Source organism: Triturus cristatus, chromosome 11 (genome assembly GCF_964204655.1).
Source record: "Triturus cristatus chromosome 11, aTriCri1.1, whole genome shotgun sequence".
In the NCBI taxonomy this organism is placed as follows: domain Eukaryota; kingdom Metazoa; phylum Chordata; class Amphibia; order Caudata; family Salamandridae; genus Triturus; species Triturus cristatus.
In genome coordinates, this window is record NC_140594.1 from 98,127,301 (window position 1) to 98,199,389 (window position 72,089).

The following is a 72,089-nucleotide window of genomic DNA, read 5'->3' on the forward strand; positions in this document are numbered from 1 at the left end:
GATGTTGCTTGCACTTGTCTGTAATACGTGTGCCTTCAATCTTGTATTAAGCATTGTTTACACTACAGAAATGATAAATTCAGACAAACATCTGCATCAATGTTCTGAAGCATCCAAACAGTTTATATCCTCAGCCTCGTCTGCCTGCCTGTTTTGTAATGCTTACTAATAAAGACATGATGGTAGAAACTGAAATTGCTTCCTCAGTTCACGTTATTATCATACACAACCCTTGACAGTCGCTAGTGTGTGGCATGCAGATAATTCTAATATAATAAGAAGTCTATTTCTCTTGAATTTCACAGGATACTGAGTTATATCTTGTGTACTTCTCTGGTATATTATCAGTCAAGTTTTCATGGAACTGCAGGTTTGGGTTTGCTTTCAAAGTTTCAAGTTATTGTCCATTAATGTAAATTCTAATTCAGACCCTTCATAGGCAGTTCCTGAGATAATAGAATTGCTCCTTGGCATTTTTCTGATTGCTGCCTCAGTTAAATAATCTGCTTTTGACAGTATTGTTACAAAATGGCATAGCTTATATGTTAAGAGTGTTTCCCACTTTCTCATTAGAACTTTGAGCAAGACAATATAGAGGCATTTCATTAAATGTTGGAGGTTTTAGATCAAAATATATCAGATTTTTAGGTGGTGGGGCAAAGTGGTAGGTGGTGGGCCGTGCTGCTGGGGGGGCCCCCTCCATGTGCTTTGCAGGGTGGCCCCCACAAGTTTCATTACGCCACTGTCTTGATCCTGCGCTCAACAGCCGTCGATCGCCGCCATAGTCGATCTCGTCTTCTCCGGCACCGTTTTGAAACTTCTCAGCGACTTCAGTCTACCTCTTTGTGACCGCCAGATCTCGTTCAGGCTGTTCCTCTCGGCGCTATCAGGTCTCGCCGCCGGTGCTCAGCCCGTCAAGCAGCTCTGTAATGCAAAATTCTGCCCCGGCTGCTCGCATAAACAGGATAATTGCGAGGCTGATGCGGAGCGCTCTGCTCACGAGTCCGCCATTGCTGCTGGCCAACCCACACCCAACGCCAAGATCACATTAATGCAAACCATCTCCTGCTCAACTATCAATCCGGCTTCTGATTATGCTGCAGCAACAAGACCATTATCTTGCATATCATAGACTATATCCTCCTAACCACAGAAGAAGAGGACCCCGACCTCCTGACACTGCTGGACCACTCTGCTGCCAGGGGCAGCTCCTCCGCAAAAGGCGGAGGAGCATCGACCCACTGCAGAGCAGAGCAGGAAAAATAAAATGATAATGTTATTATCATTTTATTTTTTGGAGGTTCGAGGCTCGGTGGGGCAAGCGGAGCTGGTGGCACAGGGGAATAAGTGGTTTGTACATTCCAAGTGCACATGAGGGTTTGGCCAGCCGTCTTGGACCAGCCAAACAGTCATGTGCACTTGGAATGTTCTCCACCAGGCTGTAATGCACAGCCTAGTGAGGAACATGTACAGGCTCCCTGTCCCCATCTGAGCTCAGACCAATCACAACGCTTCATTGCAGTGTTGTGATTGTCTTAGGGGAGCCTGTTTGTGCCTCCTTGTTCCGGGACTGCAAGGAGGAGGAGAGGTGTGGACAGGTGAAGAGGTAAGTGGTATTTATTTTTGTATATATCCCCCTGTCTCCTTCCCACCCCTCCAAAACTGTTCCCTTCCATCCACTCCTGTCAGCTGCCTTTGAAGCAGTCAACCATTCCAGGTCATAACCCTAGACTCACAAATGGGATTCACCAGCATTGTCCTTCACTAGTTCCCTATCTACCATTCCAGACAGCACTAGTTTGTTTACATTGGCACCCCAAGGTCCCAAAAGATCCCTACAACCGGTGGAGTCCCCCCCCCCATGTTCCATACTGCCCCCTGTCAAATTGAAACACAGCCCGAGGGGATGGGGTCCCTGGGGCCTACAAAGGCTCAGATAGGGAGGCTGTGCACCCCCTCCCAATTGAGTAAACATAAGCCCCAGGTGAAGGGGTCCCTGGGGCTTGAAAAATGCTCAGGGACTGAGGCTCCGCCCCCTCCCTATTTAACAAAATATGGCCCTAGGGCAGGGTGACCTTTTTTTTTTTTTTTAAATCAGAGCCGCTAATCCGTGGATCCTCTATGGAGGACATATATATAAATATATTTACTGAAAAAACCATAGGTTTCAGGGGCGTTGTAGTTAGCTGGACTTTTCACTCGTACAAAACCATTGAAATTCCCCCGTTATAGTTAGTTCAGCTAACTATAACTTGCGCGCCCGCAATGCACTGCTGATGACGTCACATATCACATCACTCATGACATGGTCAGTAACATCACTCATGACATCACTGATGACATCTCCAATGACATCACTGATGACATCATCCAGTGAATGTGTGCTTTTCTGACAATTAAATATGTTTTATATATGTATATCTCAAGGTCGATGGAAGAATAAATGGGTATATAAGTGTCTTAATAGATGATTTTTTTGTGAAAAAATGATTGTATAACTGACTGATTTAGTGTATCTTAGTGAATACATGGCTTAGTGAGTAATGTTTAAATAAGTAAATATCTGTATCAGTCTCTCACTTTGTGAATAAGGGGCAGCAGGGGTTGGTGAGTAGCTACATGAGTGTCTATATTAACCCTGGGTGTAGTTTGCGAAGTAGCGCTACGCGAAGTGCACTTCGCGAGCTACGCGTAGCTTCGCAAACTGCGTAGTGCACTGTGCAAGATGCTGTTTGCACTGATTGCACAGTGCCGGATGCTTGTCCGCCCTGTGCAATCAGTGCAAACTGCATCTTGCACAGTGCAAGTGGTCGTTTTCTGCCGCTCGAGTAGATTTCTACTCGAGCGGCAGTTTTCTCAACGCGGACTGGTAGTTTCTCATCGTGAGCGGTCGTGAGCATACGTGACCACTCGCAATGAGAAACCTGACCTCCTGTTATGAACGCCCCCCCCCCCCGGGACGAGCGCTGGCAGCGCAACACCGAAGCGCGCACACGGAGCCGCCCGAACTACAGTTCCCATGAGGCGTAGCGTGTCTCGCGAGACTACGTGCCCAGACGCATAAAACAGGAAGTCACCGGCCTCCCGATGTCGGAAATTCCCGTGTGGATGCGTCTTCATTGTCCGATCCTTGTTTCCAGGCCGTAGCCTAGAGTACGGTAAGGGTGCTTGCACCGACTGCTTTTCGAACCTCCGTAGTCGAGCGGGTGCTCCTACGAAGGCTTACGTAGTAACCTTGTGGATTTGTTCGGCCTGCATTTATCGGCAGGCGGGGAGAGCGAGGCTCTCACCAGGGATGTGATCGGCCTGCGTTGTCGGCCGGCGGGGTGGGGGCGCATAGCCTGAAACAGACCTTGGTACAAGTGCACGGTTCTGTGCAACCAGAGAGCTCAAACCAAGGAAGCTCTTTGGCGCTTGGCCATATCTTGATTCCACGTACCACTGGGTACAACTTACGTTATCAGTATTGCTGAAACACGAAGGGAGAGTGTGGTGACTGCTTGATGGGGCATACAGTGATTGAAGCCGTACCTTGTTGTATTGTCTAACTGGTGTATTCTATGGCTCTACCTTAACAGGGGTTACCACGAGTGGTAGAGGGCTACGCTCTACCCCTGTGAAGCACGGTGGAGTCAAGTGGAGGGTAGGTGCTGGTTCCTGCAGTAGAACCTCATTGTTCTGAGAAGGGTCCTGTTGTGGGGGTTGACCTTTGTTCATTTGTCATTTGCTACAGAAAAACCCTCCCACCACAAGCACAGTCTGCCCACCTTTCAAACCACCTTCAACTTTACGTTGCCATCGCCATGTTATGAATGGATGTTATTTTCCTTTACAGGTATAGGGGCTAGGGAAGATACCAGGTCCAGGAAACAGTATCGCTACTTGTATATGTTTATGGTGATTCTTACTGGTGTATGCTCTGTTCTTTTTTCGTTACAGATCTCCCTCCCTGGCGTTCCCTACCTTTCCTTCCCTCGCTTGATCCTTCCGCTGACCTGTGCCATTAAGGCAATCAGGCTTGGTTAGATCAAGAGGTGGACCCCTCAATCATCAACCCGCTCCTGAGGACCGGTCGGCGCAACACCTCCCCGCGTTGAGGAGCTCGCCGAGAGGTTTATTTTCCACGCTCGCAATCGTCAACCTGACGTTGCTGATCGCGAACGAGGAAAAAGTCTCGCCGTGATGTCAGTTTGCTTGCTTGCGGTCTCCAACTTGACGTTGAGGACTGCGATCAAGCTAAAAGTTACCGCTGCACTACGCTACGCTACTCGTGTTTGCACTGTGCTCCGTGCAATTCGCGTAGTGCGAAGTAGCGCAAACTACGCGAGCGTAGCATAGTGCTTTGCCCAGGCTTAGTCTATATAGGTTATTAGTTGGGTTTTTGAGTATCAGTATGAGTGTCTGAGTGTCTGGATGGTTCGGTGGGGGTATTATGTAGTGCATAGATGCATGAATGAGTGACTCACTGTTTGTATGTGTTGAAGACAGCATGTGTGCAGGACTGTATGGGAGGATGAGTCTGTGCATGGGTGTGTTAGTGGGTGAATGACTGTCTCAATAGTGTCTTTATGAGTAACTACATATGTTTTAAACTAGTATATGTGACTATTGGTGTATATAAGTGAGTATATGTGAGAGTGAGAGATTGGAAGAGTTCCTGTATGAATAAGTATGTGTTTCTATAAGTGATTGTTTAAAAGACTAAGTATGTGTAAGTTTCTGTAGAAGTAAGTGTGGCGGTGTGTGTATATAACTATATATGCAAGTAAATGGATGTTTGATTCTTTATTAGCATGAGTGACTGTGTGTGAGTAACTCTATGGATGAGTGGCGTTGTGTAACAGGATGTATAGGTGTATGAGTACATATGATGAGTGAGTACATGTATGAGTGACTGTATATGACTGTTGGTGAATGAGTGGATGTGTATCTGGATCTTAGAGTTACTGAAAAGGTTGTTGTAACTAGTATTGGTAAGTCCATTGTTTTGAAAATTTTAGTTTCTATTTTTGAATGTGTGTGTCAAAGGTTATATTAGGGTGAGAGGAGGTCTGCCACTCTATCACAAGGATGATGTCATCAGTGATGTCATCAGTGATGTCATTTGAGATGTCATCAGTGATGTCATGAGTGATGTCACTGACCATGGGCCATATGTAGGTAGCATGGAATTTGCGAATCGGAAATTGCGATTTTTCGCGAATCGCAAATAGCTATGTAGGTAGATTTTAGCGAATAATTTGCGATGCGCAAAAATTCGCAGAATTATTTTGCGATTACCCTAATAGCGATTCCTTAATTGCGAAAACGCTATTAAGGAATCGCAAATCTGGGAATCTGCAATTCAGGTGCAGAATGATGACATCACAACCAGGAAGTGTGCCTGCCCATGCTGCACCTGATTGCCAGCAGCTGTGTGTGAGCCAGTAGCTGTTTGAGAGCCTGTGTGGAGAGGAGAACAGTGAAGCTCTGCATTTGAAAACCAGCCAAATGGATTCCCAGGGGACTGAAAAGCAGCAGGAGGAACCATCAAGGAAGAGGAAACAGAAATTCAGTGAGAGGGAGCTGGAGGTCCTCACACAGGAGGTGGTCAGCAACCATGATCTCCTATTTGGGAAAAGTTTCCTGAGAGTACCTGAGGCCAGAAAGCGCAAGATTTGGAGTGACATCCAAGAGAAAGTGAATGCCATTGGTGTCACACACCGCAGTGTGGAGGACCTACGTAAAAGATGGTATGACATGCGGCAGAGGTCAAAGGAGAGGGTGGCAACAAGACTGGCAGAGGCAAAAAAAACCGGTGGGGGCCCTTCCACTGCAACCGAACCGACGCCCCTGGAGGAGCTGGTGGAGGGCACACTGCAGCCTGAGAGCGTGAGTGGAGTGGCTGACCTGGACAGCTCAGAACACACAGACACCAGACAAGGTAAGGTGCATGGCAAAACCCCCTGCTACATCCCCAAACCACCCACATCCCCCAAAAGGCAACCTGACTGCAACTCCAGTAAATGTCACACAGCACACACAGTAATGCATTATGGGAAACGTAGTCACATGCACTGATAACTGTGCCAGTGAGACACAGACAGGTGGCATAGGAAGGACTCCATCATGCAGAGATAGAAAAAGACCGATAGTACCCATGAGATTCTATTGCTTGAAACTAATGCATGACAAATGCCACACAGGACACAGTACTGATGTGTGTCATTTAATCCACAGCACCACCACCAACACAGGATAGTGAGGCTGAATGTGAGCCAACAGCTGAGATGGAGGACCAGGCATGCCAGAAGGATCAGGGCGCAGCCACAACTGCCGACACAGCACCATGCAGGCGTCGCATACTTGTCCCTCCACTACCACTGTTGGAGACACAGGCACCAGACACAGCAGAGTAGCAACAGCCAGTGCACAGGCAGCGTGCAGGACTGCAACAAACACAGTCCCCTGAACAATCAAGAGTAGGGAGAGGGATGAGACGCAGGGAACGGCCGTCCACCAGCACTGCTCCTGTTGAAGAGGACACGGTGTTCTCGGGCCTGGAGGGCAGCATGCTGAAGCAGCAGCGCCTGCAAGTGAAGGGAATCAGGTCAATACAACGGCAGCTGACAGCACATAACCACAACATGACCGAGTTGCGCGCAGGAGTAATGGCCATGACTGGTGCTTTGGAGGGACTGTGCAGGGAGATAGCGAGGGACAGGGCAGCGCGGCGCCGGGACAGACATCGCCTTCACACACGGCTGGACCTATACACAAAGGCTGTGAACCGCCACACAACCGCCACATCCCTGCTGGCCAGAAGATGTGTTGGCATGCAGCGCGAGATGGCCCACTGCTGCCAGGACGTGGGCAGTGTCTTGGTGCAGGTCACACATGCGGTGGACCAGATGCGCGCAACCGCCACAGGTGGCATAGGTGCACTTGCAGCCACGGACACTGATGGACAATCGAGCAGGAGCAGCATCACTCCCCCAATACCACAGGAAAGACGCAGGAGTGCACGACAGAGCACAGTGGAGGATGAGTCAAGGGAGGGCACAGCGCGCACACAGCGAGGCGGACCAGGCCGTGCACGTAGGAGGTGAAGGGACACAAGGGACTAATGGCCATGTGTGATGCAACACAGTCCATGTAGACTCAGTGTCTGTTGTTATTCTTTGCACTGTGACACAAACAAGTGCATGCAGGGACTTTGACGTCACAAAGTGAGATCACTCAATGCCTGATGACACAGAAATAAACATCCCTGTCAGTCACCAATCAGTGTCATTGTGTCATCATTACTCACTTAGAAGTAGTTTTGGGTGATCTCATCACGTCTCATACGTCCGGCAGCTGCACCAGCACCTCCTGCGGGAGCGCGATGTGGTGCTGCTCCATCCTCATCTGATGATTCAGAGTCTGTCAGGTCCACTGGGGTTCCTTTCTTGGTAGCAATGTTGTGTAGCATTGCACAGGCAACCACTATTTTGCAACACGTCTCAGGGCTGTACTGTAGCGCTCCACCACTCTTATGGAGGCATCGAAAACGGCTCTTTAGGATTCCAAAGGTCCTCTCAATGGCACAGCGTGTAGCTCTGTGTGCGCTGTTGTACCCCCTCTCATCTGCAGTTGATGGATTCAGGTACGGTGTGAGGATGTAGTCTCGTACAGCATACGTACTGTCACCTGCGGGGCATAAGCAGATTAATGTTCAATAGTGTCCTGCCACTGCATCACTCTACTGCCTCTGTGTGTGTTTAACAGGCATTTACCTAGCAGATAGCCCTCTCCAAAATCACCATTTGTGAGTCTGCGATGTAATGCACAGTGGCGAAACATGAATGAGTCGTGTGTGCTTCCAGGGTATTTGGCCACAATATCAGTGATTATGTGTTGGGCATTGCACACTACCTGGATGTTCAGGGAATGATATGACTTTCTGTTGCGAAATACATACTCATTATGTGAGGGGGGTGAAATAGCGATATGTGTCCCATCTATGCAGCCAATGACATGGGGGAATTGTGCAATTTGGTAGAGATCTTGCTTGGTCTGATCCAGTGCCTGTGCTGTGCTAGGAAATTGTATGTGGTGATGCAGCCTCTGTACCATTGCATCCAGGAAAGCGTGGAAGAAGCGCGAAAGTGCACTTTGGGAGACACCTCCTGCTGTGGCAATGACCCCCTGGAAACTACCTGATGCCAGGAGGTGCAGTGAGCACAGCACCTGTACATGGGTGGGAATGGAGTGTGCCCTGCGTGTGGGGTGGCAAGTATGGGTGTCAGTTCAGCAATTAAATCCAGGATGCTGTCTGGGTGCAGCCTGTAGTTGACATGGATCTCCTCATCGGTCACTTGGAAGAGGGTGATGCGTGCTCTGTAGATCCTTTCCTGGCGTCTCCTTCTCTGTGTGGCATCCACTGATTCGCAGCCTCCTGGCTATCACGTACAGCCCAGCCATGGTGGAAAGGCCATGTGGCATTGTGGGCCTGTTTAAATAGGTTGCAGTTGGTTACCACCTGCTCAGTGTTGATGGTAATTGGGAAGTGCAAAATTGCGAATTTTGCATAATCGCTATTTGCGAGTTTTCTGAACATGTCATTTTGCGAAATCGCTATTTGTGAGTTCGGTAACAGCGATTTTTGCAAATACTGGTGCGCAGACTGCGATTACGCGATTTATTCGCAGACTCCACTTTCCGCAAAATAGCTAATCGCTAAATTAGCGATTCACACAGCTCTTCTGCGAATACCTTTCCTACATGGCTCAAGTATGTTTTGCGATCGCAAACACCCAGATTCCTGCGAATCGCACTGTTTGCGATCGCAAAACTGTTTCCTACATATGGCCCATAGTCATGAGTGATGTAATATCTGACACCATCAGCAGTGCGTTGCGGGCGCGCGAGTTATAGTTAGCTGAACTAACTATAACGGGGGAATTTCAATGGTTTTGTACGAGTGAAAAGTCCAGCTAACTAGAACGCCCCTGAAGCCTATGGTTTTTTCAGTGAATTTCTAATTAAAACAGGGTCGAAAGTACCAGTGTGGAAAAACAATTTATTTTAATGGTCTCCTTCCCTGATTAAAAAGGTGTATGTAGCACTAGGTAGAGTGTAATGACTCTAGTTGTAGTGCATGGGACCACCAATCCCATGCACTACAACTAGAGTCATTACACTCTACCTAGTGCTACATACACCTTTTTAATCAGGGAAGGAGACCATTAAAATAAATTGTTTTTCCACACTGGTACTTTCGACCCTGTTTTAATTCACTTTTTGTATCTACAATACTCAGGCCCACACACCCGCACTTCACCTGACGGCTGTTGGATTAAAAGAACTCCGATAAAGTGCCCCTTTTTAGGGAGCCCGTTAGGCATTGCACCGCCGGCCCGACGAGGAGCAGCCCAGATGATGAAGCATGACACCTGAAAGGGTGTGTGAGGGCATTAAAATCCAACAAAAGGATTACCCACTTTACACATAGTATACATGTAGTCCTTCTAGGCTAATTTCACCGATTCATCTCCACTTCTTTCCTCTCCCAGAGGAACTACTGGTAGCCTTCTTTCTTAAAACTTCATTGTCGGGGCACCTTACCAGTTTGGACCTCCCACTCACTCTTTGTGAGCGGAAAACGCCCCCCTGATCCCTCCCCTTTGGTACCTAATTTCTAACTATGCCTACAGAGATAGGACATGTGAAGAAAGAAGAAAACACACACAGAAAGGAAAAAAGAAATGCAGAAAGAAGCAACAGAAGTCCTCAAAGACGAAGAAAAGTGCAGGAAAAAGGATAACATGCAGAAAGAACAAACAGAAGAGCAGAAAGAAGCCTTGTTGCAAAATCATCCTGTACCCTCAACTTTTTCAGACTGATACTGGTGGTAACTGAGTCTGACTAACCAGTCCTAGAGCCAGTGCTATGTTAAAAGACACTTAGAATACAGTTAAAACACCTACATACACTAGGGAACACTGTGCGTTGGGGTCCCCCTGTGATTAGCATGACCTCCTCTGTAAGCCCCTGGTATATAATAGGGCAGGGGGATTAAAACTACCGCTTAAAACGCGCCACAGGGCGTGTTTGCGCACGCCACCTCAGGCACCGTCCCCTTCCTTCCCCACTGTGTAAACACGCCCTGTGGCCGTTTTAAGTTGGGAGATTAAGTCCCCTTGAATCCCGAGGGTCCCTAGGGGCAAAATAGCCTACTAGGCACGTCCGGTAAGCGCCATTGCTGAGAGGTGTAAATGGGGCACGGCCTGCACCACCTCTCTGCAACACAGCGCAGTGGCGCTTACTGGAAGCACGTGGTGGGCTAGTTGGCCCCCAGGATTGAAAGGGAATTATTTCCCCAACGTAAAACGCGCCACAGGGCGTTTGCACACGTCACCTCGGCCCCTGTCTCCTCCCTTCACCACTGTGTAAACACGCCCTGTGGCCGGTCTAAGTTGAGAGATTAAGTCCCCTTGAATCCTAAGGGTCCCTAGGGTCAAACTAGCCCACTAGGTACCTCCAGTAAGCGCCACAGAGCTGCATTGCAGAGAGGTGTAAAAAGGGGCATGGCCTCAGAACACCTGAGCTCCCTGGCACATGCTGGAGATACCTGTTGGGCTAGTTGGCACTCAGGGACCCTCAGTATTGAAGGGGAATTAATTCCCCAACTTACAACTCGCCAGGGGGGGCGTTTGCAGAGTGCTGCAAGGAGGGGGCGTAGCCTCCGGCGCGATGCCGGTGTTTTATTTATTTTATGAAGAAGGGGGGCTGTGTGGCCCTCCTTTTCCAATTTATTGGCCCTGATGACCCCATCCCCCAGGGCCTGCCCCCTAATTATTTTTTAGAAAAAAATAAATTTGGAAGGGAGCCGTGTGGCCCCCCTTCCGAGGCTTTAATTGGCCCTGGGGACCCCAACCCCCGGGGCATGGCCTTTTTAAAAAAAAAATTATTCTTTAGTAGGGGGATCTGTGTTTCCCCCCCTCCTCAGGCCACTTATGACCCCGGGAACCCCATCCCCTGGGGCCGGCCTTTGTTTTTTAATAATTTTTTTAAATGTATTTATAGAAACACCTAGGACATGCTGGACAAACAGTACGTACCTATCACCATGACGATTTACATGATATTCATTAAAAGGCGACTATGCATACAATGAATCCATGTGGAATGTATTTACACCGCTAGTGAAGCTCTGACGTGTCTGACGCCCTACCATGCCTAATCCCGGCACCCCCGCCGGTGGGTACTCTCCAAGTAGACACCCTTGTCGTTTATTTATACAAACATGGGTAGCTATTGACGGGCACATTTAATACACACGCACACCAAGCCATTCAAAGGGGATTCGACAAACATTCGACCAAAACTATGCAAGAAACCCCCTCACGGTTAATAAAACACACATCCACCGCCAGATGTGTAATACTTTTTATTTTACTCTCTGGAAAGGAGAAAAACCTCACTTGAGAGTCACAACGCGCTCCTGGCCGAGCCCAATGCTGTGTTACACCCACCAGTTCCCGCCGAGTGCCACACACCTCTGTGTTGTATTCCACCAGCTATTGCGTATTCCATGACACTCTCTACCCCATGTGCACTGTAACACCACCCCGTTAATATGTCATGCCACACTTGCCTTCGCACGGGTTATATTGCCATATCTAACGTGCCTTCCTCGAAGCCTATGTTATAACGCACAGCGCTATGCCATACATATTACAATCTGGGATCCATAGCTTTGTCACAGTGCATATGCAACGTTACACTCCCCAGCACATATTTTATATTACAACTTTAGAGACTAGTTAGGTTACACAACACTGCCCTGTGCATATTACACTCCAAGGTGCATATCGCATAGCACGCGCTAGTGCCTGTGTTATCTTTCGCTCTCCAATAAATCTGTCATTGCGCACAATGTATTGCATAATATATTTCACACCCCGGTTCATCTTATATCACACTTTTTGGTGCATAGTTTATACCATACACTATATCTAGTTTTCATTTTCAATCTCGCTCTCATGACTATATTCTATATAACACTGCGTTCAAATACCTTTTTCGCAGGCATTACATTTTGCAATGGGGAGTGGAGGATCAGGGGGTGTTTCTGCCAACTGAGCCCGGAATCACAGTCTGTTCCATTGTAATGCCCCTGATCTGTCCCTCCTGCCCTTTATGGTCTGTTATGCTGCAGCTTTCTCGCCTGTCTGTCCATTATGGTCAGCTAGCTACCATTGCCTCTTTCCCCTCTGTTCTCTGTTGTTCATGTGCATGGTCCTGTCCCCTCTCTATTGCTTTCTATGGATTGTTGTGCTGCACTCCCATCCCGCATGCCCTGTATGGTGTATTGTGCTGCTGCAAACCCTGATGCCTGACCTGTAGGGTCAGTTTGCTGCACCTCTCCATGTCCCTCCTGTCCTCTATTATCCGAGTCCATGTCCCTACCCCAATTCCTCCTGCCTTCCATGATCCAATGTACCATACTTGCGAACATTTTGAACTTGGTAAGAGGGAGATTTTGAAAAAAAACTGGGGTATTGATTTTCCCCTTTGAGTTACATTTTAAAAGAGGAGATTGTAGACAGGAGACAGATCAAATAAAGCCTGTTTGAGCTTAAAAATATGGGACATTTCCTGGCTGAATCGGGTCTGTTGGCATGTATGGTTGTACTACCACTGCCTCTTCCTTCTGCCCACAATGGTCTATTAAATTGCCACAGCCTCTCTTGCCAGTCCTGTATTGTTGGTTTGTTGCCCCTGCCCACCTTTCCACTGCCCTCCATAGTCTGTTGTGCTGCCACTGCCCTTCCTGCCTGCCCAGTGTGGTCAAATTGTTGCATCTGCATTCTCCTACCTGCCTTCAATTTTCAGAGTCCGTGCCCCTGGCCTCTGCCTCTCAACAGTATCCCAATGAGCAACTAGATTGCTAACATTCTATATTTATTACAAAAGTGTGGAACGCCTGACGTCATCTTGATGTAATCAAAACTGTAATACCTAGAGTATTTCCTTTAGAAATTACATATATGAGAGGGTCTTATTTGCATCAAAATTATGGTTAGTGCTTTAAAATTTTTAAATGAGGACATATTTTCTGAGTTTTGAAATAGCAACAAAGAACTTTTAAATTATTTGTAATCTTTATGTTTTTTTATCCAGTTGACCACTTGATTAAATGTTGCACCTAGGGGAGAGGATGTGGTGTTACTTCCAGAGCTGCAGACTTTGCAACTGGGGAACCAGGTTGGAGTTTCTGCTTCAGCTCAACATTCTGTGATTCTGGTCAAATCACTTAATCTCCCCATGTCTACAACCCAAATGAATTTGATCTTGTGTGATGTAACCAATGCTCATGTAAAGCACTCCAATACCTGACAAGTCTGCACTATATAAAACTGCAAATACACAAAAAATAAGTGTTTTGCACACTTCTGTCAATGGGCTATACTTGGGCTACATCTGGGTGATATTTGGGCTTCATTTGGGCTCTTTTGTCTCTGGTGGCCATCTTGGGAGATTTATTTGTTATGAAGTTTCCTAATTTCCTCATTTACTGCAGTCTCCTCAGTGGGAATACTTTCAGTTTTTTATTTTGGTTCCATCAAGAAGGCATTCAGATGTGTCACACATTTGCCATAAATTCTGAATGTTAGCACTCTAGTTGCTCATTAGATCACTGTAGTAAACCTACTGCTCACCAGGGAAGTCTGCTGCTGGTATTCAAAGTGCATGTTTCAGTCTGCATGTCAGAATTTTTTTATGAAATAGAAGAGGATTTGAGAAGTCAAAATGTGCCCTAATTTTTCTTTCTGCAGCACTAATCATAATTTCTATGGTAAAATGAACCCCCTCATTTTGTTCCTTTGTAAATTAAATGTTTTAAGTGTTACCACTTTATTCCAATCAAGATGGTTTCAGGTGTGCCATACTTTTGTCATAAGTAAGACTGTTAGCGCTCTAGTTGTTCGTTAGAACACTCTGGGACATTCTGTCATTGGGCTATACTTGGGCTACATCTGGGCGATATTTGGGCTACATTTGGGCTCTTTTGTCTCTGGTGGCCATCTTGGGAGATTTATTTGTTATGAAGTTTCCTAATTTCCTCATTTACTGCAGTCTCCTCAGTAGGAAATACTGAGAAATTTCCTAGTTAGCACGAAGGAAAGTTTTAATTCTAATAAGGAGACGGAGGCGAGGATTATGCATTACTTTCCTCACTTTTAATAAACAGCAAGTTAAAAGACACAATATAAAAAACAAAAGACCACAACTCCCATGAAGCTCGGGAGTAACCGTGGCAACCAGTAGTCCAATCATAGCAACGATGTAGTCCATAAACAGTAGCAGTCTCCGTAGTCCTTCCTCTTTCTCTGCTGCAGGAAGTTAAGCCCTGTGGGTCCTATTCCGTCTTGGAGTCGGAACCTAGGATGATATATACAAGATATTGAAGGTTACTACAAAACCATAACATTTATCAAGGTCAACATGCTACGTATGATATCAATACAATTGCAAAATCTTGCCAAAACAATCAGAAATAGATATATTACGAGAATGCCACAGCATGATATAACATCAAACCTTGAAAACCAGATGCATACAAAGTATTGAACATCAGCAAGAATCATTGACAATAGAAGTCTCAAAAGGTTACTTCCCTGATACGAAACTCTGAAACACTCTGCTCTTAGAGCCATTACCAGAAATTACCAAGGGTGGGAAGGCATAAGAGAAAAAACTTGCCCGGGGGGATAATCCTCGCCTCCGTCTCCTTATTAGAATTGAAACTTTCCTTCATGCTTCTACAGCAGGAGCGGAGGCGAGGATTATGCATGTTCAAAGCCTCCTTACCACCAAAGCGGCCGCTTCATGGATTGGTTTAAAGTGGAACTTTTTAAAAGTTGAATCTGAAGACCAATCCGCCGCATTCATAATGTCCTCCAATCTACCCCCTACCTGAATGGCCTTAGAAGCCATTGCTCCCCTGGTAGAGTGTGCGCCAAACTCAGTAGTGTCAATACCAGCCTCAGTCATAATCCACCTGACCCATCTGGCAATGGTCGGGGAAGACACCGCCTTGAACAGTTTCTTAATGGCAATCAGAAGTTGCCGTTCGCCCGGAGAAGTTGCCGTACGTCCAAGGTCATATCCTCATAGGCCTTGAGGCATCTAACTACACACAATTTCAGGGAATCTGGAAAAGCAGGATAAGATACTGACCTTGTACTCGTCTTGGTTCTCCTCGAGATGTGAAAAGTGACCCCTTCTGGGGTAAAAATCCGTGCTGTGAGATCCAAAGCTCTGACATCTGACGCCCTCTTGCATGAAATAAGGCATAACAACATAGCCAATTTCGCTGAGATCTCCTTTCTAGACAGATACTGATTGTCTTGCCAGGACATCAGTAAACGTAGAACCAGGTTGACATCCCAGAGGCCTGCATAACGAGGCTCAGGGGGGCGAGAAATCCTAATGCCCTTCAAGAGTTTACACACCCAGGGATGTTCTCCCACCGGATTGTTATCAATGGGAACATGGCCCGCCGAAATGGCAGATCTAAATGAGTTAATGGTACAATAAGCGAGCCCTTCCTGAAAAAGCTCCGTTAAGAAATTGATGACATCCGAATCGCTGGAGCCCACGGGATCCAGGTGTTTCGCCATACACCAACGTACCCATCGCCTCCAAGCTGATCTGTACCTTTTGATGGTCGCCGGGGCTCATGCTTGCTGGATGAGGAATTCAGCCTCCCGCGAAAGAGCTCCGTCCGACCAACGTCGGTCCTCCACGCCATAAGATGAAGATGGCCCTGAAGAACCAAGAATGGCGGAAAGGCATAAGCTGGTATCGATGACCAGTCCTGGAGAAAAGCGTCCACCGCCTCTGCCCCGGGATCCGGTTTCCAGCTGAAGTACCTGGGAAGCTGGGCGTTCCATCTGGAAGCGAAGACCTCCACCTGGCAGGAACCCCAGGAGGTCATTAGTGATTTGAAGACTGTCGCATCCAGTCTCCAATCGCTGGCATCCCGGAAGTGCCTGGAGTTCCAGTCCGCCACCAAGTTCTGAGTTCCCGGGAGGTATTCGTCCGTCACCGAAATCTGGCGTTGAAGGCAGTAATGCCAGAAGTCTTTGGCTAGGTCCACCAGAACCTTGGACCGCGTGCCGCCCAAGCGGTTGATGTATTGCACCGCCGTCGTGTTGTCCGTCCGGAGGAGCACACAATAAGACACTTTGTCCTTCGTGAAGGATCGAATAGCAAAGGACCCCGCCAGGAGTTCCAAACAGTTAATATGCAGGCAAAGCTCCTCCTCCGTTCACCTGCCCCCTACTGAGGTCGAGCCGCAACGGGCTCCCCAACCGAGGCGACTGGCGTCCGACTCTATCACCAGATCCGGCTGCGACCCAAAGATCGCTCTGCCATTCCATGCCTCCATGTGGTCGATCCACCACTGGAGTTCCCCTCTGGATTCCTGATTCAGATAGATCAACTGGGAGTAGGTAAGGCCCCTCCGTAGATGGGACGCCTTCAGTCTCTGCAGGGCACGGTAGTGCAGGGGCCCCAGGAAGATGGCCTGAATCGATGAAGATAACAGGCCAACAATCCTGGCCAACTGCCGCAAGGAGATCCTGTTCCTCCGCAGGACCTTCCTCAATTCCTTCTTGATCTTCTCAATCTTCTGTTCCGGGAGGTGTAGGGTCGCCGACCTGGAGTCTATCCTGAACCCCAAAAAGGTCATGCTCTGCCGCGGGACTAAGTCTGTCTTTTCTTGGTTGATGGTAAACCCCGAGCTCTGAAGGAGGGAGATTGCAATCTGTAAGTGGGAGCGTAGATGCGACCTGGACTGATCCGTTATCAGGATGTCGTCCAAATAAATGAGCAACCGAATGCCCAGAGTCCGGAGACGCTCCATCACCGGCTTGAGGAGCTTCGTAAAGCACCCTGGAGCCGAAGACTGGCCAAAGGGAAGAGTCAGAAACTCGAAAACCTGTGTCCTCCACCGAAACTGGAGGAACCTGCGGTGTGGAGGAAAAATGGGGACCGAGAGGTAGGCGTCCTTGAGGTCCAGACGCACCAGCCAATCGTCCTGCAACAAAAGGTCTCTGAGAAGATGGATCCCCTCCATTTTGAAGTGGCGATAGACTAGCCACTCGTTGAAGTCCCTGAGATTGATAACGGGACGGCAACCCTTGTCCTTTTTTTCTACCAGGAAGATGTTGCTCAAAAACCCCGTGGGATGAAGATCTGAAGGGCCGATCGCCCCTTTGGATAAAAGCTCCTGAACCTCTTGGTCTATGAGAGACTCGTCTTGAGAAGAAAACACCAAGGGTCTGGGTCTGACCCCTTGAACCGGTGTTCCGTAGAACTCTATGTGAAATCCTCTAACCGTTTCCAGTACCCAAGGATCGTAAGTAATCTCCGCCCACTTGTGATAGAACAGGGCGATTCTCCCCCCCAACCGAACCGGGGTTAACAAAGGCACGCTTACCGTTGTATCCTCCGGTGTTGTTGTGGGCACCTCCCCGGCCTCGGCTGTTCTTTCCTCTGCCGCCCCGGGAGGGGTAGAAGGTCCCTTGGCGACCGTCCTGCCATCCATTATTGCGTTTGGCTTGGGCTCTATTAGGGCCTTGATTCGATTGTCGGCCGGAGGAGAGACCCCTGCCTCTTCCAGCCCCACCGAAAACCTTCTCCGGGAAAATCTTCTTCATCGAAGCCTGCGCCTTATCCATGGCCGAAAAGGTAGCCACAAACTTCCCTAACTCCTTGACGAAAGGATCGCCTAACAGGGAACCCTGGGCTATCGGACCTGCCTCCGAGGAAGAGAGCTCACCAAACTTGGGGTCTATCTTCAGCAACAGGGAACGGCGGCGCTCGGCCGAGAGGGCGCAATTCGCATTGCCTAGCAGGCACATAGCCCTCTGCGCCCAACCCGCCACCTCTTCTGCAGGTAGGGGCTCCCCAGAAATTCGGGACCTCTCTGCTAATTCTATCACTTTAGTCAATGGGCCCACTACATCTAAGAGCTTGTCCTGGCAAGCCCACCATGATCTATCTATCCCTTTCTTGGGATCCTTCATATACTTAGAAAAAAAAGTACACAATCTGGGGTCAATCTTGGGGGTCAGAGTGACTCCGTTGGGAAGGGAGGGTCTGGGACATATGGACTGAAGTCGGGCTCTAACCTCTTTATTGAGCGGTCGCCGAATTTTGTCAGCCACATAATCAGCTACCTTTTTGTCGGGGACCCATTCCGTGGACCGGGGTCTATAAATGCACAGGGGATTAAACATATCAGCTGAGGGACCTTCCCCTTCTCCTACTGAAGAGGCAGAAGACTGAGGACGCCAAGACCTGTCGTGCTCCTGGTACCCATCCGAGGAATCCCCATCATCCTCGCATTCCACCTCCACCAATTCAGGAAACCCCTCCTCAGGGTCGTAATCTGTGGCGCCTTCATCGCCGGTTTCTCCGGGTAAAACCTCCTCCCGGTAGGGTGCATCACGAAGCGTGCGTGCACTTTTCTGAAAGGCTTCCGCCAGACGGCTGAAGCCCTCAAGGTGCCCCGCGTCACGCTTGTGGGCCTTGCGCGGGAGAGAAATATGCACACCGCTAGGCCCGGCTTCCCCGTCCCCCAAAATACCTGTGACCTTGAACACATGGGCGGACAAACGGTCAACGCTTTCCTGCAAAGGGGCAAGCGCCTGGGCGATGGCCGAAGAGAGGAGCCTGTCCACCTCTGCTGGTCTGCGCACCTGGGACAGCCGGTCCTCCTCAGAGGACAAAGATGGGGTATAATCATGCTCCCTCTGAGCATTCATCACAATAGGAGGTGAGGGCACCAAGTCAAAACACCCCAAATAAGTTAAGGGGGGCTCTCCCCTCGCCGGTGCCCAGGAGCCGACACCCCCCTGGTGACTAACACCACACGCGGAGGAGTCAGCCCAGTAGAGTAATCAAAAGGGGCTATGCCCGTCAGTCTTACCGCTAAAACGGTGTCAGGCGAGGGGTAGGGATCTAAATACGAGCGATCGCTCGAAACACCTAGGCAGATGCCTCACAAACAGCGCCTTACCGGCACCTAAGACGGAGCATTGCGTTAGAAGCGCGAAATAGCGCCACCTAGTGGACCCGCTCCGTATCAAGAACAAACGCGCTCGGGCCGCAGCCTACAACGCGACTGACAGCGAGAGAGTAACCCGCTACAATACACAGTGGAAAATAATCAGAATCAAGCCAAGCGATGAGAGAAAACTACACAGAGCCCATCCAGCCAAGACCCAAAACCACAGTAAGGAGAGAAGGGACTTAACTGATGGGCCAGCAGTGAAGAAAGAGGAAGGACTACGGAGACTGCTACTGTTTATGGACTACATCGTTGCTATGATTGGACTACTGGTTGCCACGGTTACTCCCGAGCTTCATGGGAGTTGTGGTCTTTTGTTTTTTATATTGTGTCTTTTAACTTGCTGTTTATTAAAAGTGACAAAAGTAATGCATAATCCTCGCCTCCGCTCCTGCTGTAAAATTTCAGTTTTTTACTTTGGTTCCACCAAGAAGGCATTCAGATGAGTCACACATTTGCCATAAATTCTGAATGTTAGCACTCTAGTTGCTCATTAGATCACTGTAGTAAAGCTACTGCTCACCAGGGAAGTCTGCTGCTGGTATTCAAAGTGCATGTTTCAGTGTGCATTTCAGAATTTTTTTATGAAATAGAAGAGGATTTGAGAAGTCACTCAAAATGTGCCCTAATTTTTCTTTCTGCAGCACTAATCTTAATTTCTATGGCAAAATGAACCCCCTCATTTTGTTCCTTTGTAAATTAAATGTTTTAAGTGTTACCACTTTATTCCAATTAAGATGGCTTCAGGTGTGCCATACTTTTGTCATAAGTAAGTCTGCTAGCGCTCTAGTTGTTCGTTAGAACACTCCGGGACATTCTGTCATTGGGCTATACTTGGGCTACATCTGGGTGAAATTTGGGCTACATTTGGGCTCTTTTGTCTCTGGTGGCCATCTTGGGAGATTTATTTGTTATGAAGTTTCCTAATTTCCTCATTTACTACAGTCTCCTCAGTAGGAAACACTTTCAGTTTTTTACTTTGAATCCATCAAGAAGGCATTCAGATATGTCACACATTTGCCATAAATTCGGAATGTTAGCACTCTAGTTGCTTATTAGATCACTGTGGTAAAGCTACTGCTCACCAGGGAAGACTGCTGCTGGTATTGAAAGTGCATGTTTCAGTCTGCATGTCAGAATTTTTTAATGAAATAGAAGAGGATTTGAGAAGTCAAAATGTGCCCTAAATTTTCTTTCTGCAGCACTAATCATAATTTCTATGGCAAAATGAACCCCCTCATTGTGTTCCTTTTTAAATAAATGTTTTAAGAGTTACCACTTTATTCCAATCAAGATGACTTCAGGTGTGCCATACTTTTGTCATAAGTAGGACTGTTAGCGCTCTAGTTATTCTTTAGAACACTCTGGGAAGCTGCAGTAGAACACAAAATAATCAACTGACAGTCTCTGCCCTTGTTGGATGTACATGTTTTACTGAGAATGTCAGACTTCATTCTCACATGACTGAGAAAGATAATGTGAATTTACAGAAAATATGCTCTCAGTTTAGCTTATAGATCACATTCCAAACCTCTGTGGGAAAAGCATGAGAAAATAGTTTTCTCTCAAACAGGATTCATGATATCCCAGCAGAAGGCTTTTTCACATGGTAAAATCACCTTAGAACACACCACAATTCCTAAAATGAGTATGGTACCATCAACAAATGATTTATAATGTAACTAAAGTCTTAAAACCTTCTATTAACTGCAATGCTTTTTAATGAGGTGCTATCATGTATATCGGTCCCAAGATGGCTGCCAACACTTCTTGGATGAAGTGCTGACAGCCAATCAGATCTCACGATGAGATGTGTGGTTAGGCTCCGCCCAGATATATCTATGATTTTACTTTTGATTTTCTCAGCAACTACTGAACGGATTTACACCATTTAACCAAAAGGCATGAGTGTGAACCAAGGGCTACCTCTTTGCCAAATTTCATGTAATTCCGTTCAGCAGTTCGGGCTGCAGCTGCGATTAACGGTTCCTATGGAAAATTGCATGGGGAAAACACGTTTTGGGACCACCCTTTTTTCTCGGCCCTCGCTTGACGAATCACCCTGAGACTTTAAGGATAGGAGCAGACCGGAGCGCCCCACCAGTTTTGAAAATTTTGCGCAGTTTCGTCAACCGGCACCAAAGTAGTTCCAAATAGAATGTTGCAGATTTCCTATGGATAATAGGTCCTAGCTATAACTACCTACTGGCGATCGCCAGTAGGTAATATATATATATATATATATTACCTACTGGCGGTCGCCAGTAGGTAGTTATAGTTAGGACCACGTTTCCATAGGAAATCCGCAACATTCTATTTTGAATAACTTTGGCGCCGGTCGATGAATCCTCACGAATTTCTCAAAATAGGTGGGGCGCTACGCTCCGCTCCTACCCTGAAAGTCTCGGGGGGATCCGTCAAGCGGGGGCTGAGATAAAAGGGGGGTCCCAAAACGCGTTTTTCCCATGCATTTTTCCATAGGACCTTTAGAACGAGCTACAGCCCGAACGGCTGAACAGAATTACTCAAAGATTGGCAGAGAGGTAGTCCCTAGGTCAAGGAAGTGCCTTTTGTAGGTTTGGTGTAAATCTGTTCAGTAGATTCTGAGAAAATAGCCTTTAAATCAATATATATATCTGAGCCCGCTTACGGTACGCTTACCGTACGCTTACGGTAAGCGTACGGTGGCGTGCGCGAGCGCGATTCTGATTGGCTCTTAGATCTTAGTAAACATTCGAATCGGCCGAAACCAGGAAGCGGCGGCCGCCATTTTCTGTGTTTCACTCTGAAAAAAAAAGAGTGAAAACAAGAAAAGGGGGCAATGAGGAGAGTTACAGACCCCCTTACATTTGTGAGGGGGTCAAAGAAGGACTGTAAAGTACAAAACAAACATTTATTGATTTTTAAAAAAAATCACGGGGTACGCGTACGGTAAGCTTACGGTAAGCGTACGGAAGAAACATGGCGTGCGCGAAGGAGATTCTGATTGGCCCATAGATCTTAGTAAACATTCGAATCGGCCGAAACCAGGAAGCGGCGGCCGCCATTTTGTGTGTTTCACTCAGAAAAAAAACAGAGAAAACAAGGAAAGGGGGCAATGAGGAGAGTTACAGACCCCCTAACATTTGTAAGGGGGTCAAAGAAGGACAGAAAAGTACAAAAAAAACATTTATTGATTTTAAAAAAAATCACGGGGTACGCGTACCGTAAGCTTACGGTAAGCGTACGGTAAAAAAAATAAAAATAAATAAATGAAAAGCAGATTTAAGAGTTTAGAAATTAGGGAGCTCTAAAAAGAGCTGTTGTGTTTATGAAGTCATTTTTTAAGTGGTACCTACAAGTAAGTACCGATGCAGAGTCTAAGGTTCAAGAGGAAGACTCTGTTCCCTTCATCATTGAAGTGCACACCATCTCCTCTATAAATGTCTTGCATGTCATAACGCAAGTTGTTGTGGTAAATGGCACCCATACCATAGTCACGGAGGAAAGCAGAAACAGATTTGTTGACGTGCTTTCTTGCTTTGTCAATCTGCGGACAGAAATGATTGGACCAGTTCCATTTTTGCCTTTGGCATATGTTGGAAAACACAAAGGCAGTTTTAGGGAAAAGTGTAAACAGTTGTGCAAAGGTGTCCTTCATAAGCATTTCCAGACCTACCCCAGTCAAAGTGCCTAGGTCATTGCCACCACAGTGCACTATTATGAGGTCAGGGTGTTGGATTTGAATGAAGGATTTCACCAATGGCATCAATTGGTGCCACTTTAACCCTCTCTGACCAATCCATTTAATGTCTACATTTGGCAAAGCAAGGTCTCTCATCATACCTGTTTTCTCTGCAAACTTTTTACTCCAGAAGACATAGCTGTGCCCTACAATCCACACTGTGAACATCTTCAAAGGAGAACTGGATGCACTCAGGAGGTGTCTTTCAGTAGAATGGCAATATGAAAAGAAAGACAGTTTGGAAATGGAGGCATACATATTTTTTTCAAAACAAAAAGAACTGATTGGCTGTTTCATACCATTCTAGAATAAAAACTAGGCTGTATGTGTAAATTAATAGAAGCATGTTTTGTATTGGTACAAAAAAATGTGTAACCAAAGAACAGTACTATGGATTTGCTGTAAGGTTTGAAAAGTCAAGCACTCTTGCTCTGTGGAATTGAAACATTGTGTGTCGAACTTCTGACCTAACTCTACACAGCAGTGTTCCATGAGCTGTTGCTATGGTAGCAGGCAGAAGTCAAGTTGGGGGAAGGGTACTAGGCAGAAGTCAAGTTGGGGGAAGGGTACTTTTGGAAAAGGGTTGGTTTTCAACCAATAGAAATGTGTGATTACATTTGAAAAAAAGGGGGAAGCACTGAGATTTGAAACTTACATGTATATGTGTGGAAAAATAGAGGGAAAGTTTGCCATTATCTGGTTCTGCTGAGAGGAGAGAGGTGAACACAACAGAGATCCTGGCTCTGATAATCTGCTGTTTGAGTGTCACATTTCTTTCACAACTAACTAATTTTAAAGGTGAGTTTACAGTTTGAGAGGGGATGTATGTGGTAACTTAAGAAATGAATAATAGAAATGGGAATTGTTTTTGTTGTAGTTACACATGGTGGTTTCATAATGTGTCAGTCTGTAAAAGTGATTTACACTTGCCCCGAAAAAAAAAAGAGCAGTAAGTGTGCTTTCAAATTGGCAAAGAAATTTCGTTTTGGGACTAATGTGAAAACATGACTCTGTGTGCTTGCCATGTATAGTCACGCACAGTATTTAGAAGCGAGTGTGGTTTTCAGGTTTAAGTCTGTAATGCAAATACATTCAGCATCACTAAGGCTGGTTGCCCTTGCTGGAGTGTAGGCAGTCACAGAGAATACACATGGTGGTGGTCTGAAAAAACAGCTTGGACATGTGCAATTAAATAAATTAAAAAAAAAGGTTTCATAATGTGTCAGTCTGTAAAAGTGATTTCCAATTGTAAAAAGTGATTTTCACTTGGCCCGAAAAAAAAAGAGCAGTAAGTGTGCTTTAAAAATGGCAAAGAAATTTCGTTTTGGGACTAATGTGAAAACATGACTCTGTGTGCATAGAGGAATTATAGGCAGAGATTTATTGCGTCTTGCTCTGGTGATTTCACAGTTGCATTAGATGGAAAGGGGGAGTGAATTTTTGGGGGAAGAAGCAGAGTCTTAGCACACACCCATGTGCTTGCCGTGTATAGTCATGCACAGTATTTAGAAGCGAGTGGGGTTTTCAGGTTTCAGTCTGTAATGCAAATACATTGAGCTTCACTAAGGCTGGTTGCCCTTGCTGGAGTGTAGCACTCTGGACATGGGCTTTTTAAAAAATCTGAAAAGTGGTTTCATAATGTGACAGTTTGTAAAAGAGATTTTCACTTGCCCAAAAAAAAGAGCAGTTTGTGTGCATTCAAATTGGCAAAGAAATTTTGTTTTGTGACTATTGTGAAAAGAAATGTAGTAATATATTTAAATACAATAAAGGATTTTTTTTTAGTTTTTTTCAGGTATTGCTGAAGAACAAAATTTAAGATGCCTACAAAATCTCGAGTTCAAAAAACTCTAAAAAAAAAACTATATTTGAAGACAACTGGAGGACCAAAGTTAGTAGAAGATGCTCATGTTGGGAAAAAGAAAAAATCTTCTGGTAAGCAGAAAAAAGAATTTCTTAAAAAAATATTCAAAACAAAGAAAAATGTACAAAATGTCTGTCCAGGGAAGAATGTAACAAAACGAAGAGAACAGCAAAAAATTGAGAATTTAGTTAATGCAAATATACCTTCTGCAACTGAAAAGTTTTACATAAACAGAAAAACAGCGTTTAAAGAGATACGTAGAAAAATGTTTCAGAGAAGAGTTATGTCCAATTTGATAAAGGATGTGAAGAAATATAAGCAAAAGGCAAAATATTACAAGAGAAAAAAAGAAATTGAAGCCATTGCAGCAAAAGCATTAGAATTAAAAAGGAAACTATTCATATTAATTTTGAATAGGATGCGTACATTAGATAAAATGGTTAATGTACTGAAATCACAAAGCAAAAGCAAAAGAGTAGTGAACAGAACAAACTTTTGTAAAGTGTTTTTAGGAAAGTGGATGCATAGTTCAAGTAGTGAACCTTTTTTTAATGAAGAGAGCTATTTTCAAAGTAATAGTTTGCTGCATGCAGTTGACACCAGAGGTCGTTCATACGAAGTAAAAAATGGTTGCATAATGGAGAAGGAGATAATGGTTCCAAGAGATGAGGTACAAGTGATGGCAGATGAGGCAATGGGGAGACGTCCTAAAGCCCCAGTGTACACTTGGAATTGTAGTAGTATTTGCACTGTGCGTCAGGAATCTATTGACAGATTTCGAGAGTTTCTAAGAGAATATAGTAAAAAAAGTGTAAAACAGAAGATTAAGGTGCTTCAAAGTCTGGATCCATGCAGAGTGAGAGAGAATACTGGTTTGCAGGGTCATTCTCTGGCTTGTCTATCTAGAAAAGTGTGCAATAGTGTTTTCCATCATTTTAGGATGCTGGCTGTTCATCATACTGAAATGAGAAAGTTTGTGAGACGGTTGTATTTTGCCAAAAGTCCAGCAATAAAGTTAAATGAATTGAATAGGGCTCTGTTCCGAGGAACGGTATCAGATGTAGAGAAGGTTGTTGATGAAATTCAGTTTTGTTACTTTGGTCCTGAACAAAACAGTGCAGAGAAGGACACAGTAAATGAGGAAGAAGTGGAAGAGAATGTAGAACCTTCTGTAAGTAAGACATTTAATGATCACATAACAAAATTTGCAATAGTCTCTAATGAAAGACCAAATGTTACTTGTATTTGTTGCCGCAGAACTCATTATAGAAAACAAACTAGGAATGTTGATCTCTACAGAAAGAGTGAAAATGAAGATAATTATAAGTGGATGGATTTTGCCACATATATATTTCTTGAAAATTGTTTTGAATTGGGTGAAGATCAGCGTATTTGTAAATACTGTTACAACAAGTTAGAGGAAAATAGAATGCCGACCAGAGCTGTACATAATAATTTAGAATTGGATGCTATTCCTGCTGAACTTTCTGAATTAAATACATATGAGTCTATACTCATTCAATGTGTTCATCCGTTCCAGACCATAGTACGTATGGAGCCCAAAACTGGTAAATTACCTCCTTCAGATTTACTGAGAGGTTTAAAAGGTAGAGTGGTGTATTTGCCCTTGGATTTGAAAAAAAATATGGAAACTATTGATGCGGATACTTTGGAAACTGAACCATTAATTATTCTGGTTAATGGTGTACCTACAAAGAATAAGAAGATTTGGCAGGAGCTGGTAGATGTGCGGAAAGTACAAAGAGCAAATTTGTATTTGAAAAAAAATAACAAATGGTATGAATCAATTTATATAGAAGAAGAAGAAGAAGACGAAGATTTTCAAGAAGACACAGAAACACCAACTGGACAAATTGAAAAAGTGGACAAGACAAAGGAAGAAGAAATTTATGAACATTTTAGCATACATCCTCTTCATTCGAAAGAAGTTATGGGAGACAATATTGATCTCTTTCAGATGAAGAAAGCAAAAGCAACTCCCGTGAGTGTATGGGAGGAGAGCTTGGAAGCTCGATGTTTTCCCCAGCTGTTTCCTACGGGAAAAGGAGGACGATACGATGAACGTCCAGAACAGATTCCAGCTTCAGAGTATCGGACTACAAGACTATATGCTGAAGATCCCAGATTTCGACAAAGTATTCCTTATTTGTTTCATCTTTTATTTGAAAGCGACTTGTCTGCACTGTCTTATGCAGTAAATCACATTTTAAAAAGTGGAGTACATTTACAAAATGTGTCTGCTAAGGATTTTATGGAGAAAGTGCAGCACCGAGATGATCATTTGGAAACACAACTGATCAATCTGATGGCTTGTCAGCGTGGGACAAATGAATATTGGTACCGACGCCATGGTGAACTAAAATGCATGTTACGCAATTTAGGAACACCAACATGGTTCCTTACCCTAAGCTGTGCCGAGTACGCTTGGGATGATTTACTGGATTTTCTACGAGAGGCCAATTCAAACATTAAAAACATCGAATACAAGACAGCAGGAGAACTGTGCTCATTGGATCCGGTTAATGTTTGCAGATATTTCAATCATAGATTTGAGGCTATGATGTCCTTCATCTGCAATAAAAAAAATCCACCCCTTGGAGAAGTAGTGGATTTCTTTTGGAGAAAAGAGTACCAGGCAAGAGGTGCTCCTCATATTCATATGCTGTTGTGGATCAAGGATGCCCCAAAGTTTGGAACAGATACTGATGAAGCAGTGTTATCTTACATTGAAGAATATGCAACATGTGGTATACCAAAAAGCACAGAAGAGAACAAGTTAAAGGAGCAAGTTTTACGTTTCCAAAGTCATCGGTGTGGAAAATACTGTCGACGGAAATACAAGAGCAAAGAAAAATACTACACTAAATGTCGATTTGGATTTCCTAGACCTGTTCTTTCAAATGGAAGAGTAAACAGTTTTATGTCAGCTGTGAGACATACTATCACAAGAAAATCACCTAAGAATACCTACAACCTTAAAAGAAAAGAAGAATCAAAAAATATAAATGACTACAACCCAGTCATTTTATCCATGTGGAACGCTAACATGGATATACAGTATGTAGCTGACAATTCCATTGCTGTTGCACGATATGTAACGTCTTACATTACGAAATCAGAAAAAACAGAATTGAAGGAAATGTGGGAAGAGATTTCTCACGAGAAGACTGTCAGTAAGAAGCTGTACAGTTTCAGTTTGAAGATGTTATCGCATCGAGAAATTGGATCCTACGAATGTTCAGATAGGTTATCTTCTGCAAGTCTCTACTCGAAGTCAAGAAGAATAATTTGGGCAAGTTTAGGCCTTGCAGCAATGAGAAATCGGGTACTGAAATCTGTTGGAGAAATTGAATATTTGGCCGAGAATGACCCAGAAAGTACAGATATATTGAAAACAAACATGTTGGACACATATTATCCCAAGAGAAGTCATCATCTGGAGAACATGTGTCTCTATGAAGTGTTGCAGAACTACATTTATTCACGGAAAGCTGCAGAAGACATTAATAATGGAAAATATAAAGTTGTTGGTGAAGAAGGATGTTTGGTGAAGCAAAGCAAAGGAAGTTTGATAAATCATCGGAAGCTGAGTTGCGACACTACCGACAAGAAAGAATTTTACTACTTGGCTCTTTTACAGTTGTTTAAACCATGGCGTACAGAGGATGAACTACTGGGAGAATTTCAAAGCTATGAGGATTCATTTAATGCTTGCAAAGACAGCATACAATGCAATACATTCACAACTTATCTGCAAATGTTAAATGAAGAAATTGAACAGGAAACTACAATTGCAGCAGAAATAGCTAGAGACAGTTCTCAGGACAGCCAAAGTTCAGGAACACACAGTCAAGATCCCCTAGGACAACCAATCGTTGAAAATGAAGCATCAATAGCCATGAATGAAGTGGAAACAGCTATGAATCAAGCTCAAGAAGAATTTATAGACTTAGAAAATTTGGAAAGACAACTGAATCAAGAGCAGCAACAAATTTATGAAGAGATCAAAAACAAAATTGATCACGGATTTCTACATGTAAAAAAAGAGTGCTCATGCACATCATTTCATCCAATCAGGATGTATGTAAGCGGACAAGCTGGCACTGGAAAAAGTTTCCTAATTAAAGTCATCAGAAGCTACCTAAAGCAAAAAACGGATTCTACTTTGTCTTGTGTGGTTACTGCTCCAACTGGGTTAGCAGCATATAACATAAAAGGAATCACCTTACATCGTTTGCTAATGTTACCAGTGGAGCATGAGAACAAAATACAATTCAACAAGCTAACTGGAGAAGCATCCTTGGAAGTTTCACGAGTATTGAAGAAGATGCAAGTTCTCATTATTGATGAGGTGAGCATGGTATCAAACTTAATGCTTGCCTTTGTGCATTTAAGAATGCAGCAAATTTTGAAGACAGACTATGACGTGTTATTTGGTGGAAAACACGTCATAGTTTTTGGAGATCTTTTGCAACTTACTCCAGTTAAAGGACAACCAGTGTTTAATACTGTGACACATGAAGACACGAAGAAGTCATTGGGAAGTATCGGTAATACAAATATTTGGTCCTTCTTTGAGTACAAGGAACTTACAACTAATATGAGGCAAGCAAACAATGAAGAATATGGAAGTATTCTGAAAGATATCAGGATTGGACTACTCACAGAAGCTGGCAAAAAAGCATTACAGACTCGGCTGCTACATAATTTATTTCCAAAGGAAGAAATAGTTGCAGAGAAGATATACAAGAACATTGCAGAAAACAAAAGTGTCATCTGCTTAATGCCTACTCTACGTGAATGCTCAATATTCAATGAGGAGCTTTTGAAATTGGAAAAGGAAGAGATCAGGAAATTGGAAGCAGTGGACAAAATTGAGGATGGAAGAATTACTGTCACAGTAACAGGCAAACTGAAAAATAAATTGGACTCACTAGAGAAGAACATCTCCAAAACAGCTGGATTAGAAAAAAATCTATATGTTTGCATGAACTGTAGAGTGTTTTTAAGGAGAAATTTGGATGTTGAGAAAGGTTTAGTTAATGGAGCGATGGGAAGAGTTGTGGGTTTTATTAATTATCAGAAAAAAGAAGGAATTGAATGTTTAAAAATAAAATTTGATCAGATAGATGAAGTTAAAGATATTTGTCGTTGTACAGTTCGTTTTATGCTTGTGAAAGACTTATATGTACGTAGGAAGCAGTTTCCGTTTTCTCTAGCATATGCTGTAACTATTCACAAGTCTCAAGGATTGACTGTAGATTGTGCATTTGTGAACATTGGTTCAACTGTGTTCAAAGAAGGTATGGCATATGTTGCTTTGTCACGAGTCAAAACATTATCAGGTTTATTCATGATAGACTTTGAAGAATCAAAAGTTAGTGCTGATACAAATTGTGTAAAGGAGTATAATAGATTAAGAAGAAGCTATGCTCCTCATTTAGGTCAGTATCCTGTGTTGGAGAAACGTGTAGTTTCTCGTAAAAGAAAAAATGAGAATATCTGTAGTGAAGATGTAGAGAAGAGGAAAAAAAAGAGGAGTGATGTAATTGCAAGCAAAAAGAAAAAGGAAAATGAAGAACAGGTTGTAGGATGTCATTTTGAAAATAGCTCTGGTGTCAACTGCTACGCAAATGTAGTGCTGAATGTTGCATTTTATCTGGAAAGTTTGCAAGAGCAGATAATAGTAAATCAGGGAAAAAGATTCTGTTCAGAGCTGAGTCTCCTTTTTCAAAAGTTGAGTAAAGATAAAACTCAAATAGAAAGTGCTACTGACATTAGAAAACTTTTAGATGTATGTTCAGGACGAACACAGTTTTCTCAAAATGAACAGCAAGATGCACATGAATTTTTGATGTATTTTCTTCAGGTAGTGGAAGAAGAAGGAGTTCCCATTGACATTTTTTTTGGTCTCTCTTATAAATGGGAACATAGTTGTGATAATTGTTATAATATATGTGGCTCTATTGTTGATAATGAAAGGTTTATTTATTTGACATTGCCAGAGAGTAAAACAGTCACTTTTGCAAAATTAGTTAAAGATGCTAATCATAGCATGAAATGTGGTGAGTGTAATTCTGACATGTTTTCAACATTAATTTTAAAGGAATACGGACAGTATGTAATTTTAATGATGCAACGATGTAGAGCTGATGGTTCAAAATTGGATACTTTAACAAAGAAGTTTACAGGACAGCAATTATCAATTTCAGGAAAAACTTTTGTAACTGTTGCAATAATTTTCCATGATGGACCTACTGTTACTTCTGGACATTACACAGTTTATCTAAAATGTGAAAAAGGCTGGACACTGTGTAATGATTCCCAATTGATTTTCAAACAACGTTTGCCTTTTGATTTAGCAAATTCCTATCTAATCTTCCTGAAACCTAAATTTTAGAGAGACTTGGCAAGATCTGGACAAAATAATTTTACCATTTTACTGGATTACCATTGCAATTTTGTAAAAAAAAGATTTTTAAAATTATCATTTGGCCTAATGGAAAGATAACCAATTGTAATGTGGACTTTTTTAATTTTTAATGCAATTTTGAAAAACCAATAATTTAGAGATTATCGGTAACTTCTGCACATTTTAAATTTTGGAATGTTATTGGACTGCCATTGGAAATTTTTTCAAAAATGATTTAAAAAATTACTATTTGGCCATGTGGAAAAGTAACCAATTCTATTGTGGACTAAATAAATTATTCAAAAAATTTTCGTGAACCAAAATGTTACAGAGAATCGGTGAGATCTGGACAAATTAAACTTTAGAATTTTATTGGATTTCCGTTGGAAATTTATTCCAAAAAAAAAATTAAAATTACTATTTGGCCTAAAGGAAATGAAATCAGATGTATTTTGGAGTTATTTGAGATATAATATTGTGATTATAGTTCTGAAACAAACATATCAGACGGTATTTTAAAGAAATAAGTATTGGTATTAGATGATATTTTTTTACAATATTATGCATTTCTATAATGTTAAGTTTAATTAAAAAAAGAATCAGGGCTTTTTTAATACAATCATTGTGATTGGTATTTTTTTTTGCCCGCTGTAAAATGATGAATGCAATTGCTTTCACAATTTATAGTGAAATGCAATATATTCTGAAAACAGCAAAAATAAGGCAAAAAGATTTTTTGGTAAAAAATGTAAATATGTGTACTGTATTATAAAATGTTTAAAAAATATTAATACTTTTTTCTTTTTTTCCAGATAGATATAGAAAATTTTCGAAAACTACAAACATTTTTAAAACTATTTTAAAAAAAAAGAAATGAATAAATATTTTTTCAGTGAGTATGGTAAGTCAATAATAATAATTGTAGTCTCTCAAGGACAATGTAATGTGATAAATGATTTTTAGTGTTTTTTTTAAAAAATAAAAAAAAAGTACGCGCACCGTACGCGTACGGTAAAAAAAAATAAAAAAAAGTTTTTAAAAACATATGTAAAAAAAAGATGAAAGATAAGGTTGGCTCTTAAAAGAACCGTTGTGTTCATGCAGGGACAGAGGAAAGGAAGCATGGGAAAATTATTCAAAGCGACAAATGTGCTGATCTATTTTGTTGTTCACTAGGGAAACACTGGTCTCCCTATGGCAAATTAGATCTTTACAAAATGTGCAATGAATATCAACCTTCCGAAATCGAGGGTTCATTTCCAGAGGGCCAGCAAAAGGAGATTCTCCCCCCACAGATGAAGGGCTCACCTGACCTGCAGAAGAAGGAGTAAGCCCTGCAGGTGATGGTCCAGGCTGAGCTGCTGTGGATGTACTGGCTCGTCTTTCTGAAGAGTTACCTCCAAAAAGATGACCATGTGTCCTTCTGTGTACATCCTGGAGGTGTCTCTTCATGGTGTGATTCCCAAAGGAATACTTCCTGTTAGGATTACCTCTAGAAAGTACACGCTGACACAGCTTGCAAGTAACTAAGGGTGCATTCACCTTTTGCTGGCCTTCTGGAAAAGTAAAATAATCCCAAACATAAGAAGGCTTTTGTTTCCTCGATCTCTGCCTCAAGACAGTGCTGCTAGTGCTAGCCTCACTCTCAGAAGAGCTCTGCTGTTCTGCCATCGTATCCCAAAGACAAACCAGCTCCTTCTCCCAAGGGATCACAAGCAGAAATGAGGGGAATGGGTGTGGTGTAGGAGAGTTCTAGAACTGAAAGTAGTTTCAACCAATCAAAAGTTGTGTTTCAAGATCACATGACCTACCGTACGCTTACGGTACGCTTACGGTACGCTTACGGCAAAAAGTACGCGTGCGCGTAAAAAAGACACGCGCTTGCGCGCATGCGCATAACAGTCACTCCCCGGCACTTCCGCGTAACGTGCGCGTGTGGCGTAAGCGCGCACGCGTCCCACGCGCAGTACGCGCGGCTACGCAAAGTGTGTAACTATACGCAAGCAGCGTAGATAGATTACGGACGTTGCGTAAACCGTACGCTTACCGTGAGCTTACGGTACGCGTACCAAAAAAAAATTAAAAAAAAAAAAAAAGAACTGGAAATAAATTTTACATGTTTATTTTAAAAAATATATTAAAAAAAAATATTTAAGGATTTTAAAAATTAAAGCATAGTCTTTATAAAAGGTAAGTAAATTAAATTAAAAATATGTTTGAAAAAATTGAAGAATAAAAAAAAAATTAGCATTTAAAAAACCTTGCAAATTCACTGAAAAAACCATGGGTTTCACACACGTTATAGTTAGGAATTAGCATTTAAAAAACCTTTGAAATTCAGTGAAAAAACCATAGGTTTCACACACGTTATAGTTAGGAATTAGCATTTAAAAAACCTTAGAAATTCAGTGAAAAAACCATAGGTTTCACACATGTTATAGTTAGCTGGACATTTTACTCGTAAAAAACCAATGAAATTGCCCCGTTATAGTTAGTTCAGCTAACTATAACTCGCGCGCCCGCAATGCACTGCTGATGACGTCACATATTACATCACTCATGACATGGTCAGTGACATCACTCATGACATCACTGATGACATCTCAAATGACATCACTGATGACATCACTGATGACATCATCCTTGTGATAGAGTGGCAGACCTCCTCTTCCCCTAATATAACCTTTGACACACACATTCAAAAATAGAAACTACAATGTTCAAAACAATGGACATACCAATACCAGTTAAAACAACCTTTTCAGTAATTCTAAGATCCACATACACATCCACTCATTCACCAACAGTCCAATTCAGTCACTCATACATGTACTCACTCATCATATGTACTCATACACCTATACATCCTGTTACACAATGCCACTCATCCATAGAGTTACTCACACACATAGTCACTCATGCTAACAAAGAATCAAACATACATTTACTTGCATATACAGTTATACACACACCACCACACTTACTTCTACGGAAACTTACACATACTTAGTCTTTTAAACAATCACTTATAGAAACACATACTTATTCATACAAGAACTCTTTCAATCTCTCACTCTCACATATACTCACATATATACACCAATAGTCACATATACTAGTTTAAAACATATGTAGTTACTCATAAAGACACTATTGAGACAGTCATTCACTCAATAACACATCCATGCACACACTCATCCACCCATACAGTCCTGCACACATGCTGTGTTCAACACATACAAACAGTGAGTCACTCATTCATACACCTATGCACTACGTAATACCCCCCACCGAACCATGCAGACACTCAGACTGATACTCAAAAAACCAACTAATAACCTATATAGACACCCATGTATCTACTCACCAACCCATGCAGCCACTTATACACAAAGTGAGAGACTGATACAGATATATACATATTTAAACATTACTCACTAAAACATGTATTCACTATGATACACTTAATCAGTCAGTTAAACAATCAATTTTTCAAAAACAAATCATCCATTTAGACACTTATATACCCATTTATTCTTCCATTGACCTTGAGATATACATATATAAAACATATTTAATTTTCAGAAAAACCCACATTCACTGGATGATGTCATCAGTGATGTCATCAGTGATGTCATTTGAGATGTCATCAGTGATGTCATGAGTGATGTCACTGACCATGTCATGAGTGATGTAATATGTGACGTCATCAGCAGTGCATTGCGGGCGCGCGAGTTATAGTTAGCTGAACTAACTATAACGGGGCAATTTCATTGGTTTTTTACGAGTAAAATGTCCAGCTAACTATAACATGTGTGAAACCTATGGTTTTTTCACTGAATTTCTAAGGTTTTTTAAATGCTAATTCCTAACTATAACGTGTGTGAAACCTATGGTTTTTTCACTGAATTTCAAAGGTTTTTTAAATGCTAATTCCTAACTATAACGTGTGTGAAACCCATGGTTTTTTCAGTGAATTTATATATATATATATATATATGTATATATATATATATATATATATTACCTACTGGCAGTCGCCAGTAGGTAGTTATAGTTAGGACCACGTTTCCATAGGAAATCCGCAACATTCTATTTTGAATAACTTTGGCGCCGGTGGACGAATCCTCGCGAATTTTTCAAAATAGGTGGGGCGCTACGCTCCGCTCCTTCCTTGAAAGTCTCGGGGGGATTCGTCAAGCGGGGGCTGAGATAAAAGGGGGGTCCCAAAATGCGTTTTTCCCATGCATTTTTCCATAGGACCTTTAGACAGGGATACAGCCCGAACGGCTGAACAGAATTACTTGAAATTTGGCAGAGAGGTAGTCCCTAGGTCAAGGAAGTGCCTTTTGTAGGTTTGGTGTAAATCTGTTCAGTAGAATCTGAGAAAATAGCCTTTTAATCAATATATATATCTGTGGCAGCTTACCGTGCGCTTACGGTGCGCTTACCGTACGCATACGGTGGCGTGCGCGAGCACGATTCTGATTGGCTGTTAGATCTTAGTAAACATTCGAATCGGTCGAAACCAGGAAGCGGCGGCCGCCATTTCGTGTTTTTCACTCAGAAAAAAAAGAGTGATATCTTGAAAAGGGGGCAAGGTGGAGAGTTACAGACCCCCTAACATTTGTAAGGGGGTCAAAGAAGGACAGAAAAGTACAAAGAAAACATTTATTATTTTTTTTAAAAAAATCGCGGGGTACGCGTACTGTAAGCTTACGGTAAGCTTACCGTACGCGTACGGTAGAAAAAAAAAAAAAAAAGAGAAATAAAATTCAGATTTAAGTGTTTAGATATTAGGGGGCTCTAAAAAGAGCCGTTGTGTTTATGAAGTGATTTTTTAGTGGTACCTACAAGTAAGTACCGATGCAGAGTCTAAGGTTCAAGAGGAAGACTCTGTTCCCTTCATCATTGAAGTGTACACCATCTCCTCTATAAATGTCTTGCATGTCGTAACGCAAGTTGTTGTGGTAAATGGAACCCATACCATAGTCACGGAGGAAAGCAGAAACAGATTTGTTGACGTGCTTTCTTGCTTTGTCAATCTGCGGACAGAAATGATTGGACCAGTTCCATTTTTGACTTTGGCATATGTTAGAAAACACAAAGGCAGTTTTAGGGAAAAGTGAAAACAGTTGTGCAAAGGTGTCCTTCAAAAGCATTTCCAGACCTACCCCAGTCAAAGTGCCTAGGTCATTGCCACCACAGTGCACTATTATGAGGTCAGGGTGTTGGATTTGCATGAAGGATTTCACCAATGGCATCAATTGGTGCCACTTTAACCCTCTCTGACCAATCCATTTAATGTCTACATTTGGCAAAGCAAGGTCTCTCACCATACCTGTTTTCTCTGCATACTTTTCACTCCAGAAGACATAGCTGTGCCCTACAATCCACACTGTGAACATCTTCCAAGGAGATCTGGATGCACTCAGGAGGTGTAATTCAGTAGAATGGGAAAATGAAATGAAAGACAGTTTGGAAATGGAGGCATACATATTTTTTTCATAAAAAAAAGAACTGATTGGCTGTTTCATACCATTCTAGAATAAAAACTAGGCTGCATGTGTAAATTAATAGAAGCATGTTTTGTATTGGTACAGAAAAATGTGTTACCAAAGAACAGTACTTTGGATTTGCTGTTAGGTTTGAAAAGTCAAGCACTCTTGCTCTGTGGAATTGAAACATTGTTTGGCGAACTTCTGACCTAACTCCACACAGCAGTGTTCCATGAGCTGTTGCTATGGTAGCAGGCAGAAGTCAAGTTGGGGGAAGGGTACTAGGCAGAAGTCAAGTTGGAGGAAGGGTACTTTTGGAAAAGGGTTGGTTTTCAACCAATAGAAAGAGAATAGGAGAGAGGTGTAAAGAAAAGAGATCCTGGCTCTGATAATCTGCTGTTTGAGTGCCACATTTCTTTCACAGCTAACTAATTTTAAAGGTGAGTTTAGAGTTTGAGAGGGGATGTATATGGTAAATTAAGAAATGAATAATAGAAATGGAATTCCTTTTGTTGAAGTTGTGTTTATCATTTTCTGTTTTGGGAGAAATTTAAATGTGAGGAACATGTAAAATAATATGGACTATGTTTTCACGATAAATTAAGGTGTACTGGTATAAAAAAAGAATAGTTTAAGGGTTTGAGGTTGGACTCAGTAATGCAAATACATTCAGCATCACTAAGGCTGGTTACCCTTGCTGGAATGTAGGCAGTCACCCAGGTTACACATGGTGGTGGTCTGAAAAAGCAGTTTGGACATGTGCAATTAAAAAAATCTGAAAAGTGGATTCATAATGTGTCAGTCTGTAAAAGTGATCATCACTTGTCAAAAAAAAGAGCAGTAAGTGTGCTTTCAAATTGGCAAAGAAATTTCGTTTTGTGACTAATGTGAAAATATGACTCTGTGTGCATATAGGAATTACAGGCAGAGATTTATTGTGTACTGCTCTGGTGATTTCATAGTTGCATTAGTAGTAAAAAGGGGGAGTCATTTTTTGGTGCAGAAGCAGACTCTTAGCACACACCCAGCTGCTTTCCATGTGGAATCATGCACAGTATTTACAAGCGAGTGGGGTTTGAGGTTTCAGTCTGTAATGCAAATACATTCAGCATCACTAAGGCTGGTTGCCCTTGCTGGTATGTAGGCAGTCACCCAGGATACACATGGTGGTGGTCTGAAAAAGCAGTTTGGACATGTGCTTTTTTAAGAATCTGAAAAGTGGATTCATAATGTGTCAGTCTGTAAAAGTGATTGTCACTTGACAAAAAAAAGAGCAGTAAGTGTGCTTTCAAATTGGGAAAGAAATTTCGTTTTGTGAGTAATGTGAAAACATGACTCTGTGTGCATATAGGAATTACAGGCAGAGATTTATTGTGTACTACTCTGGTGATTTCATAGTTGCATTAGTAGGAAAAAGGGGGAGCCATTTTTTGGTGCAGAAGCAGACTCTTAGCACACACCCAGCTGCTTACCATGTTGAATCATGCACAGTATTTACAAGCGAGTGGGGTTTGAGGTTTCAGTCAGTAATGCAAATACATTCAGCATCACTAAGGCTGGTTGCCCTTGCTGGAATGTAGGCAGTCACCCAGGTTACACATGGTGGTGGTCTGAAAAAGCAGTTTGGACATGTGCAATTAAAAAAATCTGAAAAGTGGATTCATAATGTGTCAGTCTGTAAAAGTGATTATCACTTGTCAAAAAAAAGAGCAATAAGTGTGCTTTCAAATTGGCAAAGAAATTTCGTTTTGTGACTAATGTGAAAACATGACTCTGTGTGCAAAGAGGAATTATAGGCAGAGATTTATTGCGTGTTGCTCTAGTGATTTCACAGTTGCATTACATGGAAAGGGGGAGCCATTTTTTGGTGCAGAAGCAGACTCATAGCACACACCCAGCTGCTTACCATGTTGAATCATGCACAGTATTTACATGCGAGTGGGGTTTGAGGTTTCAGTCAGTAATGCAAATACATTCAGCATCACTAAGGCTGGTTGCCCTTGCTGGAATGTAGGCAGTCACCCAGGTTACACATGGTGGTGGTCTGAAAAAGCAGTTTGGACATGTGCAATTAAAAAAATCTGAAAAGTGGATTCATAATGTGTCAGTCTGTAAAAGTGATTATCACTTGTCAAAAAAAAGAGCAGTAAGTGTGCTTTCAAATTGGCAAAGAAATTTCGTTTTGTGACTAATGTGAAAACATGACTCTGTGTGCAAAGAGGAATTATAGGCAGAGATTTATTGCGTATTGCTCTGGTGATTTCACAGTTGCATTACATGGAAAGGGGGAGCCATTTTTTGGTGCAGAAGCAGACTCTTAGCACACACCCAGCTGCTTACCATGTTGAATCATGCACAGTATTTACAAGCGAGTGGGGTTTGAGGTTTCAGTCAGTAATGCAAATACATTCAGCATCACTAAGGCTGGTTGCCCTTGCTGGAATGTAGGCAGTCACCCAGGTTACACATGGTGGTGGTCTGAAAAAGCAGTTTGGACATGTGCTTTTAAAAAAATCTGAAAAGTGGATTCATAATGTGTCAGTCTGTAAAAGTGATTGTCACTTGACAAAAAAAAGAGCAGTAAGTGTGCTTTCAAATTGGGAAAGAAATTTTGTTTTGTGAGTAATGTGAAAACATGACTCTGTGTGCATATAGGAATTACAGGCAGAGATTTATTGTGTACTACTCTGGTGATTTCATAGTTGCATTAGTAGGAAAAAGGGGGAGCCATTTTTTGGTGCAGAAGCAGACTCTTAGCACACACCCAGCTGCTTACCATGTAGAATCATGCACAGTATTTACAAGCGAGTGGGGTTTGAGGTTTCAGTCTGTAATGCAAATACATTCAGCATCACTAAGGCTGGTTGCCCTTGCTGGTATGTAGGCAGTCACCCATGATACACATGGTGGTGGTCTGAAAAAGCAGTTTGGACATGTGGTTTTTTAAGAATCTGAAAAGTGGATTCATAATGTGTCAGTCTGTAAAAGTGATTAACACTTGCCAAAAAAATGAGCAGTAAGTGTGCTTTCAAATTGGCAAAGAAATTTCGTTTTGTGACTAATGTGAAAACATGACTCTGTGTGCAAAGAGGAATTATAGGCAGAGATTTATTGCGTATTGCTCTGGTGATTTCACAGTTGCATTAGATGGAAAGGGGGAGCCGTTTTTTGGTGCAGAAGCAGACTCTTAGCACACACCCAGCTGCTTAACATGTGGAATCATGCACAGTATTTACATGCGACTGGGGTTTGAGGTTTCAGCCAGTCATGCAAATACATTCAGCATCACTAAGGCTGGTTGCCCTTGCTGGAATGTAGGCAGCCACCCAGGTTACACGTGGTGGTGGTCTGAAAAAGCAGTTTGGACATGTGCTGTTTTCAGAATCTGAAAAGTGGATTCATAATGTATTTTTCTTTTCCAGAGGGGGAGAAAAAGGTGAATGCTCAATTGGTCACTTGCATACTTTGTGGTCTGGTCCACTTTATCTCTAAAAGATTTAAAAAAATTAGTTATTAATTTCTCAAGGATCTTGAGATGTGGTAATTGATTTTTAGTGTTTTAAAAAAAAAAAAAAAATACGCTTACCGTACGCGTACGGTAAAAAAAAATAAAAAAAAAGTTTCAAATAAAAAATAAAAAAAAGTTGAGAGGTAAGGTTGGCTCTTATAAGAGCCGTTGGGCTAATACAGGGATGGAGGAAAGAAAGAATGGGAGTATTATGAGCATCTACAAACATGCTGGTCTATCTTATTGTTAATAAGGGTAAGACTGATCTCCCCAAAAACAATAAGACCACCACATTTTGTACACCTCATTTCAACGCTCCCAAATCGAGGGTTGATGTCCACAGGAGAAGAAAAAGGTGATGCTCCCACATCAGAGGAAGGGCTCAGCTGAGCTGCCGATGATGTACTCGGCTGAGCATCTGAGGCTGGGCTCTGGTGACTTACTGAAGGGTTTTCTTCAGCATGTCGAGCAAAGGTCCTTGGGTGTCTGTCCTGGAGGTGTCTCTTCATAGAGTGATTTCCAAAGGAGTATTTCCTTCTTGGATTTCCTCTTGATAAAACACGACCACAAAGTTTGCAAGTGACCAATGGAGCATTCACCTTTTTCTCCCCCTCTGGAAAAGTGAAATACTCCCATACAAAAGAAGTCTTTTGTTTCCTCCTTCTCTGGATCATGGTGGTGCTGCTGGCCTCACTCTCAGAAGAGGTCTGCTGTTCTGCCATTGTATCCCAATGTCAATCCAGCTCCTGCTCCTAGAGAATCACAAGCAGAAATGAGGGGAATGGGTGTGGTGTGGGAAGAATCTGGAACTGAAAGTAGTTTCAACCAATGAAAAGTGTTCTTTCAAGCAGTAATGAGGGGAATGGGTGTGGTGTGGGAAGTTTCTGGAAGTGAAAGTAATTTCAACCAATAAAAAGTGTTCTTTGTAAGTCACATGACCTGCCGTGCGCGCACGTGACGCTTACGGTGCGCTTACGCAGCGCGTATGTCACACTCGCGCATGCGCATTACACGCCCCTGCGTAACCGCGACGTTGCTTCCGGGTGTACGCGTACATCACGCACGTATTGCGTATCGCGCATGCGCATTACACGCCCCTGCGTAACCGCGACGTTGCTTCCGGGTGTACGCGTACGTCACGCACGTATTGCGTATCGCGCATGCGCATTACACGCCCCTGCGTACCCGCGACGTTGCTTCCGGGTGTACGCGTACGTCACTCACGTACGCGCACCGTACTTATGACGTACGAAGCGCGTACCGTCAGCTTACCGTACGCGCACGGAAAAAAATGCATAAAAAAAAAAAAAAAACCTTTCCATAATGCAGGATATAGTACATATATTATTTTATACAAAGGGTTACAAAAAATGACAAAAAAAAATTTGCATTTAAAAAACCGTACAAATTCACTGAAAAAAAAAAACATGGGTATCACACACGTTATAGTTAGAAATTAGCATTTTAAAAACCTTGCAAATTCACTGAAAAAACCATGGGTTTCACACATGTTATAGTTAGGGATTAGCATTTAAAAAACCTTGCAAATTCACTGAAAAAACCATAGGTTTCACACACGTTATAGTTAGGAATTAGCATTTAAAAAACCTTAGAAATTCAATGAAAAAACCAAAGGTTTCACACATGTTATAGTTAGCTGGACATTTCACTCGTAAAAAACCAATGAAATTTCCCCGTTATAGTTAGTTCAGCTAACTATAACTCGCGCGCCCGCAATGCACTACTGATGACGTCACATATTACATCACTCATGACAAGGTCACTGACATCACTCATGACATCACTGATGACATCTCAAATGACATCACTGATGACATCATCCTTGTGAAATAGTAGCAGACCTCTTCTTCCCCTAATATAACCTTTAATACACACATTTAAAAAAATGAAACTAAAATGTTCGAAATAATGAACATATCAATATCAGTTACAACAACCTATTCAGTAATTCTAAGAACCACATACACATCCACTCATTCACCAACAGTCCTATACAGTCACTCATACATGTACTCACTCATCATATGTATTCATACACCTATACATCCTGTTACACAACGCCACTCATCCATAGAGTTACTCACACACAAAGTCACTCATGCTAATAAAGAATCAAACATCCATTTACTTGCATATTTAGTTATACACACACCACCACACCTACTTTACAGAAACTTACACATACTTAGTCTTTTAAACAATCACTTATAGAAACACATACTTATTCATACAGGAACTCTTTGAATCTCTTACTCTCACATATACTCAGTTATATACACCAAAAGACACATATAACAGTTAAAAACATATGTAGTTACTCATGGAGACACTATTGAGACAGTCTTTCACTCACTAACACACCTTTACACATACTCATCCACCCATATAGTCATGCACACATGCTGTCTTCAACACATACAGTGAGTCACTCATTCATGCACCTATGCACTACGTAATACCCCCCACCGAACCATGCAGACACTCAGACTGATACTCAAAAAACCAACCAATAACCTATATTGACTCCCATGTAGCTACTTACCAACCCATGCAGCCACTTATACACAAAGGGCCTCATGTAGGTAGCGAAATACCGGTCGGTAACGGCCGATTTTCGGTAAATATGCCGTTACCGACCGGTATTCAGACAAGTGAGATGTAGGAGTCCAAAAACCACTTTTCGGTAAATATGAGGCGGTAAATACCGATTCATAGTTACCGAATTCTAAAATACCGATTCATATTTACCGAATACATTATTAACGAATCGGTAAATATGAAGTGGTAAATATGAAGTGGTAAAAATTTAAAATGACATGTAGGAGCAGTCGGTAATTAAGAAATCCAGGAAAATCGGTAAATAAGAGTCGGTAATTAACACGGGTGGAAAGCAGGTGGTAACCATCAACAATGCACATAAGCAATCCCAAAATGCAACAGCGTGGACAACATGGCCGCCATGTACGTCATTGCAAGGCGCCTACGTCTACAGGCAGCAGGACTGAGGGTGTGGCGACGGGAGGAACAAATCTACAGACAGCGCATCACACTATTCCAGCTGACTGATGCAGAGATACATGAGAGGTACAGGCTACACCCCGAAACCATCATGGACCTGATAAGGGACCTGCACCCACTCCTGGACCAGCCAACAAGAAGGGCGCACGCCATACCACCACATGTGCAGGTGCTCTGCAGCCTACATCTACTGGCATCCGGCAGTTATCAGGTGGTGACAGCTGCGGTGGGTGGTGTATCCCAGAGTTGCCTGTCCCGTTTCTTCAGGAAGTTCCTGGATGCCATGATGCAGAGAATGCACCACTACATAAGCTTCCCAAACACACAGGCTGCACTGCAGAAAACAAAAACAGACTTTTATCACATGGCACAGTTCCCCCATGTCATCGGCTGTATTGATGGTACACACATCCCAATCTGTCCACCAGCTGATACAGAGCACATCTACAGGAACAGGAAGTCCACCCACTCCATCAATGTGCAGGTGATCTGTGATGCAGGGAACATCATCACAGATATTGTTGCAAAGTTTCCTGGGAGCACCCACGACTCTTACATCTTCCAGAATAGTGGGATCTACACACGACTGAGTGCCGGCGAATTCGGAGAGGGATACCTGCTGGGTAAGTAACAGTGACGCCCCTTGAAACCTGCAAATCAGAGTGTATAGAGGCATGTAACTGATGGTTCCCTTTTACTCATCCAGGCGACAGTGCATATGCATGCCGTTCATTCATCCTCACTCCCTACCTACACCCAGCAACCCAGAGTGAGAGACGATACAACGTGGCCCACAAATCTACACGCAATGTGGTGGAGCGCACGTTTGGACTACTGAAGAGCAGGTTCCGCTGCCTCCACAAGAGCGGAGGCGCACGCCAGTACAAACCCATCACCTGCTGCAAGATAATTGCCACTTGTGCAATGCTGCACAACCTTGCCACGAAAAAAGGTACAGATGTGGAACTAACATATTTTGAGGACAACGAGGATGAGTCAGGCCAGCCAGAGGGCAGCGCAGCTAGAGTGCCAACTGCAATCGATGGGAGAGAGAGACGGGCAGAGATCACATGCAACTATTTCTGAGTAAGTGTGGGGACACAGCGAGTTGTGAGAAGTCATGACGTAGTTTAATGTGGCACCACGCCATGAACACATGAACAGGCCAATCTGGCAATATGCCATCTATACAATGAGTATGTCCAGGGTTACGTCACCCAATGGCAAGTGGCTAAGCAGGGCCACATCAATGTTTGCGCATACGCGCTGCAGTGGTGGATTGCACGGCCTGTGCATCCTCACTAGAGCCAACCCCAAGCCGCCTGCTGCTCCTGCGTGCTTCGGGGACGGGGGGTGTGATGCTGCTGCTGGTGTCGATGCTCTCCGCAGCATCCCCTGCAGCAGTTGTCGACGCCTGACTAGTCAATAGCACCCCTAGTGCACTTGTCACCTGCACCATCCCCCGAGACAGGTCGCTGCAGCACTGTGTTAGGCCCTCCTGCATCGTCACAGAGCGCCGGCAAAGTAGGGAAGTCGCAGTTGCCAGACGGTTGAGTTCCCTGCTGGTAGTGTCCCTTCTCTGGCGTTCCCGGCGCCGTGCTTCGATGTCAGCATCTAATTTGCTGCACAACTGCTGGATTGACTGGGACATGTCCCGAATGCCCGCAGCCATGCCGCCAATGTTTGTGTCCATGTTGACTAAGCTTGTCTTCATCACCCGCATGTGCCTCTGGACTGACATAACTGCCTTTGATTGTAGGCGCTGTTGCTTCAACATTTGGCCCTCGAGCCCCAAGAAGACACCATGGCCGTCAGTGGGTGCTGGTGGACTCTGGACACGCGACCTGCGGCGCCCTCTTGCTCCCGTCTGTGCTGCCTGTGAGGTGTGGGGCACAGTGGGATGGCTCCCTTCCTGGGGCCCGGTGCGGTCTTCTGGGCCCATGCTGTCGTCTGACGAGGTGTCTAAGGCTCGTAGCCTGGCTGCTGGACGCCTCCTCATTCTCACACCTGCAAGCGGAGATGTGGCCGGTGAATCGAACATGAGTGGCGATGCTGGCTCTGGTGGTGGTGATGCTGGCTCTCGGTGAGGTGATGCTGGCTCTGTGTGCGGCGAGGCTGGCTGCGTAGGTGGTGCGGCTGCAAGTGGGCCTGCTCCCTGGTCTGAACTCGTGCTGGCTAGAGGTGATTTTTGTGGCCGGTGTGCCGTCTCCCCTGCAGCATGCCCTGTACTGCATGATGTCACATCTGTGGACAGAAAAACAACATTGGCTCAGTGTCCCCGAAGGGCTGCATTGCAAGCGTCACAATAAATCATTTCACATTCCAATCTGTCCTCTGTCTCCTTGTGCCTCGAGTGCGTGACATGCCTTGTTGCCCTGTGACATTTACGTCATGGTTAGTGTTGCCCTGACTACATCTCCCGGAATGCATTGCCTGTCTGCACTGACACGTGTGGACTGCAGTGTGATTCTCGTTTCACAATGGGGGATGTGGGATAGGGGTAGGGGAGGCTACATTGCTGTGCTTTCGTCTTACCTTGCTGTGTTGCGGCTCTGGCAGAGCTGTCGGCGTCCCCAAGACCCACGACGCTCTCTTGCTCGAGTGTGGCCTCCACCAGCTCCTCCAGTTCGGTGAGGGCAGGTGCCCTGTTGGTTCCACCTCCGGTCTGGCTGGCCTCCTTCTGGATGTCGCCCATCTTCCTCTTGGTCACAATCCTCAGGTCATACCAGCGCTTTTTGAGGACCTCAATGTCCCTGTGGGTCACTCCCACAGCATTGACCTGCGCCTGGATGGCCAGCCATATGTTGCGCTTTTCGGCATCAGGCACTTGCAGGGATTGCCTCCCAAACAGCTTCTGGTGCTGCTTCACCACCTCCTCCACCAGCACCTGGAGTTCCTTGGGGCTGAATTTGAGCTTCCTCCTCCTTTCCCCTCCGTCTTTCTGTGTTCTCTGGCTGGACATGCTGTTCATTTCCCGCTCGCACATGCAACTGCTCCCTGCCTCTCCTCTGCACTCCGAGCCTCTCCAGGGTCGGCTAATTATGTACACCTGCCTGGGTGTGGCCACTTCGGCTAATTGTGTACACCTGCCTGGGTGTGGGCAGTTCCTGGTTGGGTGGGCTGTCGTTGCACAGGATTAGCTGTTTCGTCAAGTCATGTGATGTTATTTACCGAATCCGTACGTACCGATTCGGTATTTTCCGATTCGGTAGATACCACCTCGGTATTTTCCGATTCGGTAGATACCACCTCGGTATTTTCCGAATCGGTAATTATCACCTCGGTATTTACCGAATCGGTGAATTCCGATTCGTATTTACCGAATGTTACCGAATCGGTAACTGTTACCAAATTTTTACCTACATATAACTTACCGATTCTAATTTACCGATTCGGTACGGCTCGGTATTTAAGAACCGGTAAAATTTATTTACCTACATGAGGCCCAAAGTGAGAGACTGATACAGATATTTACATATTTAAACATTACTCACTAAGCCATGTATTCACTATGATACATTTTAACAATCAGTTACACAATACATTTTTCAAAAAAAATCATCCATTTAGACACTTATATACCCATTTAATCTTCCATCGAGCTTGAGATATACTTATATAAAACCTATTTAATTTTCTGAAAAACACACATTCACTGGATGATGTCATCAGTGATGTCATCAGTGATGTCATTTGAGATGTCATCAGTGATGTCATGAGTGATGTCAGTGACCATGTCATGAGTGATGTAATATGTGACGTCATCAGTAGTGCATTGCGGGCGCGCGAGTTATAGTTAGCTGAACTAACTATAACGGGGAAATTTCATTGGTTTTTTACGAGTGAAATGTCCAGCTAACTATAACATGTGTGAAACCTTTGGTTTTTTCATTGAATATATATATATATATATATATATTCAGTGAAAAAACCATAGGTTTCACACACGTTATAGTTAGGAATTAGCATTTAAAAAACCTTAGAAATTCAGTGAAAAAACCATAGGTTTCACACATGTTATAGTTAGCTGGACATTTTACTCGTAAAAAACCAATGAAATTGCCCCGTTATAGTTAGTTCAGCTAACTATAACTCGCGCGCCCGCAATGCACTGCTGATGACGTCACATATTACATCACTCATGACATGGTCAGTGACATCACTCATGACATCACTCATGACATCTCAAATGACATCACTGATGACATCACTGATGACATCATCCAGTGAATGTGGGTTTTTCTGAAAATTAAATATGTTTTATATATGTATATCTCAAGGTCAATGGAAGAATAAATGGGTATATAAGTGTCTAAATGGATGATTTGTTTTTGAAAAATTGATTGTTTAACTGACTGATTAAGTGTATCATAGTGAATACATGTTTTAGTGAGTAATGTTTAAATATGTATATATCTGTATCAGTCTCTCACTTTGTGTATAAGTGGCTGCATGGATTGGTGAGTAGATACATGGGTGTCTATATAGGTTATTAGTTGGTTTTTTGAGTATCAGTCTGAGTGTCTGCATGGTTCGGTGGGGGGTATTACGTAGTGCATAGGTGTATGAATGAGTGACTCACTGTTTGTATGTGTTGAACACAGCATGTGTGCAGGACTGTATGGGTGGATGAGTGTGTGCATGGATGTGTTATTGAGTGAATGACTGTCTCAATAGTGTCTTTATGAGTAACTACATATGTTTTAAACTAGTATATGTGACTATTGGTGTATATATGTGAGTATATGTGAGAGTGAGTGATTGAAAGAGTTCTTGTATGAATAAGTATGTGTTTCTATAAGTGATTGTTTAAAAGACTAAGTATGTGTAAGTTTCCGTAGAAGTAAGTGTGGTGGTGTGTGTATAACTGTATATGCAAGTAAATGTATGTTTGATTCTTTGTTAGCATGAGTGACTATGTGTGTGAGTAACTCTATGGATGAGTGGCATTGTGTAACAGGATGTATAGGTGTATGAGTACATATGATGAGTGAGTACATGTATGAGTGACTGAATTGGACTGTTGGTGAATGAGTGGATGTGTATGTGGATCTTAGAATTACTGAAAAGGTTGTTTTAACTGGTATTGGTATGTCCATTGTTTTGAACATTGTAGTTTCTATTTTTGAATGTGTGTGTCAAAGGTTATATTAGGGGAAGAGGAGGTCTGCCACTCTATCACAAGGATGATGTCATCAGTGATGTCATCAGTGATGTCATTTGAGATGTCATCAGTGATGTCATGAGTGATGTCACTGACCATGTCATGAGTGATGTAATATGTGACGTCATCACCAGTGCATTGCGGGCGCGCGAGTTATAGTTAGCTGATCTAACTATAACGGGGCAATTTCATTGATTTTTTACGAGTAAAATGTCCAGCTAACTATAACATGTGTGAAACCTATGGTTTTTTCACTGAATTTCTAAGGTTTTTTAAATGCTAATTCCTAACTATAACGTGTGTGAAACCTATGGTTTTTTCACTGAATTTCAAAGGTTTTTTAAATGCTAATTCCTAACTATAACGTGTGTGAAACCCATGGTTTTTTCAGTGAATTTGCAAGGTTTTTTAAATGCTAATTTTTTTTTTATTCTTCAATTTTTTCAAACATATTTTTAATTTAATTTACTTACCTTTTATAAAGACTATGCTTTAATTTTTAAAATCCTTAAATATTTTTTTTTAATATATTTTTTAAAATAAACATGTAAAATTTATTTCCAGTTCTTTTTTTTTTTTTTTAATTTTTTTTTGGTACGCGTACCGTAAGCTCACGGTAAGCGTACGGTTTACGCAACGTCCGTAATCTATCTACGCTGCTTGCGTATAGTTACGCACTTTGCGTAGCCGCGCGTACTGCGCGTGAGACGCGTGCGCGCTTACGCCACACGCGCACGTTACGCGGAAGTGCCGGGGAGTGACTGTTATGCGCATGCGCGCAAGCGCGTGTCTTTTTTACGCGCACGCGTACTTTTTGCCGTAAGCGTACCGTAAGCGTACCGTAAGCGTACGGTAGGTCATGTGATCTTGAAACACAACTTTTGATTGGTTGAAACTACTTTCAGTTCTAGAACTCTCCTACACCACACCCATTCCCCTCATTTCTGCTTGTGATCCCTTGGGAGAAGGAGCTGGTTTGTCTTTGGGATACGATGGCAGAACAGCAGAGCTCTTCTGAGAGTGAGGCTAGCACTAGCAGCACTGTCTTGAGGCAGAGATCAAGGAAACAAAAGCCTTCTTATGTTTGGGATTATTTTACTTTTCCAGAAGGCCAGAAAAAGGTGAATGCACCCTTAGTTACTTGCAAGCTGTGTCAGCGTGTACTTTCTAGAGGTAATCCTAACAGGAAGTATTCCTTTGGGAATCACACCATGAAGAGACACCTCCAGGATGTACACAGAAGGACACATGGTCATCTTTTTGGAGGTAACTCTTCAGAAAGACGAGCCAGTACATCCACAGCAGCTCAGCCTGGACCATCACCTGCAGGGCTTACTCCTTCTTCTGCAGGTCAGGTGAGCCCTTCATCTGTGGGGGGAGAATCTCCTTTTGCTGGCCCTCTGGAAATGAACCCTCGATTTCGGAAGGTTGATATTCATTGCACATTTTGTAAAGATCTAATTTGCCATAGGGAAACCAGTGTTTCCCTAGTGAACAACAAAATAGATCAGCACATTTGTCGCTTTGAATAATTTTCCCATGCTTCCTTTCCTCTGTCCCTGCATGAACACAACGGTTCTTTTAAGAGCCAACCTTATCTTTCATCTTTTTTTTACATATGTTTTTAAAAACTTTTTTTTATTTTTTTTTACCGTACGCGTACGGTGCGCGTACTTTTTTTTTATTTTTTAAATAAACATTGTCCTTGAGAGACTACAATTATTATTATTGACTTACCATACTCACTGAAAAAATATTTATTCATTTCTTTTTTTAAAAAATAGTTTTAAAAATGTTTGTAGTTTTCGAAAATTTTCTATATCTATCTGGAAAAAAAGAAAAAAGTATTAATATTTTTTAAACATTTTATAATACAGTACACATATTTACATTTTTTACCAAAAAATCTTTTTGCCTTATTTTTGCTGTTTTTAGAATATATTGCATTTCACTATAAATTGTGAAAGCAATTGCATTCATCATTTTACAGCGGGCAAAAAAAAATACCAATCACAAAGATTGTATTAAAAAAGCCCTGATTCTTTTTTTAATTAAACTTAACATTATAGAAATGCATAATATTGTAAAAAAATATCATCTAATACCAATACTTATTTCTTTAAAATACCGTCTGATATGTTTGTTTCAGAACTATAATCACAATATTATATCTCAAATAACTCCAAAATACATCTGATTTCATTTCCTTTAGGCCAAATAGTAATTTTAATTTTTTTTTTGGAATAAATTTCCAACGGAAATCCAATAAAATTCTAAAGTTTAATTTGTCCAGATCTCACCGATTCTCTGTAACATTTTGGTTCACGAAAGTTTTTTGAATAATTTATTTAGTCCACAATAGAATTGGTTACTTTTCCACATGGCCAAATAGTAATTTTTTAAATCATTTTTGAAAAAATTTCCAATGGCAGTCCAATAACATTCCAAAATTTAAAATGTGCAGAAGTTACCGATAATCTCTAAATTATTGGTTTTTCAAAATTGCATTAAAAATTAAAAAAGTCCACATTACAATTGGTTATCTTTCCATTAGGCCAAATGATAATTTTAAAAATCTTTTTTTTACAAAATTGCAATGGTAATCCAGTAAAATGTTAAAATATTTTGTCCAGATCTTGCCAAGTCTCTCTAAAATTTAGGTTTCAGGAAGATTAGATAGGAATTTGCTAAATCAAAAGGCAAACGTTGTTTGAAAATCAATTGGGAATCATTACACAGTGTCCAGCCTTTTTCACATTTTAGATAAACTGTGTAATGTCCAGAAGTAACAGTAGGTCCATCATGGAAAATTATTGCAACAGTTACAAAAGTTTTTCCTGAAATTGATAATTGCTGTCCTGTAAACTTCTTTATTAAAGTATCCAATTTTGAACCATCAGCTCTACATCGTTGCATCATTAAAATTACATACTGTCCGTATTCCTTTAAAATTAATGTTGAAAACATGTCAGAATTACACTCACCACATTTCATGCTATGATTAGCATCTTTAACTAATTTTGCAAAAGTGACTGTTTTACTCTCTGGCAATGTCAAATAAATAAAGCTTTCATTATCAACAATAGAGCCACATATATTATAACAATTATCACAACTATGTTCCCATTTATAAGAGAGACCAAAAAAAATGTCAATGGGAACTCCTTCTTCTTCCACTACCTGAAGAAAATACATCAAAAATTCATGTGCATCTTGCTGTTCATTTTGAGAAAACTGTGTTCGTCCTGAACATACATCTAAAAGTTTTCTAATGTCAGTAGCACTTTCTATTTGAGTTTTATCTTTACTCAACTTTTGAAAAAGGAGACTCAGCTCTGAACAGAATCTTTTTCCCTGATTTACTATTATCTGCTCTTGCAAACTTTCCAGATAAAATGCAACATTCAGCACTACATTTGCGTAGCAGTTGACACCAGAGCTATTTTCAAAATGACATCCTACAACCTGTTCTTCATTTTCCTTTTTCTTTTTGCTTGCAATTACATCACTCCTCTTTTTTTTCCTCTTCTCTACATCTTCACTACAGATATTCTCATTTTTTCTTTTACGAGAAACTACACGTTTCTCCAACACAGGATACTGACCTAAATGAGGAGCATAGCTTCTTCTTAATCTATTATACTCCTTTACACAATTTGTATAAGCACTAACTTTTGATTCTTCAAAGTCTATCATGAATAAACCTGATAATGTTTTGACTCGTGACAAAGCAACATATGCCATACCTTCTTTGAACACAGTTGAACCAATGTTCACAAATGCACAATCTACAGTCAATCCTTGAGACTTGTGAATAGTTACAGCATATGCTAGAGAAAACGGAAACTGCTTCCTACGTACATATAAGTCTTTCACAAGCATAAAACGAACTGTACAACGACAAATATCTTTAACTTCATCTATCTGATCAAATTTTATTTTTAAACATTCAATTCCTTCTTTTTTCTGATAATTAATAAAACCCACAACTCTTCCCATCGCTCCATTAACTAAACCTTTCTCAACATCCAAATTTCTCCTTAAAAACACTCTACAGTTCATGCAAACATATAGATTTTTTTCTAATCCAGCTGTTTTGGAGATGTTCTTCTCTAGTGAGTCCAATTTATTTTTCAGTTTGCCTGTTACTGTGACAGTAATTCTTCCATCCTCAATTTTGTCCACTGCTTCCAATTTCCTGATCTCTTCCTTTTCCAATTTCAAAAGCTCCTCATTGAATATTGAGCATTCACGTAGAGTAGGCATTAAGCAGATGACACTTTTGTTTTCTGCAATGTTCTTGTATATCTTCTCTGCAACTATTTCTTCCTTTGGAAATAAATTATGTAGCAGCCGAGTCTGTAATGCTTTTTTGCCAGCTTCTGTGAGTAGTCCAATCCTGATATCTTTCAGAATACTTCCATATTCTTCATCGTTTGCTTGCCTCATATTAGTTGTAAGTTCCTTGTACTCAAAGAAGGACCAAATATTTGTATTACCGATACTTCCCAATGACTTCTTCGTGTCTTCATGTGTCACAGTATTAAACACTGGTTGTCCTTTAACTGGAGTAAGTTGCAAAAGATCTCCAAAAACTATGACGTGTTTTCCACCAAATAACACGTCATAGTCTGTCTTCAAAATTTGCTGCATTCTTAAATGCACAAAGGCAAGCATTAAGTTTGATACCATGCTCACCTCATCAATAATGAGAACTTGCATCTTCTTCAATACTCGTGAAACTTCCAAGGATGCTTCTCCAGTTAGCTTGTTGAATTGTATTTTGTTCTCATGCTCCACTGGTAACATTAGCAAACGATGTAAGGTGATTCCTTTTATGTTATATGCTGCTAACCCAGTTGGAGCAGTAACCACACAAGACAAAGTAGAATCCGTTTTTTGCTTTAGGTAGCTTCTGATGACTTTAATTAGGAAACTTTTTCCAGTGCCAGCTTGTCCGCTTACATACATCCTGATTGGATGAAATGATGTGCATGAGCACTCTTTTTTTACATGTAGAAATCCGTGATCAATTTTGTTTTTGATCTCTTCATAAATTTGTTGCTGCTCTTGATTCAGTTGTCTTTCCAAATTTTCTAAGTCTATAAATTCTTCTTGAGCTTGATTCATAGCTGTTTCCACTTCATTCATGGCTATTGATGCTTCATTTTCAACGATTGGTTGTCCTAGGGGATCTTGACTGTGTGTTCCTGAACTTTGGCTGTCCTGAGAACTGTCTCTAGCTATTTCTGCTGCAATTGTAGTTTCCTGTTCAATTTCTTCATTTAACATTTGCAGATAAGTTGTGAATGTATTGCATTGTATGCTGTCTTTGCAAGCATTAAATGAATCCTCATAGCTTTGAAATTCTCCCAGTAGTTCATCCTCTGTACGCCATGGTTTAAACAACTGTAAAAGAGCCAAGTAGTAAAATTCTTTCTTGTCGGTAGTGTCGCAACTCAGCTTCCGATGATTTATCAAACTTCCTTTGCTTTGCTTCACCAAACATCCTTCTTCACCAACAACTTTATATTTTCCATTATTAATGTCTTCTGCAGCTTTCCGTGAATAAATGTAGTTCTGCAACACTTCATAGAGACACATGTTCTCCAGATGATGACTTCTCTTGGGATAATATGTGTCCAACATGTTTGTTTTCAATATATCTGTACTTTCTGGGTCATTCTCGGCCAAATATTCAATTTCTCCAACAGATTTCAGTACCCGATTTCTCATTGCTGCAAGGCCTAAACTTGCCCAAATTATTCTTCTTGACTTCGAGTAGAGACTTGCAGAAGATAACCTATCTGAACATTCGTAGGATCCAATTTCTCGATGCGATAACATCTTCAAACTGAAACTGTACAGCTTCTTACTGACAGTCTTCTCATGAGAAATCTCTTCCCACATTTCCTTCAATTCTGTTTTTTCTGATTTCGTAATGTAAGACGTTACATATCGTGCAACAGCAATGGAATTGTCAGCTACATACTGTATATCCATGTTAGCGTTCCACATGGATAAAATGACTGGGTTGTAGTCATTTATATTTTTTGATTCTTCTTTTCTTTTAAGGTTGTAGGTATTCTTAGGTGATTTTCTTGTGATAGTATGTCTCACAGCTGACATAAAACTGTTTACTCTTCCATTTGAAAGAACAGGTCTAGGAAATCCAAATCGACATTTAGTGTAGTATTTTTCTTTGCTCTTGTATTTCCGTCGACAGTATTTTCCACACCGATGACTTTGGAAACGTAAAACTTGCTCCTTTAACTGTTCTCTTCTGTGCTTTTTGGTATACCACATGTTGCATATTCTTCAATGTAAGATAACACTGCTTCATCAGTATCTGTTCCAAACTTTGGGGCATCCTTGATCCACAACAGCATATGAATATGAGGAGCACCTCTTGCCTGGTACTCTTTTCTCCAAAAGAAATCCACTACTTCTCCAAGGGGTGGATTTTTTTTATTGCAGATGAAGGACATCATAGCCTCAAATCTATGATTGAAATATCTGCAAACATTAACCGGATCCAATGAGCACAGTTCTCCTGCTGTCTTGTATTCGATGTTTTTAATGTTTGAATTGGCCTCTCGTAGAAAATCCAGTAAATCATCCCAAGCGTACTCGGCACAGCTTAGGGTAAGGAACCATGTTGGTGTTCCTAAATTGCGTAACATGCATTTTAGTTCACCATGGCGTCGGTACCAATATTCATTTGTCCCACGCTGACAAGCCATCAGATTGATCAGTTGTGTTTCCAAATGATCATCTCGGTGCTGCACTTTCTCCATAAAATCCTTAGCAGACACATTTTGTAAATGTACTCCACTTTTTAAAATGTGATTTACTGCATAAGACAGTGCAGACAAGTCGCTTTCAAATAAAAGATGAAACAAATAAGGAATACTTTGTCGAAATCTGGGATCTTCAGCATATAGTCTTGTAGTCCGATACTCTGAAGCTGGAATCTGTTCTGGACGTTCATCGTATCGTCCTCCTTTTCCCGTAGGAAACAGCTGGGGAAAACATCGAGCTTCCAAGCTCTCCTCCCATACACTCACGGGAGTTCCTTTTGCTTTCTTCATCTGAAAGAGATCAATATTGTCTCCCATAACTTCTTTCGAATGAAGAGGATGTATGCTAAAATGTTCATAAATTTCTTCTTCCTTTGTCTTGTCCACTTTTTCAATTTGTCCAGTTGGTGTTTCTGTGTCTTCTTGAAAATCTTCGTCTTCTTCTTCTTCTTCTATATAAATTGATTCATACCATTTGTTATTTTTTTTCAAATACAAATTTGCTCTTTGTACTTTCCGCACATCTACCAGCTCCTGCCAAATCTTCTTATTCTTTGTAGGTACACCATTAACCAGAATAATTAATGGTTCAGTTTCCAAAGTATCCTCATCAATAGTTTCCATATTTTTTTTCAAATCCAAGGGCAAATACACCACTCTACCTTTTAAACCTCTCAGTAAATCTGAAGGATGTAATTTACCAGTTTTGGGCTCCATACGTACTATGGTCTGGAACGGATGAACACATTGAATGAGTATAGACTCATATGTATTTAATTCAGAAAGTTCAGCAGGAATAGCATCCAATTCTAAATTATTATGTACAGCTCTGGTCGGCATTCTATTTTCCTCTAACTTGTTGTAACAGTATTTACAAATACGCTGATCTTCACCCAATTCAAAACAATTTTCAAGAAATATATATGTGGCAAAATCCATCCACTTATAATTATCTTCATTTTCACTCTTTCTGTAGAGATCAACATTCCTAGTTTGTTTTCTATAATGAGTTCTGCGGCAACAAATACAAGTAACATTTGGTCTTTCATTAGAGACTATTGCAAATTTTGTTATGTGATCATTAAATGTCTTACTTACAGAAGGTTCTATATTCTCTTCCACTTCTTCCTCATTTACTGTGTCCTTCTCTGCACTGTTTTGTTCAGGACCAAAGTAACAAAACTGAATTTCATCAACAACCTTCTCTACATCTGATACCGTTCCTCGGAACAGAGCCCTATTCAATTCATTTAACTTTATTGCTGGACTTTTGGCAAAATACAACCGTCTCACAAACTTTCTCATTTCAGTATGATGAACAGCCAGCATCCTAAAATGATGGAAAACACTATTGCACACTTTTCTAGATAGACAAGCCAGAGAATGACCCTGCAAACCAGTATTCTCTCTCACTCTGCATGGATCCAGACTTTGAAGCACCTTAATCTTCTGTTTTACACTTTTTTTACTATATTCTCTTAGAAACTCTCGAAATCTGTCAATAGATTCCTGACGCACAGTGCAAATACTACTACAATTCCAAGTGTACACTGGGGCTTTAGGACGTCTCCCCATTGCCTCATCTGCCATCACTTGTACCTCATCTCTTGGAACCATTATCTCCTTCTCCATTATGCAACCATTTTTTACTTCGTATGAACGACCTCTGGTGTCAACTGCATGCAGCAAACTATTACTTTGAAAATAGCTCTCTTCATTAAAAAAAGGTTCACTACTTGAACTATGCATCCACTTTCCTAAAAACACTTTACAAAAGTTTGTTCTGTTCACTACTCTTTTGCTTTTGCTTTGTGATTTCAGTACATTAACCATTTTATCTAATGTACGCATCCTATTCAAAATTAATATGAATAGTTTCCTTTTTAATTCTAATGCTTTTGCTGCAATGGCTTCAATTTCTTTTTTTCTCTTGTAATATTTTGCCTTTTGCTTATATTTCTTCACATCCTTTATCAAATTGGACATAACTCTTCTCTGAAACATTTTTCTACGTATCTCTTTAAACGCTGTTTTTCTGTTTATGTAAAACTTTTCACTAAATTCTCAATTTTTTGCTGTTCTCTTCGTTTTGTTACATTCTTCCCTGGACAGACATTTTGTACATTTTTCTTTGTTTTGAATATTTTTTTAAGAAATTCTTTTTTCTGCTTACCAGAAGATTTTTTCTTTTTCCCAACATGAGCATCTTCTACTAACTTTGGTCCTCCAGTTGTCTTCAAATATAGTTTTTTTTTTAGCGTTTTTTGAACTCGAGATTTTGTAGGCATCTTAAATTTTGTTCACTGTTCTTCAGCAATACCTGAAAAAAACTAAAAAAAAATCCTTTATTGTATTTAAATATATTACTACATTTCTTTTCACAATAGTCACAAAACAAAATTTCTTTGCCAATTTGAATGCACACAAACTGCTCTTTTTTTGGGCAAGTGAAAATCTCTTTTACAAACTGTCACATTATGAAACCACTTTTCAGATTTTTTAAAAAGCCCATGTCCAGAGTGCTACACTCCAGCAAGGGCAACCAGCCTTAGTGAAGCTCAATGTATTTGCATTACAGACTGAAACCTGAAAACCCCACTCGCTTCTAAATACTGTGCATGACTATACACGGCAAGCACATGGGTGTGTGCTAAGACTCTGCTTCTTCCCCCAAAAATTCACTCCCCCTTTCCATCTAATGCAACTGTGAAATCACCAGAGCAAGACGCAATAAATCTCTGCCTATAATTCCTCTATGCACACAGAGTCATGTTTTCACATTAGTCCCAAAACGAAATTTCTTTGCCATTTTTAAAGCACACTTACTGCTCTTTTTTTTTCGGGGCAAGTGAAAATCACTTTTACAGACTGACACATTATGAAACCTTTTTTTTTTATTTATTTAATTGCACTTGTCCAAGCTGTTTTTTTCAGACCACCACCATGTGTATTCGCGGTGACTGCCTACACTCCAGCAAGGGCAACCAGCCTTAGTGATGCTGAATGTATTTGCATTACAGACTTAAACCTGAAAACCCCACTCGCTTGTAAATACTGTGCATGACTATACATGGCAAGCACATGGGTGTGTGCTAAGACTCTGCTTCTTCCCCCAAAAATTCGCTCCCCCTTTCCATCTAATGCAACTGTGAAATCACCAGAGCAAGACGCAATAAATCTCTGCCTATAATTCCTCTATACACACAGAGTCATTTTTTCACATTAGTCCCAAAACGAAATTTCTTTGCCATTTTGAAAGCACACTTACTGCTCTTTTTTTTTCGGGCCAAGTGAAAATCACTTTTTACAATTGGAAATCACTTTTACAGACTGACACATTATAAAACCACTTTTTTTGATTTATTTAAATGCACATGTCCAAGCTGCTTTTTCAGACCACCACCATGTGTATTCTCTGTGACTGCCTACACTCCAGCAAGGGCAACCAGCCTTAGTGATGCTGAATGTATTTGCATTACAGACTTAAACCTGAAAACCCCACTCGCTTCTAAATACTGTGCATGACTATACATGGCAAGCACATGGGTGTGTGCTAAGACTCTGCTTCTTCCCCCAAAAATTCGCTCCCCCTTTCCATCTAATGCAACTGTGAAATCACCAGAGCAAGACGCAATAAATCTCTGCCTATAATTCCTCTATGCACACAGAGTCATGTTTTCACATTAGTCCCAAAACGAAATTTCTTTGCCATTTTTAAAGCACACTTACTGCTCTTTTTTTTTCGGGCCAAGTGAAAATCACTTTTTACAATTGGAAATCACTTTTACAGACTGACACATTATGAAACCTTTTTTTTTAATTTATTTAATTGCACATGTCCAAGCTGTTTTTTCAGACCACCACCATGTGTATTCTCTGTGACTGCCTACACTCCAGCAAGGGCAACCAGCCTTAGTGATGCTGAATGTATTTGCATTACAGACTTAAACCTGAAAACCCCACTCGCTTCTAAATACTGTGCGTGACTATACATGGCAAGCACACAGAGTCATGTTTTCACATTAGTCCCAAAACGAAATTTCTTTGCCAATTTGAAAGCACACTTACTGCTCTTTTTTTTTTCGGGGCAAGTGTAAATCACTTTTACAGACTGACACATTATGAAACCACCATGTGTAACTACAACAAAAACAATTCCCATTTCTATTATTCATTTCTTAAGTTACCACATACATCCCCTCTCAAACTGTAAACTCACCTTTAAAATTAGTTAGTTGTGAAAGAAATGTGACACTCAAACAGCAGATTATCAGAGCCAGGATCTCTGTTGTGTTCACCTCTCTCCTCTCAGCAGAACCAGATAATGGCAAACTTTCCCTCTATTTTTCCACACATATACATGTAAGTTTCAAATCTCAGTGCTTCCCCCTTTTTTTCAAATGTAATCACACATTTCTATTGGTTGAAAACCAACCCTTTTCCAAAAGTACCCTTCCCCCAACTTGACTTCTGCCTAGTACCCTTCCCCCAACTTGACTTCTGCCTGCTACCATAGCAACAGCTCATGGAACACTGCTGTGTAGAGTTAGGTCAGAAGTTCGACACACAATGTTTCAATTCCACAGAGCAAGAGTGCTTGACTTTTCAAACCTTACAGCAAATCCATAGTACTGTTCTTTGGTTACACATTTTTTTGTACCAATACAAAACATGCTTCTATTAATTTACACATACAGCCTAGTTTTTATTCTAGACTGGTATGAAACAGCCAATCAGTTCTTTTTGTTTTGAAAAAAATATGTATGCCTCCATTTCCAAACTGTCTTTCTTTTCATATTGCCATTCTACTGAAAGACACCTCCTGAGTGCATCCAGTTCTCCTTTGAAGATGTTCACAGTGTGGATTGTAGGGCACAGCTATGTCTTCTGGAGTGAAAAGTTTGCAGAGAAAACAGGTATGATGAGAGACCTTGCTTTGCCAAATGTAGACATTAAATGGATTGGTCAGAGAGGGTTAAAGTGGCACCAATTGATGCCATTGGTGAAATCCTTCATTCAAATCCAACACCCTGACCTCATAATAGTGCACTGTGGTGGCAATGACCTAGGCACTTTGACTGGGGTAGGTCTGGAAATGCTTATGAAGGACACCTTTGCACAACTGTTTACACTTTTCCCTAAAACTGCCTTTGTGTTTTCCAACATATGCCAAAGGCAAAAATGGAACTGGTCCAATCATTTCTGTCCGCAGATTGACAAAGCAAGAAAGCACGTCAACAAATCTGTTTCTGCTTTCCTCCGTGACTATGGTATGGGTGCCATTTACCACAACAACTGGCGTTATGACATGCAAGACATTTATAGAGGAGATGGTGTGCACTTCAATGATGAAGGGAACAGAGTCTTCCTCTTGAACCTTAGACTCTGCATCGGTACTTACTTGTAGGTACCACTTAAAAAATGACTTCATAAACACAACAGCTCTTTTTAGAGCTCCCTAATTTCTAAACTCTTAAATCTGCTTTTCATTTATTTATTTTTATTTTTTTTACCGTACGCTTACCGTAAGCTTACGGTACGCGTACCCCGTGATTTTTTTTAAAATCAATAAATGTTTTTTTTGTACTTTTCTGTCCTTCTTTGACCCCCTTACAAATGTTAGGGGGTCTGTAACTCTCCTCATTGCCCCCTTTCCTTGTTTTCTCTGTTTTTTTTCTGAGTGAAACACACAAAATGGCGGCCGCCGCTTCCTGGTTTCGGCCGATTCGAATGTTTACTAAGATCTATGGGCCAATCAGAATCTCCTTCGCGCACGCCATGTTTCTTCCGTACGCTTACCGTAAGCTTACCGTACGCGTACCCCGTGATTTTTTTAAAAATCAATAAATGTTTGTTTTGTACTTTACAGTCCTTCTTTGACCCCCTCACAAATGTAAGGGGGTCTGTAACTCTCCTCATTGCCCCCTTTTCTTGTTTTCACTCTTTTTTTTTCAGAGTGAAACACAGAAAATGGCGGCCGCCGCTTCCTGGTTTCGGCCGATTCGAATGTTTACTAAGATCTAAGAGCCAATCAGAATCGCGCTCGCGCACGCCACCGTACGCTTACCGTAAGCGTACGGTAAGCGTACCGTAAGCGGGATCAGATATATATATTGATTTAAAGGCTATTTTCTCAGAATCTACTGAACAGATTTACACCAAACCTACAAAAGGCACTTCCTTGACCTAGGGACTACCTCTCTGCCAAATTTTGAGTAATTCTGTTCAGCCGTTCGGGCTGTAGCTCGTTCTAAAGGTCCTATGGAAAAATGCATGGGAAAAACGCGTTTTGGGACCCCCCTTTTATCTCAGCCCCCGCTTGACGGATCCCCCCGAGACTTTCAGGGTAGGAGCGGAGCGTAGCGCCCCACCTATTTTGAGAAATTCGCGAGGATTCATCGACTGGCGCCAAAGTTATTCAAAATAGAATGTTGCGGATTTCCTATGGAAACGTGGTCCTAACTATAACTACCTACTGGCGACCGCCAGTAGGTAATATATATACATATATTCACTTAAAAAACCATAGGTTTCACACACGTTATAGTTAGGAATTAGCATTTAAAAAACCTTGCAAATTCACTGAAAAAACCATAGGTTTCACACATGTTATAGTTAGCTGGACATTTCACTCGTACAAAACCATTGAAATTCCCCCGTTATAGTTAGTTCAGCTAACTATAACTCGCGCACCCGCAATCCAATGCTGATGACGTCACATATTACATCACTCATGACATGGTCAGTGACATCACTCATGACATCACTGATGATGGAAGTTGAGGAGGCGCAGACAAACCTGAATGCGGACCACAAACAGCTGGAGAGGATAGCGCGGGCACTGCAAGACAAGACGGAGGATTTGGAGGCACACTCGAGACGCTGTAATCTACGGATAACTGGGCTGCCGGAGACGACGCAAACGGGCAATATGGAGCGTTTTGTGGAGAAACTGCAGACGGATCTTCTGGGCGCAGAAGTGTTTTTCGAATATGTTCGTAGTGGAACGGGTGCATCGCTCATTGGGGCCCAGACCGCCACCGGGAGCCCCGCCCCGCCCAATCATCGCTAAGTTGTTAAACTACCGGGATAGAGACGCGGCCCTTCATATGGCGAGGGACAAACAAACACTGAGCTATGAAGGATCAACCATCTCACTGTTCCCAGACTTCACAGCCCAAGTTCAAGAGGCCCGCCGACAATTTATCCCTATGAAAAAACAGCTGAGAGTTTTGGGTGCGGACTATGCAATGCTATACCCAGCTAAACTGTGGGTTAACAGACAAGGACACTCTCACATTTTTGTTGATCCGAAGGCGCTGCAAAAGGCGATTAAGGACTGGAGCAAGGAACAACGACATAGTCCAGTGAGTCAGCCCCAGAATGAAATGGATGGGAGTTCGCTGGAAGAACAAGACTGAGGCCTGACTGATCGTCTACCGTTGATAAGTATCCTGGGACTGGGGGTGCGGAGGAAAGCAAGGGGAAAAAGACAATATCTAACTATTGACTGTGATGGGATAGGAACCTATTGACTCATCATGGTACGCAGCTGTGGCCAAAATGCATGCACCGGTTAGGTATATGGTCAAGTTTCAGATATCCAGGTGCCACACGATAGCCGATGCACTGGTCAGGAAAGAGGTATGGGACATTGCATGCTCCGGGCCTGGTTGAGTTGGCAGGGTGTGTAGTAGTACCACGGCAAGTACAGATATGACTAGCGGCTTGGTGGAAGGAGAATATATAGCGATCAGCGGGGGGGCGGGACAGACACATGCTGGTATAAGTGTTTTTTCATCTCACTCATTGTACATAGAGCGACCTCCGCCCGCAAGTGACAAACACCACGATAGTTTACCCAGTTGGGGGAGGGAGGGGGGTGGTGTGGGAGGTCCCTGAAAGGGACGATGCGCGACCGAGTTGTGGGTGGTCTGCTGTGGGAGGGGGGAGGGGTGGGTAGGATTGGGAACCGGTTTTTGTTTCCTAAGTTGGGGATGTTAGAGATGTTGAGTCAAGAGGTGCAGTATGAATGTCAGTCTCTGGCTTTAGGGCGCTCTGCGAAGCATAATTTATGGGAATGCTATGACAGGAACAACTGCTGAACAGAGACCACTAGACTCCCTCAGGGCGCTATCTTGGAACGTGAGAGGTCTGAATGACCATCGAAAAATGCGAAAAGTTCTGCAGTATCTCAATAGACATAAAATAGACGTGGCCCTGTTGCAGGAGAAGCACCTCCCTCTGCACAGTCCAATGATGCGATCCAGGGGCATGGAGGGTAATATAACTGCGGCAGGCTTCACTACCCACACTAGAGGAGTAATGACATGGGTTAATCCTAGATCCGACTACCCACTACAACTATTGGGAGGCTAACGCAGGTGGGAGGTTTGTGATCTTTAGATGCCAGGGGCGAGGAATGGATCTTTTATTGATCAATGTATATGGCCCGAACTACGACTGCCCAGAGTTTTTTGCTGCGTTAGCTAACACAGTGAATGGATGTGGGATGACACACATGTTATGGGGATGGGACTTTAACTTTGTGAGGAACCAGAGCTTAGATAGATCAGGGGGACCAATCGGGAGGCTGGCACCAGCAGCTAGAGCTATGGAAAGGGTATTGCTTAGTCAAGGCCTTAAGGATGTTTGGAGGGAACTTTACCCGCTAGAAGGAGGTTTTACACACTACTCAGCCTATTACAATCTTCACACCAGGATAGACTATTGGCTGGCATCATTACAACTTATCCCACAAATACATGCATACCAGGTCCTACATCGCACACGGTCGGACCACTCCCCGCTACTTGTGGTCTTGTCCACCCCCAAGAAGACGATCCCCCCATTCACATGGCGATTTACCAAATACTCATTGCTAGGCCTTCTTTTCAGAGAGACAATGGCTGAAGCCATCAAAAAAAAATTCGCTAACAATATTGAGTCTGTAAGCAGTTTTCAGACGGTATGGGAAGCCTTCAAAGTATATATTAGAAGGGAAGCCATGGCCAAACATTATGGGGTACTCTGCGATATCCGCCAGAGACTCTCTGCCCTGGAGCGTCAACTGGGTGAGTTGGAGTCCCGGCAGGCGTCAGGGACAGATGGGGAACATGCGGAAGTAATGAAACAGTTATTGGAGGAGTTCCAGGAGGTAGCAGACAGTGAAGTGAAACACCTGGGGAAATACGCTACAGCAAGAATATATGGTGAGTGGAACAGGCCGGGGCCAGTGCTGGCAAACCTATTGAAAGCCAAACGTGATAAAACCTTAATTACAACAATCAGAACGGAAGAGGGCAACCTCCTCACTGAGGAAGCTGAGATAGCTAATAGATTTAAACAATACTACTCGGGCCTATATGCCTCACGCCTATCGGACATGGACGGGGAAATACTTGACTACCTGGAATATATCAAGCTGCCCTTCCTGTCTAACTCACGTAGAGAGTTCCTAGCCCTCCCTATCGAAAAAGACGAGATTCTGGAAGCACTGTTGGGTATGAGGGTGAACAGTGCCCCAGGACCAGACGGTCTCACTGTAAACTTTTATAAGACCTTCATAGATTTATTACTTCCCCACCTTTCGGAATTATTCGACGATATGTGTGTCATGGGACAGATGCTGCCAACGATAAGGGAAGCTATGATAGTTGCCATTCCAAAAACAGGTAAACCACGGAAGGAATGTGGGTCGTATAGACCGCTCTCCTTACTGAATGTTGATGCCAAATTGTTTGCAAAAATTCTGGCGACACGACTGGCGCTACTAACACCGGATCTGGTGGCTCCAGAACAGGCGGGATTTGTGCCTGATAGAAGCCTCACATATAATCTTCGTAAGGTCTTCGGCACAATACAGCATGTTCGACATGATACGAAGGCAATTGCGATCTTCTTGGATATGGAGAAGGCTTTTGACTCGCTGGAATTGCCCTTTATGTGGCAAGTCTTGACCATAATGGGACTCGGCCCAGTATTTCTACAACTGATAGGGGTGTTATATAACTCCCCCACTGCACGTATTCGGCTGGTATCTTTGGTCACTGACCCTATTCCCATTACCAGAGGTACCAGGCAGGGCTGTCCTTTGTCGCCGCTGCTATATGCACTGGTGGCAGAGCCACTGGCATGCGTGCTCAGGGAATATCATAGCCATAGAGGGGTGAGTTTTCCCAATTACAAAACTGTGCTGTCAACTTATGCGGATGATACCCTTCTGTACGTGAGAGATCATGAAAATAATCTAGGCCCGGTCCTGCGTGAGGTGTCGCACTATGGTGCATTATCCGGGCTGAAGGTCAATTGGTCCAAATCCATCGCCTTTCCGCTCACTCCGTCTACAACGATGTTCGAGATGGAATATCCGCTGCGGTCGAACGACTCGGTTAGGTATCTTGGCATTAGATTACACACGGATTCGGATATCGTCTTCCGCAAAAATTATGGAACGGCGGTGGCTAAGTTAGAAGATGATGTTGAAACATGGATTGGATTACCGCTATCGTTGCTAGGCAGGGTCTCTATCATGAAGATGGTAGTGCTACCTAGATTCCTCTTTCTTTTCACAAACATACCAATAGTACTGCCGCGTTCCTTTTTGAGTAAATAAACCGTTAGTGAGGTTAGCTTGGGCGGGCAAACAAGTGTGGGTACAATGGCGGGTACTGACTTTACCATATCACCTAGGGGGGCTGGGCGCACCCGACCTGGAGCTGTATTACCGAGCAGCACAGGGAGTGCAAGCATATAGCTGGGTTCATGGCGCGGATGATATCCCGTACCTCTGGCTAGAGAGGCTGTTCGCAGACCTGGCTGTCATATTCGAGCCGGTGGACCGCAGGACAGGATTTTTGGACTCATTGAACTCAACACGGCATGCCTGGCACAGCTTGTTACAACAAAGAGCGGGAGCACTACTATACTCCCCGGAGATGTTAGTGGACTGGGAGATCTGGCTGCCCCCTTGCAGGTACAGAGGAGTAGCTAGAGCGCTGCAATCGCTAGGTATCCGCAAAATGGAAGATCTGTTTGTAGAAGGGGTCGCCATAACTAATGACGCAGTCATGAACTCCGCTGAGGCACCCACATTACTTCAACGCTTTGAGTTTCACAGAGTGCATGGTGTGCTTAGACAACAGTTGGGGGATTACTTAAATGAACCTCCTGAAGTGCAAGAGCTAACATACCTGATCAAAGCTAAATCCCCCCGCAAACTTGTCTCCAATATTTATAGACTGGTAATGTCACAGAGAGCTAACCAGTTTACCAAAGCTAGATTGGCCTGGCAGCGGGACTTGGAAACAGCAATTGATGATGCCATGTGGACCTACTGTTGCACTAACATGAAACGCATTTCACTCCATGGGAAACATAGATTGATACATTTTAAATACATTAACAGAGTGTATTACACACCTGAAAGAATGCACAGGTACAGTCTGAGGGAGGAAGCGGCCTGTGACAGATGCCGAGCCGCATCAGCGGAGTTCATGCATGTAGCGTGGAGCTGTCCTGGGGTGTACCGATTCTGGGAAAATATATTTCGTGAGATTGGTGCAATAGCTGAGCTGGAGATCCACCCAGACCCAGCACTGGCGCTGCCAGGCTATTCTAAAACACTTCAGAGGGCAGCCCGTAGACAGGTGGACTTCCGCCTGCTGATGGCTAAGGGTAGAGTAGCAATGTGCTTGTTAAGGGACCCATTACCCACAGTGGCACAGTGGTTGCGCGATGTTCTCTACTGCTGCACACAATCGGAGTCTTTTAGCGAATTGCTCCCGCCAAGGAGCAGACCAAAGAATTTTTCTGGGCAATACACCACATATTTGAAAGACAAGGGGGAGAGAACGATGGCAGAGGAACTGGAGGGTGGAAACAATCCCCTAGCTCCTGAGACGACATGACTGGGTTCTGGACTAAGTAATCTCCGAACGCAAGGGAAAGCGATACAAGCCGAGAGAGTGCCTAGCGCCGAACAATAGGTGAGCATTGGTGTACAGGCATGGTAGTAGGGGGAGGAAGTCAGAATGGAGGAGCGACAAGTATAGAATGTCAGCACTGAGTACTGGAGCAATTACCTGGAGCCCTGATGGTAACTGGCTGGCCTGATACCTCTTTGTTTGGTTGTTACTTTTAAGAAAAAATGGTATTAGTTTATAATACATTATATAGTAACTGACGCTCGGCAATTTCACCTAGTATTGTATTTGGTTACACAACCCATAAGAATTACGCTACCCGGCCTCCGGGATGTGGGCAAAAGAGCTGTGTAACACGCTTAATATAAGAGTGCTGCCGGCCCCCGGGTTGTAGGCGTCTGGCTGTGTTTGTCGGTGACAACTTTTGCACAAAAAAAATAAATGCGCTTTCAAAATCTATGCTCATTTACTAGATGTTCGATTTCTCTTTGAAATAAACCAAAATTATAATATGAAACTGTAGTGCATAAATGCTAACATAAGAGAGAATTATTATTAGATAAACTGAATTTGAATTAATAAGAAATGAGTTTGTGATTCTTTAATTGATTACGGAAAACAATCAAATGTATCATAGGCTTTAATTGTGTTTTAGCTGGTTGTACTTCACCATCAACTAGTCCAACTAATTGGTCCATCGACCAAGTGGTGAAGGTCCTTGATGTTAAGGTCAGGATTCTATAGGTGCAAATGTATATGATGTATATAATGTAAAGAAATGTAATCCTGATAGGTAATAAGGTACCCCACATGTCCAGCGCTTTCCTGTGTCCGGATTTGACTGAGACGAGTGTTTGTTGGTGTTATGGGCCCCACCAATGAATGAGTGTATGGATGAGTTGTTGTGATTACGAATCTGTGACATAGGGAGAATATATAAAATTGCCCCTAGCGCTGCAGTAGATTTCTTGGTAGCAAATTGATGGTTTTATTGCAGTGGTTTGGTAATTATCGATGTATGTTTAACACTTTATGTTGAGTATTGTCTACGTTACATGTAGTCGGAAATTTGAAGCTTCCGGGAAGTAGGAAGTTGGATGCCCTGTATGCAGGCAGGGAGAAATGTGTGGCAAGTGAAGTCGCTCAGTGCATTGTCTGATTTCAAAGTGGTAACACCGTCGTGTGTTATCTTTAGGGACATTTTCCGTATGAATGTGTGTGCATGAAATAGCAATAGGTTTTCTTGTGAAACTCTGGCCTTAATTCTCAGGAGCATTGTAGTCTCCACATGTGTTTTATCCCCAGAGAAACAGTTGCCTTTTGCTTTTTAGAAGGGTAAGGTAGAGGGAAGTGCTACTTTATCGGCGAAACAAAAACTTCTCTGGTATGGTAGAGGTAAGCGCTGCCTACTGGAAATACAGAATTCTTGTATAAATGAACAAACTATCCCTTTAGTTTAGCGAAACAGGCAATGGGAATGTTTTATGTTGTTACTAACCGATTTTGATTAAAGAAAACACAAAGAAAAGTTTTGCCCAAAATTTTGTAAAGGAGGGGTCAGCAAGAGCAAGAGTAGCAAGAAAGGCTGACGTCAGAAAGACCGCGCTGGGATTGGTCAGTTGTAGAAAGACGCTTTCATTGATTGGTGCGTTAGTGTGAAACGCGCTGGGAGTGGAGAATCAACGGAGCGACGTAGACACCCAGGATTGGTGCGTTAGTGTAAGTCGCACTAGGATTGGAGGGTCTCAGGAGTGACGTGAACGCCCAGAATTGGTGTGTTAGTGTGAGTCGCGCTGGGATTAGACAGAATACGGAAAAGTCGTGAAGAAAGTGATTTGCAAAGCTTAGTGGATTAAGAACTTTGAAAACTAAAAATGATGTACTACGATCCACCTGAGAAAGAAAAAAAATCATGGTTTTGTAAAATCAAAGGCTTATTTAAAAAGGATAAGCAGATTGTGACTAGGGAAGGACAGATACTTCCTCCACCGAAATCGCCTGCATCTGTTATGGTAGCAAAATATGGTTATCATACATGTATCTAGTTAGAGAATTGAGCAAAATATACCAAAGATGATGGAGTATTAGCATTTCCAGAAAATGGTTCATTTAGCTTGAGGAACTTTGATTTTCGATCACGATCGTATCGACCCACCATTTTGTGCTCCGCCGTCATTTTGTGTTGCCCTCACTCAGGCAGCACGGCGAACGAAGTCTTTTCTGCTTTTCCTGCAGCATCGTGTCGAAATAAGCCTTCTGCCTCTATTTACAAAGTTGGTGTTAGGACTGGCCGAGTACACTAATCCCCGTCTGGTTTTCCTAATCCCTGTTTCAACTATCTGTTGGTTCACACTATTCTTTTCTGACTTTATCTTATCGTCTGGCCTTCGCTGTCCTCTGCTCGTATTCTCTCATTTCACAACTGTCCTCCAAAACACACAAAGGTGTCTCGCCATCTGCAAGTCAGTTACAAATCCGTTAATACATCAACCTCTGGGGAGGGCTGACAAACACAGTTGGAGGAGAGGCTTCTTCGAGTTACTCGATACTTTTGTTTTCCAACTTCTCCTATTGGTTCTGTTCTGTTTTCCGACTTTTCTTATTGGCTCCTTTTATATGTTTTAGGTGTGTTCTTGGTTAATGTATATGTCACCTATGTACTATAATGAGACATGGACCCGATACACGAAGAAAGATGGTGTTTTAAAATGGCCAGAAAATGGTAGTTTCGAGTCTGATGTGCTAGATAATTTGGAAGCAACTTTATTTAAAAGAAAAGCCCGGCCGGCAATGTTTGACTCTTTCTGCCTTTGGCGTAAAGAAGCCAAACAGAGAGAAATTAAGCGAGCAAAACGAGATAGGAAAGCACAAGGTATGACGATTATACAGGCTGCCCAGCAATTTAAAGATGACGAAATTAATAATGCGATGGAAATTTCAGAGAGACAGCATCGTATGGCGATAGATAAATGCTATCCAGTGTTGCCTGTTTCTCCTCCTGATAACAAGAAAGACTTAGAGGAAGATCCCCTGATGTCTCACTTATTGAGATTGCCTCCGCCCTATGCACAAGGTGCTAATGCACCCCAGTTATTACAGCCTGTTCAGCCGCCAGCAGTACCTCCGCCTGATCCGGCTCTTCCGAATTTGCCCCTTGCAGTATTACCGCCTCTACCAGTTTTACCACCAACTTCGATTTCTTTGCCCTCATCTCCTAAAGTTCGATCTCCTTTGCCTTCTGCTCCTCCTGCAATCACTGGTTCTCCTTCAGTTAGTTCACCTAATACCTTGTCCCCTATCCTTATGTCTAATTCTCCGTCTGTGCGTAAGCAACTCACGGACACTGTCTCTGGTATTTTATCTCCTTTCTTTGAAGCTTTTAATGTGTCTCCGGCTTTCGCTCGAAGACAATCTCGTAGTCAGTTCCCAGATTCTGAAGAATGAGAAAGGTTGGACTCTCTCGCACGCAAATGGATCGAGAGGGGTCCCCAGTATAGTGTGCCCGATATTATGTCTACCTTTTCACAATGGAATGCGCCTACGCAGAGATATGTTTTCAATATAATGTGTGATATTCTTGTTAAAGAATGGGAGGATATGAATTCGAGTTCAGTTCCACAGGGTCTGTTAGATGTTCAGGCTGACTTCGATAAAGGACTTATTGTGGGTTCTAAGGTTGAGAAAGCTGTAAGGACACTTATTACCTTTAGAACCTTATTGTCCTCTCAGACTTTCCTTGACTCTGATCCTTCGGTTAGACTGACACTGAAGAATTATCCTATGAGAGAGTGTCAAAGCCCAGCTCACCTGAGTTTCCGTTCAGTTCTGATGGAGGCTGAAGACAGTCCGACCCCACCCTGAAACCGCTTGTTCCAGCACACTGGTGTAAACAGTGCACTAAGAACCAGAAGCTCAAGAGAAGGGGGGAAGTGGATAAAATAAAAAAAGAGAGAGACAACACCGTTCTTGCGTTTCCACTGTTGAAGTGCCGTTACAATCTGCGGCCCTCTCTGATTTCTGTAGAGACGGGGGCCTATTGGAATATAAACAAAGAACAGATAAGTGCAACCTATCCCTAAATGTGTTCCTGACTAACCCTTAATCTAATAGAAATTTCCTTCTACAAGTACCTCTTGGATCCTGGTCTTTAGCTTCCAGGTTTGGTATGTGTTACGGTTTTGGGATGTGTTTTCTATTACTGTAAAATTCCTATTTTCCAATAAAAATCAAAGAATATCATTATCAGAGTTATCAACATCTAACATTCACCTTAGTATAACTAAAGCCGAAGTTCTTAATTGTAAACTCACTTTTCACACATTTCCAGACTTTATAAAAATAAATACTGTACTTTTACATCAAGATAACGCAGGTAATTAGTTCAAGTCCTTGCTTTACTGTTGGCCTTGCTGCCAATGATTTCCTCTGTTCGATTTTCAAAAGTTCCAAGAAAAACAATGTTTATTTCTCTAAGTTCCACAAAGTATTCTTCCACAAGTTCGTGGGAGCTATCTTGTTCCAAATTGTCTATACGTGAATCCAGAAATCGCCGTCAAAGTTCTTTCAGGTAATAAAACGGTTTTGCACTTACTTGTTGCTGGAAAGGGATACTGATCAGTCTAACCATGTCCTCTTTCTCTTTTGCAGGTTGATTGCAGTGGGCAGAAAAGGAACTGAGGCAGGAAGGAGCCGGAAACCGGAAGAAGGAAGAGCCAGCAGCCACGCCCGTTGAAGCCAATGAAGGTCAGGAGAGAGCAGGAGTGCCAGCGCCGAAGGATACGTCCTCAGGTAAGCAGGAGGTAGACGAGCACAAGCACTGGATGAGGCTATGGGGCTGTCTTTTATAGACAGGACTGGGTGTGGTTCGAAGAGCTGGGTGTGGTTCGAAGAACTGGGTGCGGTTCTCACATGCCGGTGTGTAGGGCTTCTGTTATTATACTAATGAGTAGAATTAACACCTGCTGCCCATGTTCTAGAAAGGGGTGCAGAGCTTCAGTTATTAAGCAAATGAGTTGAAGTAACAC